The sequence below is a fragment of the Numida meleagris genome, chromosome 8 (genome assembly GCF_002078875.1).
Source record: "Numida meleagris isolate 19003 breed g44 Domestic line chromosome 8, NumMel1.0, whole genome shotgun sequence".
In the NCBI taxonomy this organism is placed as follows: domain Eukaryota; kingdom Metazoa; phylum Chordata; class Aves; order Galliformes; family Numididae; genus Numida; species Numida meleagris.
In genome coordinates, this window is record NC_034416.1 from 6,603,657 (window position 1) to 6,675,745 (window position 72,089).

At 35.7% G+C, this 72,089-nt stretch overlaps 1 long non-coding RNA gene across 2 annotated transcripts; it reads right to left on the minus strand.

The window, feature by feature from the left end:
- Positions 26,042 to 56,459, minus strand: LOC110403212. 2 transcript variants are annotated; one of them, XR_002441559.1, is made up of 5 exons: positions 56,280 to 56,459; positions 55,303 to 55,366; positions 28,232 to 34,405; positions 26,246 to 26,308; positions 26,042 to 26,056 (listed from the first exon to the last, which is right to left on the minus strand). It is a non-coding gene; the product is annotated as an uncharacterized LOC110403212 (long non-coding RNA). The 2 variants fall into 2 exon arrangements; XR_002441560.1 differs by lacking the exons at positions 26,042 to 26,056; positions 26,246 to 26,308 and adding an exon at positions 27,987 to 28,001 and having other exon boundaries at positions 56,280 to 56,458.

Below are 72,089 nucleotides of genomic sequence, written 5' to 3' on the forward strand. Positions count from 1 at the left end.
AACTTCAAAAGCCAATCGTCCTTTTAAGACCTCAGGCAAAATGTAGCACAATGCACGATAGAGGATTAGATTTTAACTTGTTTACTAATGACTATTTCTACTTTCCTCCCCCAGCTATATTTTCATGTATTCAATAAAAATCACTTCATTCATTTAGTCATTCACTTTAAGTTTAAAACGTAGTTGCTTTATTTTCCAGCTTATGAAAGTACATAAGTACATACATGGCTAGTAGGACTGAAAAACAGGCATATGTAACACCTTAGGTTTATAAGAGGCCACTGCCTGAAAATTAGCAAGCTGTTATCTCACCTAAAATGCTTTTGAGAGTTAAGAAGAACATTCTTAAAGCCTTTCTCAGCATGATTTTGACTGATGTTTCTCTCAAGTTCTATTTAAATGGAATTATCTTCATGTTTCCAGAGGCAAAAAGGGGCCAGACATTTATGTAAATCCTCCAGCTTCAACCTAGCAGGATAGAGGCAATGACAAGTCTTTAAAGGACAACTTTTGTTTGTGTACATATCTTCATGAGTCCTGGAGCTTTGGAGAGTTCATTCCAGTTTAGAAGGAAGCATACCATTGATAACACAAATACTTAGTATGTAACTAGGTAAATGGAGCTCAAGTGCTTCAGTTAGAGCTATTCATTCACAGATCTACTTGTGAAAAACAAGGGCAATGAGAAACAAGCAGAGGATGTCCTAGATCAGTGGGTCACTCTTCAGGCTATAGACATGACAGTTCTCAGGAAAACAGGAAAATGAAGCAGTGAAGTACATATTCTCTTAAGCAGAAACTTTAAGAGGGATTGAAATTAAAAAGAACAGAGATGGAAGGGATCAGCTAGTTCATCCTGCTGACAATTCAGAAATGTTCCTGTGAGGATTAGCATATTGTTCAGCATGGTGTTAAATATTCCCTGCTAGGAGCTTCCTTTTTGAGACCATTTAAACTAGAACAGATCTTACTATCAGGAAGTAGTCTTGTCTGTTGCCTAAATATTCATATTTCTTAATTTTATCCTATTATGTCTACTTAAGCCATGACACATACTGCTCTGTCAAATAATGCCTATCCTTCATTAACTCCTTCAGATACTGAATATTGCTATAGAGCCTTCTAGGGCTCTGTCAAAAAACAGTCTTGTTAAGTGTTCTTTTCACTCTTACTTCACAACTGAATTAGCCACTGCAGCAGAATTATTAACATCATATAATATACTCACATATTACAAATGAAATAGAGTATTTGATATTTATCATTTAAAAAGCAACATGGGAGAACAAACTCCAGAGTGAGTTATTTTATGTCAACTGTCTTAACATTTGCTTTAAAAGTTCTCATCAGTCTGCCACAATAAAGCATGAAATAGAAGACATACGTTCCTCTGAAAATATCCCCAAAGGTTCAGACTTAAAGATTCCTACTGTGGCAGTCTGCCAGTAAGCTCAATTAGAATTTTTGACTGAATTAAGTAGCGCACAATCAGAGCATAAAAAGGAAAAAAGCACCCTCAAAAAGAATAGCATTCCTGCAGGTGTAACAAAACTTTTTCTTCTCTGCTCAAAATAAATCTCAAATTATAGTGATGTTATTTGACTTTAGGAGTGCACAGATGTGTTAAGTATTTCACTGGGAATACAGAGTGGTTAGTTGGACAAGCATAAAGCATACATAATTAATTTCAGTCTTGCAGCGCCTCTGCTCTTTAACATGGTATTTGTTACTGTAGTAAAAGAAGCTTACTAGGCACCATGTTTAGCTGACAACATTGAAGGGAATTGTTAGAAAGAAGAAAAATCTGTTCTCATTCCACTCTCAAATTCGCACCTAGTTTCAGACCGTATGTCTGCATTTAGTGTTTTAAAGTAGGCAAAAGAAGAATGGCAGGTTCCTGGAGAGAAATATGTCACTGGTGATAAACAGTCAGTAGAGCAGATAATGCATTGCAGGTCAGAAACTACACCCCTGACAATGCTGCACATGCAGGTAATACACTAAATGTCACATTTGAAAGGGGTAATGCTTTTTCTACTGCTACATCCTCAACAAATTGTAGTACATAGCTGAGTTACAAATTGTAGTACCCAGCTGACATGGAAGCATGAAGGATTTTTAGGAGGCAGAAAATGCAATGAGAAACTGAACAAGATGGACCATCAAAACAACAGCAACAAAAACAAGACAAAAAACAGGAAAATTAACAGCCCAACTCTCAGGAGTAATATGAGCCACATAGAAAATCATCTTAGATTGCAATCATAATCCGTAGAAAAGTAATTGTTCTTTATAGCTCTGCATTAAAAGGTTAAGCCCTGTACACAGAAAGGCATCAGACCTAAGTAAGGTTAAAAATTGCTTATTTTAGTCTGGACACATTCTAACCTTTATGAACAGAATTTTTAACCGCATGTTTCTTCTAATGAATAAAGCTGAATTCATCTACTCTGTTCATAACTCTTAGAAACATATATATAGACATATCTTCACAGCCCTGACATTAAACTAATTCATTCTGACTATACATGGATGAGCTAGAGATGTGGGGAGGTGACAGTTCTGGAAAACCTGCCTAAGATCATGCTGGCATTGATGCAGGGATGCAGTGTTGCTGCTCCATCCCCAGAAGTGTTCAAGGCCAGGCTGGATGGGGCTTTAGGCAACCTGATCCAGGGGAAGGCATCCCTGCCTATGGCAGGGGGTTGGACCTGAGCTATAAGGTCCCTTCCAACCCAGGCCATTCTGTAATTCAGTCACATACTCATTTTCCTGGTTCATACGTCCTCTCAGTCACCATCCTCCCTGAGTACTGAGGAAGACATAGACTGTAGGATTAATATTTTTTTAATACAAAAAATACTGACAGCCACTGAAGCTTCTAGCGTGGACCAAGCTTTCTTAGGTGAACAATTCAGAGGTCAAAACCCTGACTATAAATAAGCATGTATGCATGCACAAGCAAGCACACAATACACGAAGGAAATGCAGCAATCTCTAACCCAGAATACAGTAGGAAGGAAAGAAGCACTGCTGGCCAAACAGACCCCCTAAAGTCTCAGGGCAACTAAAGAAAAGACATTCTAAAGGATTTTCTTTTGTTTTATACAGTATGCAGATTCCAGACTAGCTCTAGGTAAAACTGCTATATTCAAACTACTTCCAAGCAGGAGTATCTTAAAATGCAGAAACATTTTAAATACAGGCAAATGGTAGGTCTGTTTTCCACAATGAGTCACTTCTTGATTACTTGAAAATACACCTTTTAGCGTGGTAATCAAGGAAAATTCTGGAATGTTTTTGAATCACAGTTGTCTCAGCCAGCAGGTGATTCTACTGCTGACTTGTTGGCCCAGTCTTGTGCTCAGGTTCAGAGATCAGAAAATCTGCACCTAATAAAACAATGTGGTAAGCGGTCTCCTTTAGCACAGTAGAGCACAGTTAGCATTTATCCTTCCTAAACTGTAATCAAACAAGTATGAATTCTTGATTTCTCAGCTAAGAAGGACATAACTTTTAAGCACATTTTGCTAAAAAAGAAAACCATGCCATCATCAGTGAACCATTTGACTGCTGACTGTAATAGGAGTGATTCAGTGGATTGCAGAGTGTGCATAACATCTATTTTTGATGGGGTTTTTCCATTTTTCACAGCGCTCTTTGCAGTATGTTTTAATCACATACACAGTGGTTCCCAGAATTCATGCAAATGGTACTAGGAGCTACAAAAACAAATAATGATGGACAAACATGATGAAAGTTGGCAGCAAACCTGTAACTTTGGCTCTTCCTACGCTACATAACATTTCATTTTCTTCAGCCTTTTACAATCCTGTGACACCTTTTAACTCTAGATTTTTAACTCATGGGTTAGGAAGAAAATGTCTAGAAAGAGGGAGGCAATGCAGATAATGAATGGAACTGCTATGATTCTGCAATTATTTTTTAATCTCATAAGTAGCTGACCACAGCAGTGGTTCACACTGTTGTGCACCTCAGTCTAGCTGGAGAGATCCACTGCTGGGATAGTGAGTAAACTGAAAGTAATGTGCTTCACCTTTACAGCTAAGCAAAAGAGAGCATTTTATTATAATCATATTCATGTAGGAGGGACTTTTTGTCTTTGGTGAGAAACATGATGAAAAACAGATGTTTACAGTGATACACAACTTTACTACGCACTGAAACTATATTTCCTACTTCTTAGATACAATACCATTAAAAATGAGGATTTATGTGCGTTTATGACCTACATTTATCCAAAAGACCACAATGAGGAGGCAAATGTGGTCTGGTACATGAGAGGGCTTAGTCTTATAGCCAGCAGGTCATTGCTGGATAGCATTTGTCTACGCATTCCACTTCAATTACATAAATATTCATTAAGAAATCTGCTACAGTTTAATTCATCAGTAATCACTAAGAAATTCTTACAAATGGACAGGAGGACTTGATGCAACATGCTGTCTGTACTACTACTTTTTAAACCTTTTAATGTTTGTGCATTTTCACTATTGGAAAAGAAATCCCCCTATGCCTGCTCAGCTACACAATTAAAGAAAACTTGCAAAGCCTGGCATGTCAAATTCAAATATGAAATACATGATATGACAATCCCAGATTAAAATTGCAAACTGTATACATGACAGCTGTCTGTAACAATTGTCTTATCAAGTGCAGAAATGACCGTTAAATGTCGATGCTAAGACCATGCTTCCTGAAAGACAATAAATTTAAATAGTTCACCTTGTAGATCCAATTTTGCCTTAATTTACATAAGATCAGATGATGTCAAGTGTTAGGTGAGAGAATATCTGAAATCTCATTTTTTCCTGCTCTTAAGAACAAGAATGATAAATATACTGTACTATATGAAATAACATAAAGGAGCCCAACTCCATACTATTGTGCCATTTCTGCTCATCCTGTCATCAGTTATCAAGCAGAAAAGCACTCATCACTCCAACAAAGCTACCCCACACACTGTGAAAGAATCCTTGTCAAGAATAGGAACTTTTCAATTACAATTATTAATTTATTGGGGGGAAAAAAAAAGAAAAAGATCTAAGAGTAACAATAATCACAGTAATAACTTCCAAATCTTCCTCCCAGATTTTGGATGAAGTAAAATGACACTGACTCCTACGTATCTTCCCGAATTACCTAGCACCTTACCAAGCCCTATAGTTTCTTTGCAGGCAACAGAAAATTAGTCAGATAAAGCATCCCTTGAATTGTTTGTAGCATGATGCTAAACCCATGAAATACCTTTCTTCATTAACATACAGACTGAGTGTTTGCTTTGGTAGCAACTGTTCATACAGCTACAAAGGAAAAACTAAGAGGAGGGGAAAGAATTAAAACATTCTCAAGTGAAATCTGAAGGGTTTTTCCTCACTGAAAGGTAACGAAATCTTTCAAGAATAGATCTGTCATGTATCAGGAGAAGGAACGTAACAGCCAGCTTTTCCTCCAGAAATGTTCTTTCTATAACCACTGTGGCTAACTTCCAAGAATACACATTTTTACTTTTTTGTCCGCACAACCCCAAGGATGCAAACTCCCTTTGCTGAAACTCTGCACTCAGACCTTATGTGCTGAAACTGCATCTGTTTCATTCTCCCTTGTGCTGACCAGCACTGTTGTTTTTAGCTTTAAGAAAAAAAAAAAAAACACAGCAAAATCTGTTCCCCTTTCTCAAAACTGGGATATAAACATTGTATCACCTGAACTGTGTGAACACAGCTGGCCTTCCCTAGGTCCCTTACCAGCATTACTATACTATCTCCCAGAGTCCTGGATCGTTGGGTAGTCCTATTTCAAGTCTGACTCTCAGCACACACAAGGGCTGATGTGTGTTTTTTTTTTTTCAGACTGCAGATGAGCTTGAAAACTAAATGGTCTTTACTTAAATATTACAATACATCAAAAAACTAAATTTCTCAGTTTATTTCTTCTCCCAGCTCCGTTACCTGGAAACACTTCTCAACATTTCATGTTGAGGTTGATGAGCTAGAGGTTAATCACAGAATCTCCCAAGCTGGAAGTGATGCACAAAAAAAAAGATGATCCTCTGCCCCTTTTTTCCTCTTCTTAAACAGTTTTTTGTTCTGGGTTTGGTTTCTTCCACTTTTCTCTAAATAGTGGAAGGACTTCCCTTTCATAAAAGCTAAATCTTTTTGCTATGAGTCTGATAAGATGTATCAAGTGTCCAAAATACAGACATCCAGAAGGTGTGTAGTTCTGCCTGCGTTTGCCTGTACAGAGGTGTCCCTAGGAGAAGTGCAGAATCATTTAACACAAACAAATGGTATCAAGATGTTGTTTCTTCATTTCTACTTGCATTTTAAATAGAAAATGAAGAAACAGCCTAGATCTTAGGTTATCATTCTTAATGCAGTCAGTTTAACCAGTTAATAAAAAGAATAAAAATCACATACAGATGCATATAGGTCACACAGGTCCCTGGTATGATGCGTTACCACCAGGAGATCTAATTTCATCTGTTTTTTTTCTTGCATCTGCAACACAGCTTTACTTTCACTGCAATATACTCAGCACACAAACTAAAATGAGTAAAAGACTGAAGCCAAGGAGAGACGCTACTAGCAGGACTACGTAAGGATTTGATATTCTGTTCACAAAATATGAAACACTAATATAAAACCACCTTCATCAGTTTGGTAATTAGAAGAATCTTAATGCATGGTATTTTACATAGGTGTAATTGCTCCATTTCTTGTGCCTATTGAGCTGTGTTTCAGCTCCAAGTAGACTGGTCTGTAAAAGCAGTATAAAGCTGTATTTGAAGATAATCTAGACAACAGCAAAATTATTTACTTTCTGAATGCTCTTTCTTCCAGCATACTGGTAATATTACTACACCCTCAAAATTACAGACGAAACAAGATAGTCATTTGATAGATAAGTAGAATAGGAATGAACCAGAAAGTACTTATTAGATGAGCAAATCTCAGATAAAGAATTTCACTTGCTAATACAAAACTTTTTCTGAGATAGCTCAGAAGATGTATTTGGATGGGTCGTAGTGCTCCACATCCAGGTTGGCAGACTCATTTTTTCCACTTGGCCTTGCAGCACCATCATGTGGTTACTCTCAAGGAAATAAGATTATTTGGCCTATCACCAAATACCACCTGCCTGCCATGAATACAGATTAAATTTGTAAGCAGTTTAGAATTGGAGCAAAGTCTGTTTAGAGGGAAAATGGGAATAACAAGTACTAAGAATGAGGAACAATGTGTGTTTTCTCAAGGTCATTTGGTTTCTCCTCTGTATTAAGTTTAATAATTGATATTATTTGAGCTTTTTCTACTTTCTATGTGCATCTCACTTAAAGAATGAGATTAGGGTCTCAGGCTTTCTGAACATAAAATCTTGGCTGATCACTTCTTCACAATTCCACCTGTGCAAATACAATCAAGCTATGGTCTTGCCAATTCAGTATTTAACTTATACATATAATCTTAACATACACGTGTTAGGTCACAGATACTACAATGAAGAATTTTAGATTATACTACCTGAAGTAGCAATGGTCTATTTTAACTTCTAAGTATTTTCTTCCTCTGAAGTTACAGAACTGGATCAAGATATGGCCCAGAATGCATCTTCCCATGCTGCTTCCTTTCAACTTCTGCGTGCAAAATAGGTTTTCTTCTCTACTGATTTTCCAAGCTACTGTAAGAAGTCACACACATAGTCTACCAGTTAAATCAAAAATGGGTGTCTGGCAGAGTAAGGTGATAGAAATCATCCATTCAATGCAGTTATTATACTTCCTCACACTTTAAAAAAACCTCATGTATTTCTCTACATCTTTCTTATATAAAGCTGGAATATCCACTTCCCTGCACTCAAAAGAAAACTTTAGAAACATTCTGGAGAAATAAAATTCTACTTGTAATAGAGTGCATTTGTCCTCAACTGCAAAATTCATAGGTTGAAATTCCTTGGTATCTGATAAAACAGCAAAGTAAAGCAAAAGCAAAGAACGTTGCTATCACAGGGTGGTCAACAAATTCTATAAGTAGAAGGTAACACAGCATTGTTGTTTTCTGTGCTTCTCAAAGCCTGGCTGCATCAAACATGGAATTCTTGGGACAGTTAAATATTTTAGGGACACAGCTTGTCACGTTGCAGAATCTGAAGCTGGCTCCAGAATTGTTTTGGTGTTTTACAGACCACAGAGCTCAGTGAAGGTCTTAAGCTAGACAGGATTATTGGTCCTATCACTATGCTGTGAAATAACATCTTTTTTTCTGTAGTGATTTAAATGCTTGTTGTCCTTTTGCTAAGTATTTACTAAACTATCTACTAATGACTACTTTATGTCATAATAGTGTTCTTCATTTATGCCCACTGGGTATGTAACTGTTTACAAAGGGCATCCATCTATTATAATTCTCTACCAGTGATTTTTTTTTTTTTTAAGAAATATTTATCCAGAGTATTATAACATTGAACTGTGAGGATTTGCTGCACCTCTGGGATATATTCAGGATATTGACACCTCCTGCGTTCTCTCTTAAGAGCTATTATCATATGCCTGGAATTACTCAGTCTGACCTAAGAATAGATTATTTTGTGATAAATTCACAAAACTACTCACTATTCAACATTCTTGTATCAGGAAATTCTCTTACATTTTGACACAGAATGATGCAATTTTATTTGATTAAGGAACATCCACATTAACATTCGCAGCTTGTCAAGAATTCTGTTATAACAGCTAGTCTGTGTGAGCCTGCACAGTTCAGCTAGAAGTGCCTTAGGTGTTAAGGATATGAATATTGCTTAGTATAAAGGAGATAGCAGGTCTCTACCCCGTGAGCATTAGTACTCGTTCCTTATCTAAGATAGACTGAAGAATTGAGTTGAGCAAAAGTCACAACAGTGCATGTGATGTAAAAGACTATCGGAAAGAAGAAGGTCATGCTTTCAGTGTTCACAAGAGTACAAGAAACAGCAGCGAACCACATCAGAGCAAAGCAGACTTAAGTCTGACAATATGAAAGGCATTGTAGAATTAGAGACAGGTAAATTTTGAAATGGACTGCCAATGCAGACAGTTGTAACAGCATACAAAAAAAGGCATGGTCCTTATGACTTCTTTTGAGTTCTTTCAGACAAGTTTTTCTATCACTATATCATCATTTTTCTGATTATTTTGTCATTTAATGTCAAAATGTACAGGTCAGTGAAGAACAATTTATATTTGTTTCTAGTCTTCAGATACCATAATGCTATAATATAATGGTAAGTACAGCAATAATAGCAGGGTAACAAACTCTCTGGCTAGAGCAAATGAAGACAAGCCCAAATGCAGCAGCAGGCACAGAAACAAAGGAAAAAAAGCTGCTTACCTTTAGAAGGCCTCAAGCACCCAGGGACCTCCAGCAAGAAACCTTTTGCATCCACTGCCAACCCTTAAATGAGGTCTGGGAAGCGGTGGATCCTGGCTCCACCCCTTCCAGTCTCTCAGGTTCATTGCATGCACCTGAGCTCTCCTGTCTTCCCACCAGGTGCTCAATCACTGGTTCAAGCCATGACTTAGCATTTCTGCTACAGCTACCCTTTTCAGTTTCTTTCAAATTTGCCTTCAGACAGAGAATTCCACCATTTTAAACAGATAAGCAAGGGACCTGACTTTGTTTATGTTTTATGGCTCTGAATTCCACAGATAGTCTTCAGCATAGTCACTGGAATAACACTGCTAAACACTTCAGTGATTTTGACAGCTTTCCAGCTATCACTTGCTGTTGCTTTCACAACAGAAGATCAGAGTTGTTATCCATAAAATATGAATGATGTACACAAATTGTAGCTTTCCACAAGTTCTCTGGCTTTCATGGCTTTTTTAGACAACACACGGTGCAGTGTACCAATGAGGTACGTGCTGCTACTTGTCTTCATTGCTGCTCTACCATTATCCTTGGACTGCAGAAACAAGTCACTCCTGAAGAGCAGAGGGCCACTGTCCCAGAATGAATATGGAAGAAGCAGACTGAGAAACCATAATGACCAAATATGCAAATATTTTTCCTCAATCAGGTTCATTATCTATCTTTCTTTTGCAGAGTAGGAGTGTGATAGTCACACTGATCTAGCCTGATAACTGATAATTGATCCTGACAGTCAAGTGAAAATTAACTCCTCAGGAATATTGCCATATCTTGCCATACTTCATTTAAATATCAATTTTAAATATGGATCCCCCCTATTTTAAATGGAAGAAACCCCATCATTATAATAGGCATCATGGATTACAAAACAATCTCCAACTTAATACAAGACTTTTCAAAAGCAGGTAACTGGAATACAAGACATGCCTAATATCTTCCCTAAAATTTTTAACTTCCTACTACGTTTCAGTTTCAAATTCAAAATGTTTCTTGTTTTACTTCCAGTGGTATATAGAGCATTTCTCATTCCTATCCATATTAATAACATACTAGTCCTGTCTTTAGGATTAGACTTTGATTAATAAAAGCCATCAGTAGCTCTCCTGATTTGGAAAGTGTGGAGGGGGAACAATTTTTTTTTTTTTAATTTAAAAATACAATGAAAATACAGCATATATGTTTATTTAGAATAAAATGCTTTAGTACTGACTCCCCACAAAACAATCTGGATAGACAGATGTAAGGAAGTGGATTTGGTACACATTAAAGTTTCTACAAGTAGTTACACAGGTTTATATGTATGTATGTAACTACAGAAATGTAGTCACAAGTTTCTGTGAAAGAAATGCAAATACAATAATTTTTACTATTAAGAGAACATATTTTACATTCACTGTACATACCACTAAACTAGTCCAAGATGACCCCGTGAAGGAAAGGTGTAACATGAGGCACTATCCTGATGGACAGAAATAGTCCTGGCTTGACTGATGATCTCCTGTTAACTTCCTGAGAGGGGAAAGGTTTCTTACTTACTTTATGCTGCTGGAAATTTGTGCTTAGATATTGTGTGTCACTGTGAACTGAGCTGGTATGTCTAAGTGCTATTTCAGGGCACAGTTGCATAAGCTAGATATTACACTTAGTCATGTTTCGACCACTGCTAACAAGAAAAATCAATAGAAATTCCAAAATATGATTAAAGCATGTCTGCCCAGGAAAATGTATTGATATACTCAAACCAACATAACTATACCACTCTTGAAGTTAGTATAGGTTTCCACTTGTCTGTGGAATTTGTGTTAATTCTATTTCTTTAGTTTTCTTATTTTTGGCATTTTTGTTACAGTTGAATCACTTCCAAGGAGACACTAAAGAACACTAAATCCTGGGATGCGTTCACATCTCGAGTTACATCACTATATCTGTACTACTATGTTTCCCCATCTGAATACTCCTTATGTTATGTGTAAGCTTATTTAATGTCTAATAGCTTATTGTGTTGTTCATAAGCAAGTGCTATACATGATAGCAGAGCTGTAGAATCACGTTACAGAAAATGACTGCAATTGCTGTCACAGTGAAATACTAGACTCAAGTCATTAAAGGCACTACAATGTGATGCACTGAAGTGCAAGATTTGTGCATCACAATGCTCATGTATTCCAAAGCACATTTACAGAACTCTATTCCTGCATCCTATTGTAATCAATAAATTAAAAGCCACTTGTTCGCTGAAGCCAGGTCATTCTGGCTGCTGTTTGATCACACTGGATTTAATATTATCATAATACAGTATGTATAGGAAAACAACTTTAAACATACAATCAAACACATTTTTTAAAACGCAAATAGTTTAATCTTCCCAGGACTCCAGATGGCACCATCAATTAAAAGCAAACAAACATAATTAAAAAAAACGTAGGTAAGTTACTGTACGCATCTGATAGTTTACTACAGGTCTTAACATCTTCTGTAAAATTGTTGGAAGAGAATTCCTGACAGAAATAAAATAAATAAAGCAAAAATAAATGTGAAGAGTTGAGGAAGTTCAGATTAATTCTCTTGTTGAGGCTTTCAAACATGGCTCTTATAACCAGTCACATTTATAGGAATTGTATTCAGCTGTCATTGATTTGTCATTGGTTTCTTACCAATTTTTTCTCTCATTAATTTTATTGCCTTAGATTTTCTTATTCATTATACGGAAAATATCTCTACAAATGAGAGTTCCTAGCCTCCTATTAGAACTATTAAAGCTTGGAGACATCAAGATATGTCTTCTAACTGACAGAAACTAGTTAATGAAACATCACAACTGGGGGGAGCAAATAGGAACTCACATGTGTAAATATGACTTTTTTTCTTTAAAAGAAATTTTTTTAGAACTGTTTATCTCTGCCTGTAACTCAAAGGATCCTGACTCTGGAATGAGAAAATAACTGAAAAAAAAAAAAAAAAAAAAGTGGGTAGAGGTAATGGGTAGATTGAATTTAGATGAAAGGAATTAAACACAACTGAAACACTTTTAAAACGAAGTACTTTTTAAAAAAAAAAAAATAACCACTGCTCAAAGAACAAGTTAAAAATTCATGGTGGGGGAGACAGTTTGTTCATCTCTATTCAGCAGCCCATAGTAGGACTGCCACAGAAGGGAGAGACAAGAGCCATGGCACACTCACCAATTCCATAAGAGGCAGCTCCTTGTAACGTTTGGCTTCTACTCTATTCCTAACCCATCAGAGGGCTGTATCAGCACTATCTGCCTCTGCGTTAAGGAAGAAATCTGTAACATCTTGCTTCTTGAGAAAGAAACTCAGCAGGAGTCGGGAGACAATGAGAATACATAACCTTTAGTTTAGAAAAGAAAAATCAAATTTAACACTTAAATGAAGTCACCACAGCTAGTCTGGAGGCCAAACCCTCCAACTGTTTTTGATCAGTGTTGTAAGGGGCAATGAACACAGGCTGGGATAGGGGAAATTAATTGATAATGGAACGATGCTGAACATTAAGAAAGGGAAAAGGATATTCCATTTGATAGTTGTCTGACTGAAAAAAAGAGACTGGCACGTATATGCATGTACATACACAAAGTACAAAGATAAAGTGACAGTGAAAGGAGTTCAAGAATATTGAACAATTCCTGCCAATGTGAGCCATTCTTTATTCTCTGAGAACTGGAAGATCTATGAGACTAAGCTTGTCTACCTCTCAATGGAAGAGGCATTTACACTGTTACCAAAATTAAAAAATAAACCATTAATCAGAGTTTTGCACAAATGAACTACGAAGACATTGAGGACTGACCCTACAAACATTTTTTCACAATAATTAACCATGACCTACCCCAGTCTTGGGTTTAACTACATCCAAATGAAAATCTAAATCAAAATTAATGTTAAACATTAATCCCAGCAACCAAATCTAATCCAACCTTTAACTGCCTCTTGGTGACAAAAAGCTATAAAAACAAACAGGCAAACAAAAAGGAAAACAAAACAAAACAAATCACCGCACCAATCAGCCTCAACAGTGGCACAAACTCAGGCTACGTAGATTCCATCAGTATAACCTGCCCAGCAGTTCTACTTTTCATATATTCTACCAAATCCTTCACCAAATTGTATAGGCTGTATATCCATCTGATAAGTTTTCATCAACTCCAGCCCTCACTCTAAAACTTAACACCTCAATCTTAAACAGACTGTACAACCTTTCTTTTGTTGTAGAACTAAACAACAAGTTACAGTCCCAGACTCTCCTATACATGTTAGGTAAGACCCATTTTAAACACATTTGTTCTTCAAAGAGTTACCAAGATAATAGCGTAAGAAGTTTCTACAAAGCAGAACGGAATTTCAACCCTTCAGGATGATTCTAAAATCCATTTATTTATTTATTTGTTTATTTATTTATTTATTTTTAGTGTTTCACATCAAAACTGTAAACATTTAACAGTTAATTCTGTATAGGTAAGAATGTTTGAGATTCAGATTTAATGTTAACCAAAGTAACTGGTTGCTACATGTCTGAAGAGCTACGTTGCTTTTATCCTGAGATATGGAATATATTGTTGAAAAGCCTCGGTAAATTGTAGTATACCAAGTAAAGAGTTTAAAGAGTAAAGCAGTTTATATTCCAAGTTCATTTAATCTCTAAAGAAAGCAGTCTGAATAAATATAAGGTTTTGTTTTTGATTTATACAAAGAAGAATATGTATAAACCCCTGAACTGGCATGTTTACTTCAACTGAAAGTTGTGACAGGAAAGCAAATCTTTTGTGGCTTTAATCAGAAGCATTAGGGCTTGAAGTCTGAACAACTGTTTACTATTCCACTATCTGATAAAACTTCAGCACCCTAGGGAAACTAATTGAAAGGAAAGACCTGAGACCTAGACAAGCTACTGCAAATCTAAAACTCGTCAGCCAAGATGAAAATGAGAGTTTCAGTTTACTGATAAATCTCTATCTGAACAGTGGTGTTAAAATTAATGAACATTAACGAGTAGAAGAACATGATAACCACTTCAAATCCCTTGATTTGTAAAGCTAAAAACACCCTAGAAATTGAAGGAAAACAGGTTTCAGGATAATTTTAGGCTGCAGTGAATACTACTACATTGTTAAGAAAAAGAAAGTGTGCCTAACTCTAAGTACTAGTTAAATGAGTAAAACCAGTCTGCTAAATTGAGTTTTGATGTCTTCAACTAGATTTAACCAGAATCTTCAAGGTGTTTGTGCACTTAAGAGTGTTAGGAAGTTAAGATTTATTAAACCCTTCTTCAGCAAAATATTTAAGCATCTAGTTTAATCCTTCCCCATTCAGCAAATAAATGTACATACTCATTTATGTGCCCGACATTATACAGAGTATTGTGCAAAAAAAAAAAAAGGGGAATTTTGAAAAAATGGTCCTTAAAGAGAATCAAATTAAATACTGAAGTGGAAATAAACATATTTACTTTATTCAAACATATTTCAGTTTTCCTAGAGTTCTTAAAAATGTTGTAGCACTCTTTACAGTGTATTGGACAAAATAAGGCACCCCTTTAAAAATGAAGAATGCAGAAGTGATGCTAAACTTTGTTAGATGAAGCATGCAAACACTGTAAGCCAACCAATTCAAAAGAAAAGAAGAAAAAAAGCATAAGAAATCAATGTTTTTTTTTCACATACATCAACAACAGAAATCTTTTTGAAGAGAAGTCTGTAAGGTCAATACGCATACTCCAAGAGAAACATTCAGAAAAGATAACACTATTTCTGAGAAGCGGTATTCTTCACATATGGTCCCTGTGGCAGAGACAGAAGAGATACTTGTGCCAGAATCCTTCTCTGTGGAGGGCTCAAAGGATCTGTCTGAAACTGAAGTGACTACAGAATAGTTTCCTGGATGTTTTGACATTACAAATAGCATCAAGTCACAAGGACTAAGTGGAACTCATCCAAGACTTCAAGAGCCAAATTACTCACAGCAGTAAATAATCTTTCATTTAAATCACTTTCGCATGTGAGTATTGGGGTTTGGAGGTGGAATTTGGTACCAAATTGTAGAAGGATGACAGAAGAGACATGAGAAATAGTGTCTGGAAGTCTGACATCTGTAGAAATCATAAATAAAAAAAAGATAACGGACATCTGGGTAAAAATAATGTACTTTGAGAGAGTCAACACTGCCTTCTATTAAAGGAAATTGCCCCTCATAAACCTAAAGGAAGTCTCCAACAAGGTCACCTCTATGCAGTTAAAGTGATCCAGATGATAAAAGTCTGCAAGTACTTCAAAGAGGCTTTCAACAAATTTCTCCATCAAGGCTTTGAAGGACACTAAGAAGCGATGGCATAAGCGGGAACGTCACAGATAAATGATTGGTTAAAAGATAGGAAACAAAATGTAGGAGTAAATGATCTGCCCTCAGGAAGAAGAGAGGTCACTAATGGCATTCTACAGGAATCTGTATTGTGACTACTGAACATTCAAAAGAGGGAAAAGGGAATGAGCACCTATGTGACAGAAGTTCAACCATACAAAGTCATTCAAGGCATTAAGGACAAAGAGTAACTGCAAAGAACTGCAGAAGGACTTTAAGGTGGAGCAGCTGGGCACTATAGCCAGACAAAACTCAAAGAAGAAAAGCACTAAGTGATGCATGTTGGGCTATTAGCACTCAGGACAAAGACTTTGGGAGTTATTATGCATAGTTCCATGAAAATACAGCAGCAGTCCAAAAGATGAGGCAAATTTTAACCATTTGTATAAGAAAACAAGAGAAAGCAGCCCAAGAAACCATGGTAATACACTGTTCCTTGATATCTTGCATATTGTGTACAGTCTTGGTCCTCTCATCTCAAAGAATAAAAACAGACCTTGAAAAGATTCAGAGGAGGGCATTAAGCATTATTAAAGCTATGAAAAAACTTCCTCATGAGGAGTGATGGCTCCTCATGAAGGCTCTTGAGCCTCGTAAAGAGAACACAGAGGGGATACAACACAAGTCTGTAACAGTGAGTGTTGTTGAGGTGGCTTTGTATCAATTTGTTCACTGATTTTATTTTTGTACGAGAACTAGATGGCATCAACTAAATAACCAGGATTCAGGTTCCAACCTACATCATTCTAACATTAATGCAATATGTCATTAGGATATGTAACTCCTTGCCAAATAACATCATTGATGCCAGAAGTTTATGCGGGTTCAGTAAGAGTCTGGATGAACCTGCAGAAGAGAAATTCTATATTAATCGGGAATTACACTTGGTTGACTACGTACCCGAAGCAAAAACAATTGAAACCAGGGTATTAGGTGTCAAACTCAAGTATGCAAGGTACCTCATTTTTCTTTTCTCCAAGCATCCATTCACAGATACTCTGGAAGATGTCCTTAAATGGGGTCAGAATCTCCAGAGACATTTAATCAGCCTGACAGTTTCTCAGAGTGAGATCTGTGTTCAATGTGCACCACCTTCTGGGTGCTACTTGAGGGAAATCTACTGCATCCTAGTTACCTGTTGACCAGAAGGCTGGGCCGGCCTTCAGCACGTGCCAGAGGGCACCTACTCCTACATACTTATACTGCTTTCTGGACTGACCTGTAACTGGAATCCTAAACAAAGCCTTAGACCTGACACCAATGCAAGAAGGTGTATTAAAAATTGGAATAGACATCCCGTGTTACCAGAAACACTGACATCCCTTTTTTCTTTAATAATGACATCATAAAAATCATTATCCTTTGATAGTAATTGTCTCTGTTTTCTGCTACATAAAGAGATATTCAGTGAACTAGAACAGGGTGAAGAAGGGAGGGCTTCTGTATATTATAGGGCCGGATAGCTAAGATTATTGAAATAATAAATTAAAAAAACACATTATAATGGCCATTTTCTTTTTCCTTATGACAACGCCTTTGCAGAAAGGCTTGACAAAAAATGTTAGCACATCAGTAAAACTGCCCTATAAGCCTCTAACAACACCTGTACTGTGAGTGGGTAGATGCTTCTGGGAGACTATTATTTACACTATTTCAGGATCTTTTCTCAGACAGTAACATATATTGTATGAAATTCACCTCAGGGAAAATATAAAATCCCAGAAGACTCATACTGATCTGAGGCAATGCTGTGTCTTTCCAAAGCTTCTCCACTGAGTCTGTCAGCTTTCTTGTGTGATTTTCAAATCTGATACTACACAGCTCAACCAATGTGCTGACACTCATAGGAAGAAGATCTACAGTTTATTACAAGCTCTAATTCTAGATCACATGCTGTACGTTTACCTTGTGGGATGCTCCATCAGAGACAGTGTAGGATACAATAACACATAACCCAAAGCATGCTGTTCTTGATACTTCTGATTCCCCAGAAGATAAATCATAGAGGGCAGAAGAAAGAGATTTCCTTTTTTTTCTTCAACACCTTAGTTTATTTTTCCAGAAATTCAAAGAGGCATAGCAATGCACGCTAAGCATTGCAGTTGTAATAGGAAGAGACATCTTCTCTGGTCTTTTTCAAAAAGTACAGACACAAGTGCATTAATTTTATATTTTAAATAATGAAAGCAAAAAAGGGCTGTGAACCTGTGGCTATTAAGAAATTTTTTTTAGAATGAAGCCTGAAAAAGAAGCCATGACAAACTACGTAGAGTAAGATTTTAACTACTAGCATAGCTGTACACATAGCATACTCCTAATTTCCTGTTCTACTGGTTAGCTTACCACCCTTTCTCTAGCTTAGGGATGTGAACAAAATAGTTTATTTCTGTTATCAAACAAATAAAAAATGCTGATTTTAATATGAGAAAAATATACACAAAGAAATAAGGAAATGCTAAATAGGACATACAAAATTCACGTAGAAAATGACTTTTATTCAAATCCACTGTTGCTACAGTAATGAAGAGATGTATTAAAGGTTTAATGATTTCTAGAGATGCCTTAAGACCCCTACAATTCTATGATTCTATGTTATTCTTACCAATGAGATTAATGGAAGCCAAGAATAACTGAGGTTGGCAGGAGACCCTGGAGCTCATCTCCTTCACTCACCTAGGTCAAAGCAGGGCTAGGCAGACTGGATTGCCCAAACCTACCCAGCTGAGTTTTGAACATCTCCAAGGACAGAAATCTCACAGCCCCTGTATTCCTCTGTTCCAGTTTCTGATCACTCAGTTCACAGAATCACAGTTCACAGAATCACAGGGTTTGGAAGGGGCCTCTAGAGATCATCAAGTCCAAACTCCCTGCTAAAGCAAGTTCCCTACAGTGTGTCACAAAGGTAGGCAAAGAGTCTCCAAAGAAGGAGACTCTACAATCTCTCCAGGCAGCCTGTTCCAGCACTGTTATCCTCACTGTAAAGAAGTTCTTCAGCATATTTGTGTAGAACATCCTATGTTCCAGTTCTTGGCCATTGCTCCTTGTCCTGTCGCTACATACCACTGAATAGAGTCCGGCCCCATCCATTTGCCTTCTGCACTTTAAATATCTATAAATGTTGATCGGATCTCCACTCAGTCTTCTTCTCTCTAGGCTAAACAAGCACAGGTCTTTCAGCCTTTCCTTGTATGGGAGATGCGCCAGGCCCTTTATCAACTTTGTTGCCCTTCACTGGACTCTTTATATGAGATCTCTGTCTTTTTTGAACTGGGGAGCTCAATCTACTGGACACGGTGTTTTTAACGCACCCCAGAATATCATTGGCCCACAAGGGCACACTGCTGGCTAATGGCCAATCTGTTGGCCACCAAGCGCCCTAGGTGCTTCTCTGCAGAGCTCTTCTCCAGCAGGTTATCTCCTACCTGTACTGATGCATGTGGTTATCATATCGTGATAAATAAATCCTCATCCCTACTTGGAATATCCTCTGTTTCAACTTTTTTTTCCATTTTTTTCTCAATCTGCCCTCCCTGTGCATCTCCAAGAAGAGTCTGTCCCTGCCCTGTCTGCATCTTCTCACTGGGCATCTGTAGACAGCAAAAAGGTAATCCCTTAGTCTTCATTTCCTAATGCTGAAGAAATCAATTTCTCTGACTCTCCTAAAGACAAGAAAAAATGCCACGACAGCCAAAGAGCAGCGCACAGCCAGTATTAAGTGTCAGCTCTTCAGGGTGATCTCCCTTTTCACACAGACTCCAATCCTTAACTAGGCTCTGTAACAGTAACGTTGCATAGCATGGTAAGGAACAAAAAGGAAGTCCAATTCATAAAAGTAATTAGAATAGAGATGGGTTTGTTTGTTCAAAGTTTTCTATAGTAAACCTCATGAAAGATGCATTTTCACCATCACATGCTTGGCCAGAACATGCAGCTCTGCTCAGGTCAGTTCACAAGGGGCCTGGGGGTGGCCTCTGGCCCTCTCTGCCTCCCCAGACAGCATGATCTCAGCCATACTGGGAGCTAAGCCCCTCAGTGGGCACCAGCACTACAGCAGCTCCTCTGGGGGGCCCTTTCCAGCCCTCTGTCACGTGCCTACAGAGCAGGCTGCTGCTCACTGCTAGGGATGAGTCCACACGTTGCCATCAAACCAAGCAAGCAACCAGCAGCCAATGACCAGCCTGAAGACAGCTCTCACATAAGAACCAGCCAATCAGAAATCTGCTAACAACCAGTCACCGCTGACAGACTCTGCAGGCTCCAGAAGCTTTTAGAAGCTTCCAGAAGCAATCAAAAGCGGCCGTGCAGGAAGTCAAGTAGATATCCAGAACACAAAGCAAAATCAATAAGTAAATTCTGATATGAGCAAAAAATAATTCCCAAGAGAAGCAGATTGGGGCCCAGGCAGACAAGCGCCAACCAACCTGTCGTAACCTTAGCCCTGCTTGGGACGATGGGGTGGATCAGGTGGCTGCCAGAGGTTTCTTCTTTCTTACACCATTGTCTGATTTATGCACTCAGATTAAGCAATGTTGTGTTCAGTGACAGACTATACTTGAGCTCAAAAGCAATGGAATAGTGTTGAATAAGAAAGTTATGAGAGCATGTAGCCGGTAAACCCAAAGGTCTGATGAGCCCACTGGGTATATACCTTGGCATGATATCAAGAAAGTGCTGAAGCAGGTACAATGCTTTCTCCTGACATTTGGAGATTCAGCTATTCCTGCGCTGACGTTGTTGGTCAGGAATGACATTTAATAACACAGAGAATTTCTCTTCTGGTAATTCACTGTATCTCTTGAACTGATTAAGCTCTAACTGGTACCTGGAAATGCTAGATGTGAACTGCAACCACATAAAGAGCTACCTCCCTTTGTGTGCCTTGAGCTCGTGCTGGTTTTATTCTAGTTCCTTGATGAGAAATTAATTCCTCTTTGCCTGTTAAAGACCCCTCATAGTTTTCTACTTAGTCTACCTGTGAGCTTATTGCCACTTAAACATGTTGTTACTGAGCGACAGGACCAAATGAACCTATGACTGCAGGATAAATATGGGCCGTGAAGAGATCTAAGCTTTGCTAGACAAAGCTGTGCTGCAGCTACGTCTGCTTCTGAGAAACGGTTCAAATATTAGGATTTCTAAGAGTCCTGAGACAAATGCTTCTCATCTGTGCAGACACTCCAGTCACTCAAGGACCTGAATGGTGCTGTGTTTGCTCCTGATAGATGAGCTCTATCATCAGGTGTCACTGGCGTTTGAATCTGAAACACCTCATGCTGTCCACTGTTGATCTGACAGATGTTGAATAAGATGGTGAGCAGTATTAGTTCACGTGGAACTTGACATATGAGGGCTTTCAGTATTAAAAATAGCTGCCCATCTCAGAACTCTGAGATATAACAGGAAAGAAATGAGTGAAGACAAGATAAAGTCACCCTAATGATTCATGCCATGTTGTGCAGCTTGGTCAATTATACTTTATGACTAACTGATAAGACAAGAGGCTGAAATATTTTTCCTATGCCCTATCAATGCTTTATGATCTATATATTATACTTAAAAATAAACTGTATTTTAGAAATGATTTTGATTAGGTTTTGAATCCCTCCCAAAACCTTTACATAATCAGGATTCACCAAACTCATCCTAGAAGATGGCTCTCTGCCATTCCTTCTTCCAGGCAGAGCTACTTCCGTATAGCTCCCCTATTCAGCCTGTACTGGAGATTAGACCAGCATTTGCTAAATGCTGATCTCAAAATCACCGCGTAAGAAGATACCATAACACTTCAAAAGACTTAGTACACTTGTAATTTTTTCTGAAGATGTATTTCTGTATAAAAATACAGAGGAAATGAATTATTTTATCTTCAGCATAATAATCTGAAAAGAAAAAGACAATCATAGAATCATAGAATTAGCTAGGTTGGAAAAGACCTACAAGATCATCTAGTCCAACCATCCACCTACCACCAATAACCCCACTAAACCATGTCTCTCAACACTATATCTAAATGATGTGTAGGGTACTAACAGTAAGGCAACCAAGATACCCCCAAATACTGAAGTTAAGAACAAAGAGAGCTAATCTTCAATGTAAATGTTAATTCTAAACAGCTTTTACTAAATAGTGTTGTTATTGTTTGACAAGTATTAATACAGCAGGTATGCCTATAATAATAATTAGGAAAAAATTATATATTTTTCACTTTTATAAAAGAAGTCTTAATCATTTAGTATATGACTCAAGGTCCAACAAAAGTTAATGAAAATCTTTTGGTGGATTTCACTGAGGTTTTGTTCTGATGTCTCAGCTCCTGGAAATTCCAGCCCCAAGCAAAAGTGCATGGAACGAGGACTTAAGATTTAATTGGGATGATATGTATTTCACTCAAGGATATATTAAGAAAAATCATCTGGATAAAGAATGTGCCTAACCTTTTATCTGTAGCATTCCACCAATTTAATCATTCACCTTCCTGCCACATTTGAAACAAGAAAATGTTTTGTCAGATAACTCTCTCAAACTGCAGCAGAAGTTTTATCACAGGTTTGAAATGGAAAGTAATGCTGCTGTTAAAATCTAGACTTGCTAACACATAAATCTACTGACATTAATGAGGTTGTCCTTCCAATGAATTTCAGCATGTTTTGCTAGATTTACGATGAATACGCATCGGTGGAAAAACAAATTAGATTGAATACAAGGTATGACAAATACATTCTCTCTGGCTTTGCTTTGACTAGCTTACACTATAACGAAAAAGTACTTTTATGTATATATATAGCTAAATAGGTATCACTTACCTACTATTAACTGAAAATATTTTAAATAAAATATACCTAAATATGCATTTCAACATTATCAAAACTGGGTAGAAAAATATATTAATACTTAAGTAACTCTTTCTTACATTTCAGTTAAGCAATATAGAAAGACTTCAATTTTCCAGATTGATACTAAGTTCTGAATAAAATTTGCATGTACTCCAGGAAGAACATGCCTTTCTTCAAGATATTGCAGATTTCTTCAATGTTTTTAAGTACAAGCAGATAAAATATCTTTATTCCAGAGATGCAGCACATAAAACTAACGGGAATATAGGCGTATTTGGAGAAATTTTGTTCCTTCAGGACTAAACAAAAGGGATTTATGTGTAAATCCCATAGCTCCATCTTGTAGCTTTCCTCTTCAGCAAACAGAATCTGAGATGAAAAAATTCTCTTGCTTTTTACTCTTTTTGTCACAAAATACAAACCACATTTGGTTTGAACATATGGCCACTAAATTCAGTGGAAACAATCCATTGATTTCAATTGGAATTGGATGAGTTTTGAGTTCTCAAACTTACTAGAAGATCTGAGCATAAGTGTGGCATCTCTTGGCATAGGATCATGGATTTAGACGTGTCTGCCAAATCTCAGACTCCCAACTGGACGTGCAAACTTCAAAGCACATTTGGAAGTATACAACTTCCGGGTTGTTGATTTTGTTAGAAAATAGCTACGTCATCTATATTGTAGTGTATGGAAATAATTCATATTTGGATGTCTCAAATATGCTTCTTGAACATTATTTTAAGGTTTGCATAAACAAAATTCTAATTTTACTAAGGTCGTTCAAAACTATTCTAGCAGCTCTTTAGCTTAGCAGCCTCAGTGACATGAAGTCAGCCACTATGAGTATGTCTGAAGCACCATGCTCTTACTTTTCATATGTTGACAGAAAATTTTTATGTCTTCTTGATAACTTCTTCCACTTTGTCCCTTGAAAAAAATTCACTGATAGCAAAATACTAGGAAACTGTGTATGTGTTGAGGGGGCAAAATAAAACTGAGGAGGAAGAATTGATTATCTGAAGAATTAAACATTGGATCATAGAAACAGCAAGGAATACAATCAGAATCTCTTCTGTGTTGGATAACCTTGTTTTTATGAACAGAAACATTTATTTAGAAGGCTATTTCATTATGTCAGATGTAGGAAAGTGCAGAAACCTACCTAAGACCTTTTTGCCCTTCAATGAGGGTAAAATATTTGCACTGATTAAAAATAAATACAACAATCCCATTTCCTGTTGTGAAAATTGAGTAGTTAATATTACTAGAGATTCTTTTTGTTATATTGTGAATATTCTCTTCACTATATTCAATTTGAGTACAAGTTGCACTATTTGAGGTTCTTTGAATAATTCAAATGCATTCATTTAATCTTGATTAGTGGATCAGGTTCTTCAAAAAGTGAGTATTTATTTTATTTGATGACATGTAGCATTAATAATGTATTACCTTTCTCACAAGCTGCTTTTTAAAGAAAGCAATAAAAATATGCAGAGAGACAAGACTTCTGAATAGAGATTAAGGAACCATGAAGCCACTTAAGCTGTCATTTTGAAAATAGTCTATTATAACTGCTATTTCTCAGGGAGAAAATACAATCTTGATAATGCAGAAGGGTGAGTAACCTGTGTTGAAGAGGTGGATGCAATGCCAGAAAATAACAGCACTGACTTCCATACATTACAAGACAAAGAGGCAATAGTATTCTGTGGCTTCATTGTCGTGAGTATGTTTTTGGAGAACAATTTTGAGTATTTTTATGGAATATTTCTGGATTCTCAAAAACTGTGTGAAAATTGCAGTGGGCAAAGGCTAAAGAAAATCACTAGGACCACTAGTAATATTAGTTAGGGCAAATGAAAAATAAATCACAGCTGCTATGTCTGAAGACTTTAAAGCTTGCATTCAAAGGAGAAGAAAAAGCATTAAAAAACCTATGCTTATGCAAAAACTCTTTTGAAGAGATGCCGTACGTCTACAGAGATATTAAAGAAGTGGCTCTTGAGAGACATGATCGGTCCCAGTGAGCATTGTTAATTGTGCAGGTGTCCCTGACAGAGTGCCCAAGCACATGAGAAATGCCCTACCTAGAAATGTGTATGGATCTCTGGTCACTTCAAGGGGCCTACAAGAGGGTTGAATCCAAATGCCATCTTTGGAAGATTAGTAAAACTCAATTATATTTTCTAGGTTTGTTTCTGTAATCACGGGTAAATTACTGTGGAATATAATTAGGAGAGAAAATTGGGAGAACTTAGAAAAAGAGGTGAACAAGTCATAGAGGAGTATGTTCCAGGATTTTTAAAATGTTTATGATACAAAGACTAAAGCTGAAGGGAAAATGTAGAGTAAAGGATGTAGAAATACCAAATAAATGAAACAATCTACAATTCCTATTTCCACTACTGTGCATAGTCATACACAACTGAACTAGCCATTTACGGCTTACCAACATCCATGCTGCTAATTAACTGTGCACATTTCTGATGTTTGAATGTACATCTGAGGTCATCTACTTTGAAGAATTCTGATAAACATCTTCGGTACAGTCTGAAATCACTATTGTACCTGCCTCAAACTTTCCGTCTTTGGAAGTTCCTCATAAATTTCTACCAATGGTGTTATTAAAGTCGCTATTACTTTAAGTTGCTTCCAACTACAGCCACTCATGACCTTTTAGAATGTTTCAGGAAATTTTCAGACTTGAAGGCCTTTCTAGAAATCAGAAAGTTGACAAAACTGGAAAACAAGTCCCAGTTCTAGCATCACCTTTTTAGGATGTCAGGCAGACGAAGCCAGCTGCTATTAAGTTATAGACTTGTGGCAACTTAGTTTGAAAATAGGGAGAGCACACAGTGTTGACAAAGTCCAGCAAATAATGAATTAAAAAGGAAGAATAAGTTGTCAAAACCAGTGGTGCAGGTTGGAGAAAACTTGTGAAACCTACGTGAGAAATGAGGTTGAAATATGCATAGAAGGGTGTACTGAATACTAAAACAATTTACTGAAAAATAGATTTTATCACTTTCCCTTTTAGAAATGGCACTGCCAGGTTTGTGTGATGATACAATGTGGATGATGGAGTTGCAAGAGGTTTCCAAGTAAGAGAGAGACCAAGGGATGACATCAAGTTCAGTCCAGTATCACCTTCACACTGAAGCGCTAGTTCCCTGCGTGTAGCCTTCCTTCATGTGATCAGCTGATGCTGAGGACAAGCAGCTTCACTGACATAATAGTTTATTGGTTTGTTGCAGTCGTGGGTTATTCAGATATAAGCACTTAACAAACGCACACAAAAAATAAGACACCTCTTCCCAGTTCATAAGAATTTTCTTTTCTCATGAAGAGACAAATCTATTTATCAATTTTTCTGTATTATGTCAGTGCTCCTTGCAGCATCTTTTTGCTGTTGATGTTTCTCCTGCATAAAGGGAAACATTATTTAATGTTTTCATTTAGTTTCTCTATGGTACAGGTGCACATGCCTAAGCACAGTTGGCTCCCTGTTAGCTTTCCGAAAGACTTGTCACAGAAAAGAAAGTGACGTGCCAATGCAGCATTTAGCAAGAGAGTGAAGAAAGGGAAGCGAAAACCCAGCAACTGTTCTTACCTTCTTGAATAGATTCTGTTTTGCACTATAGGAGCACACTTCTCTGCACGGCTGGCTCTTGTGCTAGTTAAGCAAAATTTGTCAAAGGAAACAAAAATATTTGCCAACTTGGCTTTAATGCAAAACCTATTCTTTGTTCTTTTGCATACATCAAATGTCAGCCTCTCTATACTCCTCTGACAGGAAACTGGCATGAAAGACAAAACACAACCAGGTGCATCCTGGCAAGCAAAAACTATTCTGAAGAGCTTAGGAGCCCTGATTGGTGGGAGAAGAGGGGGGCTGGGCTTCTTTTATTTGCTGTTGATCAGTCATTCTAATTTTCATACTTACAATATGGAGTACACCTTTTTATGTAAATACTAGGCTTTAGATACATCTGATTTTAGCTATATAAGAGACACATCATCTTAATTTTCTAACTTTCTTCCTTCTTCAACTGGGTAGACACAGATTCCAAAATTTTAGAGTTGAAGGAATTATCCTTGCAGGATATTCTAACCTTTTTCCCAAAACCCAGCTTAGAAATCTATTAGACAATAAACTTAGACAAAACACCTCCCTACAATCAAGGGATATCGTGCCTAATTATAAGCATGTATGAAAAAATACATTTTTTCCAGTATGAAATAGGCAAGTGCATACATATATTTATATCTTCATTTCTATTTAGCCTACTGCCTGGATTTACTGTCGTTGTAATTACTGTCATGTACTCACTTTGCTAACATCAGGTGTTCTTTGTAGAGGAAGCATTGTTAACATTACTGAATTTTCATTACATTGCATATGTCTTAGGAAATGTTATATGCAAATTCACCCAAATTTCACAGCATAAATCTTCAATATTAGCATTTTCTTGGTCATTTCTGCGTATTTTAGTAGCATATGTTGAAGGAATTTCAGACAAGTACTTCCAAAACAACAATAAGCTTAAATAACTGCCTTTTGTAGACTGAAATGACAGATTTTGGATAGGAAAATTTGATCTGTTCTTTAATATTCAGTAGTATTGCATTAACAAAAATACATTTGTGATTCAATAGGATGAAATCTGATAAAAAGCATTTAAAAATCCAAGTAGATCGATTGTGTGTAACCATTGCAAGAGAGCAAATTCAACTATCAGAAAGGCTTTTTAAACACACTGTGCTGTGCAAATTTTTTTTTTATACGGGTATAACTGTGTGATACATTATTTGAAGCACATAAGCAGCAAATATAACCCTTTATAATATTTTGCTGCCTTTAAAATACTTGTTTAGAATTTCAGAGACTTGTTTTCTTTGGCAGTTTCTGCGGCACAGTTTTTATGAACCAGTCAGCTCAGACAGTCTAATCTTTTCAGGTGCCAAGGTCTTGTATTTTGTTTCCTATGTTACCAGGCAAGCACAGTGCTAAATGTCTCTGCAGCAATTAAAACAGACAACTTGTATCTGCCAAGATAAGCAGCTTTGACTTTGTGCACACCTACGTAATATAGTGAGTATTCTTTGATTATAAATAGTAATCATTGTTATGCTCAGCAATGACATCTGACCCATATACATAGAAGAACAACTTCAAAAGCAAATAAAATAAAATTCAGAGTGTGTTTATCTATGTGTAGATCAATTACATACCTTTATTTTCTCATTTAACTTTAACATTCAAATCTCTATAGTCCATATTCCATTAGAATTACTGGAAAGCACTAGCTCTTGCACAGCAATGGGAAGGGATACTTTGTATTCACTTTGTATTCAATTACTTTGACCTAAATATGAAGACAAATTTCAGATAACAAATGACTTTACTATTAGAACTTTTGTTTTAAGCATAAAATTGAGCACCGTCAAAATAGCTTGATATCACTAAAATAATAAAAAATGGAAATACACCAATCTCATTGCAGTTATCAAACATGTTTTTTTATTATTATTATTATTTTCATGCTAGATCGTGAACGCAAGGACCAAAGAAAAAGATTACATCTTAGAAAAATACCTGTTATTTGCAAGTAGAGTTATATGTACCCCTGTGAAAATTTGACTTTCGCCACCACACAAAGGAGAAGAGCTGCTTTTTGTTCACTGCAGAAACTGGCTTCTTGCTCATTTTCTTCTACTGGATACTTATCCGTTCTAAGGAGGAGCTAGCTGCTATTCAGTCAAACCGCAGCTCAGTTCTAATGTCACACCTGAAAGAAACTTGAAGAAAAGGCAAAGAAAGTGCTAAATGATCACATAGGCAGCACATCTCCAATATTGCCTGCTACTGGTAAACCCATGTTCTTTAAATAAATCCCATTGTACATCCTAACAAGCAATTACCTCGCTGGAATAATTCCTAGCAGGGAGCCTTGGAGTCTGTCTTAGAGGCTTTTGAACAGTTTATCAGCCCTTAGTGCTGCAGCACTTCGGTGAAAACTCTGCATCCTATAGAGTTCCCCAACAGATATCTGGGATTCAGTTATTTCCAGCACAGCCAGAGAAGCATACCATGTATTCTTTTGTGACCACAGGAAGGAATGCAAACAGATGATTCTGAGGAAACATTACTTCTGCAATCCTGCTGCAGTTTTGCAACACACCAATGCTAAAATTATGCAAATCTTCAGATACCGCATATTTCTGTCTTGCCCTATTATTCTTAAAACTGGCTTATAATAGCTCTGTGAAATCCGAGTTTCATTACTTCCTGAGTTTGCCCTTCCAGACCACTACTGCTTGAGAATTTATGATCCAAGCCAGGGTAGCCTTCTCTCTTCTAATGTGGTGTAGGTTTTTTTGTTTGTTTGTTCATTTTAATTTGTAGGCTGAGCACGTTCTTTTCTTGAAAGGGGTTCAGCAGACAGACAAGAAAACTGTGCTTCCAAAGTCATAATTGTGTCAAAGAATAAGATACCACTGTCTTGATATCAAGAGAACTATCAGAAGTTCTTTTTTAAATACTAAATAATACAGAAAATGCACGAAACATTATTTCCTTAGTTTCTCATTTGTCTGCCAGTTCATTAGATGACATCCATAGTGAGAGGTTAATCTTTTCACCTCAACAACAACACACTAGCCACGTTCTCTCAATTAGAAATAGCTCATTTTCTCATTTTTAACAATACAAAACCTACAAACATTCCAACCTCCAGCTTGTAATGATTTTCAATAAATAAGTGTACCAGAGGCATAGTAGAGGGTAGGAGGTTTGTACAAAAAGAAGCGACAGAGAAGCGTAAAATTTATCTGATAGTAGAAAGCTAGGCTGCTATGCATACTGAAGTGTGAATATTTCCACGGCCTACCAAAAGCTTGCTGCTCACTTCTGTGAAGCAACTGCAAGCTAAGTTAACTTTTCCTTGACTTCTTTACAGTCTGGGGCTTCACAAAGAAATAAGTTTTGGGAAGCAAGGAATGAAGGAAGCATAGGTGGAGGAATACTTAAAAAAATAAAATAAAATCTGTGTTTCAGAAACTCAAAGACGACAGTGCAAAGAAAAAAACTGCTTTTGTGGATCTAGTTTATTAATAAACATTGTAATTAACAAGACAACATGCTGTACAGAAACCTGAAATAGAACTACTGCGAATTTACTGGACTTTAAAAGCTGCTGGACAATGATATATGATGTCCAACTGCACAATTTGTAAAGCATGGTTAGGGCTGTTTCAGTACACAGACATACACTGCTCACTCTCAGATCCTGTAGTATGCCATAGAGCAGGGACGTTTCCCAGAAATACAAACCCAAATATTTACAAGAAATTGTCAGTCTCTTTTCTTCACTAGGGATAACATGTTATACACAATTTTCCTACATATACCAAATAAAATCTTTGCCTTCAACTTTGCTCTGTGTCTGCACAAACCAATCCCTCCCTTTTTACTTATCTAATTAATGAACTGCAGTGTAATCATGTAATAAGTGATTATTAAGTAAGGAGTAGCTTTAAAGCTCCAAAAGCAAGACTTGAGCTAGAACTGCTAAGAACAAAATCAAGTGTAAATGATCAAGCTTTTTCAAACCGCAATGTTATAAGCTTGAATCAAACAACCTTGCATTAATCAACCATTAATGACTTAATTATTTAAGTCAACTGTCTGGCTCAGCCATGCTAGAAGCGGACATAACAATGATAATTTGAGGCAGAAGTGGTTCCTCTCTAGATTAGAGTTTGCCCAGAACACAACAGAGCAACCTATCGCTTCTCTCAGGGAAGAAGAAAAAAAAAAAAAAACAAACCGAAAACCCACACATCTACATACACAGGGTACACAAATACCTGATACAAAGCGGCTACGAGCCTCCATCCCTGTGCCAGACAAAGAGACCTGGCTGCATTCAGAACCACATAACTAACTTTGCATCAACCGAGCTATCACGCTAACGTTCCTAAGCCCTCAGGTCCTATTAGCGTGGGCTCATTGCCATGATAATTAGCTAAATGACCTGCATCCGACTAGCTCATAGCCCTGAGAGAGCAGGTGCTCTGTAGCCTCTGTTTGGCCAAGTAGACGGGCCTAATTATTCCTTCAGAATTAAGTTATGCAGCACAGTTTAGGAAAACAAAGAACTGGCATTTTTTTACTACGAACAGTTTGACTTCAGTTCATCTCTTTTTTTTACACTTGACTACTTTACATCATCAAAAAAGTACCTTTCTTTCTGCTGCTACCACTTATCTTCTCAATGCAGTAGTTAGAAGTGCAACAAGCATGTACTGAGTTTGGAAAAAAAATCTAGGCTAGACTGTGTGACACATTACTTTGAAGGCAAAGGTTTTCCTTTATTATTACACTGTATGAAACAAATCTAATCATGTAACTACCATTTTACTGTATATTGTATATAGGATCGTTTTCTTCACAAATTCACACAAGTAAGATAAAATAAGTTAAGTGACTAAAAAAATTACACAAAAATATACAGCCTATGCACTAGATAAATTATTTATATATATGGCAAGATGTGTGATGAGTATATAGTAATGTTATTCCTCTGGATACTGACATGACGCTTGAACAGTTTTCAGAAAAAAATGTTGCCTCCAATGCATAATTTTATCTATTAGATATATAATATGTAAAAATGAGAGCAACATGTAACTCCTGATACAGTATGTATTTACAATTAAGTGTTATGTATCTTGACAGAATTTTACAATATAACACAATTTCATGGATATGACATTTAACATTTCCTATTATCATGTTCGTCTTTACAATCCTTGTTTAAGCAGTTGTTCTTGGGGTTTTTGTTGGTTTTTGGCCATTCATTTTGGTGTTTGTTGTTGTTTTGTCTGTTTGTTTTTCAGAAATAATTTGCTGAACTTTTTGTTTGTTTTGTTTTGTTTTTCTGCCTCTGGAAAAAAATATAATTCTAGTGTCTTTATCTTTTCCTATGAAAATAGCAAAACTGTAGAAATGGATTGCTTTGCCAATAAATTTCAATTACAATATTCTGTCAGAAAGGACATGTTGAGAGGGAAAAAATGAGTTTTCAAATGCAGCTGCCAATTCTATACACACTTTGTATAGCAGACTTCTATAATAAAAACTAAAGTCCTCTGTTTACAATAGGAAGTATCATATGCCAGCATTATTCTAAATTTGCACAATTAATGTGTTTGGTAAGGCTGTGTAAACTACAGATAAGCTTTTTTGTATATCCCTGAAAAGGACTGCTGAATTTTCTCACTCTGATGTCTCCAAAGCAAACAACAAATGGCTCTGTATATATTAGGTGTAAATTAATTTGTCAAATTTTTAGTTATTCTGGAACTGAAAATGAGCTGTATCAACCATTGTGTGTCAGTAGCCAAAGGACTGTTATTTTTTTTTCCCCAGGATTTACATGCAACTGGAAAGCAGTGCGCCACATATTTTCTAAACATTACTGAAAATTACATTAACAAAACAAAACAAAAACAACAACAAAAAAGAAGTACATCATCAGGTAATCTGATGTTTATTAATTAAACCCTATCAGTAGATTAAAAGTGATGCTTTTTTTTTTACTTTGCACATAAAATGTAAATGTGATTTGAATAGATTTACAGTGGGGACAACAATATATAAAGCTACTTATACCTGCTGGGCACATAATAGAAGCTCTTTTAGCATTCATTGGAAACCCTCAACAACTTGAACTTCTGTAAATTTTTACAAGCAGCTAATATTACAGCATTTTTACACAGTTATTTTTAATTTTATTTTTATGTTACACGTAAGTTACAGTATGAAGCTTACATAGAATTCTATCCATAGGAAATACTCATACACTTTCAAATTTCCCTCCACGCAACATCAATTGTCTTGCTTAATGTAGTAAGAAAACTGATGAAAGTTATGCAGTTTGTTAAGGAAAAGAATCTTGGTATGTACATACTGTAAATAATGGCTAAGCAGTAACAAATGCTAAAAGGAAAAGGTGGGGTTTATTTTCATTAAAGAAAGGAATCTCCATTTTATCCACTGTAGAATTCACTAGTTTTATTACTGCTACTATTATATCATCCAGTACACAGAATGCTGAAATAAAATCCTGATCTTTACAGAGAATCATCCTGAGACTTTGTCAAATAACATGATTGGAGTGTGTTTGTAATTACAGTTATCCAGCATTCATTACCTAGATTCCTCTTTCTTTGCTGAGAAATGTCAGTGATTCTCTAATAATAAACTAAGCTACATTGAGAACTACTCCTTTATCTTATAAGTTTGGGGTGAAGTAACTAATATTATAGCTAACCTTTTACTGAACACTTGCAATAGGTGATTGATTATAGGTGTAAAACAAACATATACATCACTATAATATTATTTTAAACACCAGTAGCTTAAAGCCACAATAAGACATCAGCCAAAAAACTACCCCAGTTTCCTACTGATTTCAGCAGTGCCCATGTAATTTTCAACTAACAGGAACAGTAGCCAAAGCAAGCTCTGCAAGATTTAAAAATAATAATAATAATAATAAAATTAGACTTATAGCTTGAAAAGCATATGCATTATACTATTGCTTCCATTATTGTAGAAAGGAAAATCTTAGAAAAAAAAGTCTTGTAATATTTTTGGATCTACATGGTATCTTGTCCTGTTGTCTATTTCACACAGAAAAGCCTAGTTAAGAGCTTTCTATTTCATCTACTGCATTCTTTCAAATAAATAGCTGTAGATTCAACCACTGAAAATTAAAATCAAAAGCAGCTGTCATGTCTTTGAGTACGTTCTCCTTCTCAATTACATGAAAGGTAAATTTTGGTGGAAACGCATACCATCCTTCCTAAGTATGTATCTTACTCTTTCTATTGTGTAAAGTAACCAAAAAAGAAACTGACCGCTTGATCTCTATTGCTAAGCAAATGGAAGGTGAAATTTATGAATATTCTAAAAATTATAACAATGAAGACAGAAAAAATTGTTAAGTTATATTACTGTGATATTCCGTAAGCTGTACTAAGAAATTGCTTTCAACAGGGAGGAAGACCTGCTAGCAGATATTTGCACTATATAGACCCATATAAGAAAATAAGCCGGTTTTTATGGTTTTCTTTTGATTGGTTCTGGATTGTGAGTTTTCTTCCCCATTTTATATATTTCACCAAGAATTATGGTAAATTTTCTTTAACTAAGTCCTAAGGATTTAGCTTTTCAAGTTCAAATTTAGGATTCTATATACATAAATATTCACAAGCCTAACAAATTTGTATATGCACCAAGAACGGTGTTAGGCTGTGACTATATACAGTCACACTTAAAGCCTGAAATAGCTGATTTGTCAGATATGCACTTATAGCTGGTGCTCATGGATAAACGTAGTGCTACTCCCAGGCACTGCTGCCTGGTGGGACATGGCAAAGTTTGCCAGAGGGATGACTTTGACAGGATCTTCACTGGTGCAGTGTCTTTCACAGGTGTTGTAGAACTGGGGCCTGGGCCCACCTTGGCCTTTGTCAGTGTCATCCTTTGGAAGGGGCCTCCCAAGAGTGTGTCGTCCGTCAGGCCTGGCTCCTCGGCCCCAGCCTTGCTGGAAGCCAAACGATGGCAAAGGTGTGTTGGATTGTTGATACTGTGTCAAAGAAGGTGGCATCCAGCAGTTGTCAGAATGGCCCAGAATGAGACACTCCTGCGTGCAGGTTTCAGAGGCCTCAGCCAGGGCTTTCTGGAGATTTACTTCGATAGCTGGGAGGGCAGAAAAAGACAAGAAAAAATCAAAAGATTTGAAGAATGATGTATGTAGGGAATCAAGGTTAAGAAAGCAATCCCAGTTCTACAATAAAGGACGTACTTTGGAAAGAAAATACCTGCAGTTGTACAACTTAACTGATCATTTAGATGCTTTCAATTTGGAGGCCCACAGTGGTGTAATTGGCCAGCATCGGAAAAATCGTTAACATTTCAAGAACAGACGATAACACCACTACAGCCCAAGTAACTAAAGCCCTTATATGTTCTACTTACAATGATGTTTTTACTTTCTGAAATTGTCTCTTGCATAATAAAGCTAAAAGTTTTATAATAATCTAGTATCACAATACTATATATTTGCATTCATGAAAAAATATCATTAAAATTAGATTTTTAAAAATATGCACTTAAAGCTAGATTTTTTTATTTTTTGCTCTGTTTAAGGAAAAACAAATTTAATTTGAATACACAGCCAAAGGTGGTACATTGGTTTCAAAGATGCACTCAAGAACTTTAAGAATGAAAGACAGCATTACAGTTATTTTAAAGAGAATTGATTTCTTGATGCATTCAGTACTGGAAACCTTGAAAAAAATCAAAGGATAGTAGCAAGAAAAGCTGTAACCTCTGTAGTTTATGAGTAATTGAACCAGAGCTCTTAAGCAGATGCAAGTTTGTGTTCTTGAAAAGGATTACGGAAATGATAATTTGTTCAAAGGCCAAGTAAACTACTAAATGTGAAACACAACATTTTTAATACATAAACAATCTTGATCAGTTTCATTTAAATGACTGTGGTTTTACTCTGTTGTGTACATTCAAATTAACATAGTTAAAATTCTAGAAATCATCCCCTGAATGTTTTTCATATTATATATGATCATTTTATATTATATTACTATGAACAGGGTTTAAATATATCAGAAGAGAGGAAAAGTCTGTTTAGATAGTTCATCGTGTTTCTTCACAAAACTTCAAGACTATCCTTTTTGTGATAAAAGCTATGTATGTATTTTTAATATCTAGCTTCATGAAGATGATCTTTAGAAATGGGTTCTGGCTCACAACTAGCACAGAAAGTATGCTGCTACAAATTACTTATTGCAATATGAGTTCTGAGTAGGAGCATCATCTTTTTTGAGCTTTGTTTGTAAACAGATGCTGTATTTCTGCTTTAATTTAATGTTCTGTTTTTACTTTGAATGTTGAAATCTATGTAAACTACAAAGCATAAGTACATATTTCCATAATACATCTAAATACAAATGGATTTAGTTTTTCCTTCAGACATTAAAATACATAATGCTGCTGTCCAAAATACAGGATGCATCTTTTTTTAACTCTACCACTCATAAGTAGACAATTGGTTCCTTGTTGTTTCATTAATGTTATATTCTTGATTATTTCTCCTGAAGGACACTGTACATTGTATCTGCCTGTTAAGGAAATGATTGTTTTTAACTGTTGTTTTACCCTGTTATTAGCATTTCAACATATCTTCTGTCATTTTGTCTCCATATGTTTGAATGTAATCCTGACAAAGCTTTGGCACCTTACTGTTGAAATACTAATCCAGTTTTGATGGGCAGTGGGATATATAAATATGGAAATAATTCAGTAGAGAAAACAGTTCACTCAAAAAAAGTTACTACTGGTAGATTAGTCTAATCTCTCTGTGTCCTACTATATGCTATTAGAGACATAAATCTGAGTATATACAAGCTCTTTAAGCTCTTTAATTATCCAGGTTTGCTTCTCTTCTGATCAAGGCAACTCGCTGAAATCAGGTACATCCTTGACTGAGTGTTGAGTAACCCCTGACTTATGCAGAAACTGATATTTTTGCATTTATTAACAAAACACTTTTGATACTCAATCCCTCAGTGTTCCTTTTATCTCAAGACTTTCTAATATCACTTAAAATTCTTTTAATTAGTTAAGATGGAAAAATACAGTTATTTGTTGGAAATAATAATTATTATGCATTACTAGATCTCCATAGCAAGTAGTTACGATACTTGTATTGTAGTATTATCTAAAGCTTGAATAAAAAATACACAAAATTAAACCATCAAAATGAGCGTTTGGCAATAAAAACATAACATTTAAGCTTTAGACAAGGCAACTGCAGAAATAAAAGGTCACTTAAAAAACATTCTCAACACCATCTTGACAGATCAGTATGAGAGTAATTTTGTGTCACGAGTTGCCAGACTGCATGTAGACTTGGAACATGCTAGAGTGTGAAGAACAACAATGTTGTCAGGACGACAGTCTTATTTACTCTCTTAATAAAGGATTTGTACATGAGTTTTAGCAAAAAAAAAATTAAGAAAAAACGCTATCACATCTTTAGTACAATTATGGGCACAATCCTATGATGTGAGTACAAATTATTTTGGCTTTGAGGTTTGAGTTTTATTATGTAACAATCCTGCACTGGCAGACCGTTGAGAAGATAAATTTTTTGTAGCAATCACAATCTTTCAGTGTAGGTATTTGTAAGATGTAATCTTGACTGTCAAAATAATTATATTTTTCATCACTGCTTATAATTAGTAACATGCAAAATACACAGTTCTCATTAATTTTGAAGAGTTACATCCATTTTCTACTGAGCAGCTCTGCAGTGCTGTGGGAGAACAGGAAGTAAAAAATGTATTTAGCACATACAAGTACTTTTCTGTATCATGCCTTACTTCTCTTCGTTTTTTTTCCAACAGTAACATTCAAGTTTTGTTTATAATGTACTGCACTTATTAGAAAGAAAAAAAATTATCAACCTCTAACTTCAAAAGGAGTACATGTTTTATAAAATGAGCAGAAGAGTTTTGTTTTGTTTTTAATTTAAATCATCTGCATATAGGCCATAGCATTAGTGCATCCCTGAGGCAGTTTTTAGGAGACTGGATATGCTGTAGGAAACCAAATTAACTAAGGGTGTGACCATGAATATATTGTGAGACAGGCAAGGTCCTCAGTATTTGCATTTAAAGGAATCTTAGAAAATCTCAGCAACTGATCTGCTGCAGTAAAAAATACTAGCAAGGATAATCAGAATGCAAAACAATTTCTGTTTGGTATGAATTAAAAGTAAATAAATAAAACCAACAGTATTTTTTTAGCACAATGAAGTAAAAATGACCATTGGAGCATAATTCTTCTGCTTTTCAATGAACTAGCACAAAACATAGGATTTTTTTCTTCATGAATATTCACCAGACATTATCTTTTTTGCTTGTTCATCTAGGCCATGAAATGCAGCTTCTTTCAGTCCTTCAAATTCATTCTCCATTTTCCTAAGATATCATTCTCCTTCTTCATTAGCACTTGAAATCTTTCTAACTTGCTGCCTGGCCCTGGCATTCTATTGCCATCTAAACTATGCTTTAGTTGTAAAAATTTTATTTTAACATTTCCCTATTTTATCAAAGCAAAGAGCTTTTTATCAGCAGTATATTGTACTGCTAATGATTCCAACTTACAATACAATGCTGCTGATTTCCAAATATTCTGTTACTGTCTTGGAATGAAAAGAGGACAGTGTAACTAACACTCAGCCTGGCTTCCCCTCCACCACTTGCTGCTCACTTAAAAGGAGGGAGTCAGGCCGGCTCCACAGAGCATCCCAGAGGAGTATATGAAGAGGAATATAAGCACTGCTGGGTGTGTCAGGTTCGGTGCTCAGCAGGCCACTTATCCACTGCTGTGTAAATTGACCATCGTGTTTTCTAAATGCTACTCTTAAAGCTTCCTTTTGCTTTGCATCTTTTTATGCAGGCAGCTGTTTGTAACAGTCACTTCTTGCAAGTCATTGCTAAATGTAGGTGAAAATAAAAACTTTCGAGCCTTTCTCTCATTCAAAAGTGGTAATATAGGTAATTATTCTTCCAGTCCCACAAGTACTCCGATGAGAAAAATCTGTGGAGTATGCCTCTAACAATCAAGTAAATTGCCATTTCTGAGTATTTTCAGAAGAAATAGTGGTTTTCTCTACTGAAATTCAGTGTCTAGTAACATCTTCTCATGTAAGAGACTCATTGACCATGACATACAAGTAGTATGGAAGAATTTTTAATTCATGCAACAGATCGCACACATACACATGTGAATTTACCAGTGTCGTTTGAACTCCAGATTGTTTTAGGAATGAAGCTGTTATTTAAACTGTCTGCCTCACAACTAAGAACATTTTTAAAGAAAATGGCTGTCAGTTCTTATGAAATGTTTAGATCAGAACTGTCAGGTATAACTAAAAGCACAATAGTTAAAAGGCTTTCTTCACTGTTCCACAGTCTTTATCATTTATAGGTCAAAACATTCTTCAGTAAGAATAATTACTTTCGCTTAAAACATTGAGTTTCAACTTTGCCAGGTAGCTATCCTTCAGTAAAAGCAATTATGAAAAATACTATTTGATAGTTTTCTGTTTGTTTTTGGTAGTACCTTTCTATGATTATCAAGTCCATATATGGTATAGATAGAAAATACAAATGCTGAGTATTCTTCCTGCATATGAAAGAAAGCTGAAGAATTCTACAATGCTTCTTGCACTCTCAGTCTACAAAATACATAGCAGAATGCTGCATGCTTTGACACTTCCAGCTCGATATTGGAAGTTTAAGGCTATTCCTCATAGAGAATTCTCAAAGGAAGACAAGCTGTAAATACGACTGTCTTACCAGCATTCTCATAATGCTGTATATACCAGCATATATTTGCTGTATGCAAGATACATTTTCTTTTCTACCTCATGCCCCTATATCCATGCCAAACAGGAGATGTACTCCTAAGACAAGATCATAAAATTCATCACTTGCATTATAGAATCATACAGACTTAGGTTGGAAAGGACTTTTAAAGATATCTGGTCTAAATTATTGCTCAAAGCAGGCTATCTCAATTAAGGTATACAATAATTGTTTTTCCAGAAGTTTAGGCCAAACTTTAAGAATTGCGCATCTCCCCTGAAACATTTCTTAACACATTTTAAAAGAGAGCTGCATGTTCCTAAAGCTGAACAGTCAGCAGTGTGAGCTTCTGGAGAATCCTTAAAATATCCCCAACTTTATCCACATTAAGTGTAATAATAATCAAAAGAGACTGGTAAATTTTCATCAGGAAAGAACTCACATTCCAGGCTTAGGAGCTTATAAATTATATTAAAACATTTCAAAAACAATTTCAAAAAAAATAAGAAAATTTTAATCATAGAATATAGATAGAGTGCTTGAATTTAATGCTGAAGTCTTAATGAAAAGCCAGTATTGAATATGATACATTTTGGATGCAAACCATCCAGTGTTACATTTAGAGCACTCTTGTTTCATAATAAAGCAAGCAACAATTAGCAAGCAATTAAGCAAATTGCCCGTAATTATGCCATTGCTGAGCTATTTTTCATATTTTCACAACACAGCACATATATGAATACATGGCTTGCAGTGCCAATGCTATTCTGTCACCATCCAGAAGTGCCTCTCATTTACTGAAGCGTTTCATATTAAACAGCTCCCATTGCACTTTCAGTGCTCTCTGCTCAGCAGGAACTCACCAGAGTGATGAAGATGACAATCTTATACTGCTCATCGCAGCCAATAGCTCCTAAGGAATGGGTTGTGTTCTCTCCTGCTCTCTCCCCCTTCCCCTCTCCCCCTCCTTCTTTTGCCCATGTGTATGTACTAAATGTGGTACTCAATCTAAGCAAGAATTCAAGCATAATATAGGGAAATAATAGCCCAGAATTACCCTGGTGACCGAAAGCCCACTTGGGCAACATCATTTAGTAGTCCCTGCTATTTTAAGAGAACAGAAATGACATTAACAATAAGAAAAGAAAGGCAGAATAGTTTGTTAGTATAAACTGGGCTGTTTTAATAAGTTCAGGAGGAAGAAGCTTGATTGTAGAAACCCTAAATAATTGCTGCTATAACATACCTTTTTAAGCTTTTATAATAGAATCCCTTTAGGAGAAGCTTCCTAGGAATATTTTATTTCCTGTATATATCTCGATAACTTAGAAACCTAAATAAATTACTGAAGTTTTGGCCTTTCAACCTTTTTATTCAAAGAACAAGTAGGACACACCACTTCCTTTACTCTCTAGCCTTCCATACAGAGCTTGCATCTCCCAGATCCCATGTTAAATCATAATCTGAGGAAGGCTGATTCTCCAGATGTTCTGAATTTGAAATCAAGAGGCATGCAGGAAATAACATATTTCTGTGTGGCCATGCTGTGCTGGATACCTTGCTAGAATAGGCTCTTCTTCCATTCCAGTCATCACAGTTAAATCCTAACATCCATGTTTTTAATTTGAATTTAATCCTAAAAGCTGCCCTGAGTGAAGCTTTTTATTATAAAATCCCATTGGTATGTTATGTGAGTATTTTGCATCTGGCTTCAACTAGTCCAAACGTTATCAAAGATGGCTGGGGAAACTTGGTGAAGAAGACGACAGAGAATGGAGGATGAATCATGGCAAAAGAGAGAACATATGGTAATTCCTGTATAATTAACTATGCTTGTGAAGTGAAGTGAATCTTTCCTTCACAAATAATAGCCTTAGAAAAAAAAAAAAAACAACAAAACAAGGCACATTACTCTTTCATTAAGTTTCTCATTGTTATTCTGACTGGAATTTCAATCTTATTTTAATAAAAACCAAGAAATTGTTTAAAAGCAACAGTCTCATAAAAAGTTTGGTTTCAGTAATTGCTGTTTTCCACAGAAAGATATTTCATTGAAAAAAAATAAATAAGATCCTGAAAAAAAACCAAGCTCCTCAAACACCTGCAACCTCTTTTATTCAGTGCTAATGAACATGCATGTGAGAATATTGCAGAGTACATGGTATTGACCCCTCTTCTTTCAGCAGCCCAATTCTATTATTGATCTTTAATGTATAGGCCTTGTTTACACCAAAACAAATACGCTAATTTGCCAAAGACGTACGTTTCTTATATTGAGTTATCAATGAGAATTTTAACCATAACTTGTAAAGTATAATGAACATCTAAAATGAATAGCCTAAAATCTAGTATATTGATTACAATAGTGAGTAATACAATGTGCTTTATTTAATATTTAATTAACTGCTTCACATTTGTGCTGAAGCTTTTTAATTATTAAAACAAAGTTCATTATTTAACACAGAATATAAATTTAAATTCAGATCAATTAGATAAGGTGAAACTACTCAGTGAAGAACAGTTTATCCCCTAGCAATAACCTTCGACCTGGAGACAAAGTAAAGAGTGAAATCTGTGTCTTTTCCCCCACGCATGGGAAGACCACATCTTCTTATACATTAAGCTTTTCTGCTGATATATAGTTTCTGCAGTAAACCCAATATCCTACAAAAACATGCTGGATGAAAAAAGTTTCAGCTGTGATTTTTCAGCTGGCCCCTGGAAGAGGAAACATTTTCAATACAAGTTTTCTTTAAGACATTTGTAACAGCAAATTTTTCTTCCTCTTGAGGTGTAAAACTTCATTTTAAGCCTCTAAAGATAAAATTATTGTTTGCAGGAAGGAAGAGTCTGTAGAAAATTGTAGATACCCAGCAATTATCACCTTGGAATAACTGTCTCTTAAGTATTGTTTTTATCTTAATGTGGTGGGCTGACCCCAGCCGGCAGCTAAGTGCCATAGGTCTGCTTGCTCACTCCTGCAATCTCAGCAGTATTGAGCGCACTGAAAACCTTGTATCATTCTCTACAAGATGAGCTTCTCTCATCAAAGCCATCTTGTAGTGTGATCACAAAAACAGAAGGTATAGTAATGCTAATATATCCACAAGCATTTGTAGTGAGTCTGAAGCAATAAGTACAAAACTTATTTCACTAAGTACTCTAATATGATGATGTTTCTAAGGCTTTACTGCCCACAAATATGTGCATTCAGATATAAAACCTAGTATTATGCTTTCTTAAATATCCTTAAACATTACTTGAAATATGCGATGCAGAAGTTCTATGAGGAGTAGTATCTCTCTTATCAACTTAAAGAGATTAGATTGCTAATGTTTTTGTAAAAATTGCTCTTGATCCTTCAAGTGGAAGTCACCCCTTAATGTTATACAAGTTGTTTCCTGTTTCCTGCTGCTTTTTTGACAGTTAACACCCTTTAGACGCTTCCACCAAGAAGTTATTTCTACAATTTAACTATCTACGCCAAACAATATTAGAAAAAAACTAAAAATAGAATTAAAAAGATAAAATCTGGAATAAAAATACCTGCATATGTATTTTCTCTTTATTTGAATCACAGGCATGTTTGTTACGTTAGAAAAAGTAATTTAGTCAAACACGTTAAAACAGAAGGGGGGCTAATTGACAGAAAATTCATTTAACCAGTGCGGGGTAGCTCTGGACATTCTGAAGTAGCGTTTATATCTCCTTTTTGTGATCAAATACTTATTCAAATGCCTCATTACGAATGCACATGAGGAGCCCTTACCAATTAAACAGATGTGTTTTGCTTAAGTTCATTTATTTATTTAATCAAGAATCAGTTCAACATGATATGTTCTTTCATTTAATTCAATAAGAAGAAGCTTTTGCGTGTGGGTTTGCTGCGGGATTTAGTAGTGTATCAACATTATTTTGAGAGGCACTGAATGGAAAATGAGAGAGTGATTTATACAAAGGAAATATGTCCATTACTATACTTTCTCCTTAAAAAAAACAGGAAGAAAAAAACCCACATGGATATAATACAAAGAGCTTGAGGTTTTATTTGTACAGCTCTCCTCAAAATGCAGCTTTTTATAGCTAATCCTTTGAAAAAAAAATTATTTAGCAGTCAATTCTACTGATAATGCGTAACATCTGTTCTCTCTCTTCTTCAAACCTTTCCAAAGAGTTTTCTCCCTTTTTCATTCATACTTGCATTCATATATATGTATATTTAAGATTCGGAAAAGAAGAAAATTATTGCTTTCAATATCTGGACTTTAAGTATACAGAGAAGATTACACCATGCTTATTTTAAGGCCAGGGGGTCAGGGAGAAAGAGGAGTGTGAGAGAGAGAAGCAAGGGGACAGAGAAGTAGGTTAGTGTTTTTTGTGTTGTTTTTATTTTTATTTTTTATAAATCACCAAATACTTAAAGCATGAAGATTCATAAAGAGAACTAAGAATCACTAAATCTACATAAACTCATTTACTGTGGAAACTGCAGAAAATACATTCTTTAAGCTTAGGCTGTGAACCTTGCAATCAAAAAAATCAATTACCTTTTGTGGTTCTCTGGCTAGAGAACAAAGATCTATCCTCGGAGACAGGAAAATAGATGAACTTCAAAGAGATAAGGGAATAGAATTTCTGGGTACAATAAGGTCAGTAGCATTTATTCTTGATAAATGACCTCCATCAAAATATTACTGTACCTTCATACTACTCTAATAATGAATTCTCCTTAACTCTTGTGAGTTAAAGAGATCAGGTGAGCGAGTCATCCTCAGCAGAGTGTAGGGTGATGAACAGAGGACAAGGAGAAGTTCCTCTTCGGGTATATCTGAGATACCTCACATCCAGCATCATGAAGGGATAGGTATGGGATAAAATAACTACAGTTCTGCTTCAGTTTTCAGTATTTACACCCTTAATTCATTTCAGTAAGTTTCTTGATGCATTTACCAAATTGGGGCTCTGTTTTCAGAAAGTTCAAAAAGCAATTATTTTCAATAGTATTGAATTTACAGTAGAAATAATCTAAAATAGAATACTAAGCAATTATTTTAAGTAACTGAACAACTGTTGGCAATTGTTCATAGTTCAGACGTTTTAACGAAATCTTAATTTTCAAAAGGAAATAGTAAAGAAACAGATGCTAATTAAGTTAGTAAGTGCATCTCTCCTGTGATGTCCTAAGAGGTAGATAATAAAGGTATGTTTTTAAAAATTTTGCTTTCATCAGATATACACAAACACACTTTTAAAGTCAAAGACCAGTACAGCAGAAAACAAAAAACCCTACAATATTCTTCAAATATTCTGTGGCTTTTATGCTGTGACTCCAATTGCATTTCAAGAAAAAATATGCATTTTCTTTATTAGAATGCAAAACAAACCATAAAAAGGTTTTTATTTTGAACAGTACTCTGACTGTTTTTATTTTGAACTGTACTCTGAATATTTCTAGATATTTTCCTGATGTTCAAATGTAAATACCTATGTAATGCTGCTTATTTGAGTGCTGTTAGATACTGCATTTGATTGATCATGAGTATTAAAACTATTTACTTGAGTTCAGTATGCAAGTAAAGCTGGCTGAAGCTTTTCTGACAAAGCAGTTTTCCATCAAAGAGGTGTTTTCAAGTTCACCTGTTCTGTGACAGCATTGATTCAAATGAAATTTTGGGATACAACTATAGGAACTAATAGTTTCTATTTTCCCACTTTATTTCCATGTAGATTTTTCAAATATGAGAATATCTGCTAGTCCAACATTATGCAGTAAGGACATTATTGAAAGGAAATATTCTCATTTCACCAAAGCTTTTCCTCAGATTTTTCATTTCACAATGTCACGTTCAGCTTATGATTCTGAAAGACAACATTACTTCCAGTTAACTGCACCTGCAACATGGCCTAACACAATCTACATTCATTTCCATTTTCTAAATTTCCTGTGACTCCCTTACCGTTACTACAGAAGGACAAGCTTTATGCTCCATCTAATTTTGTTTTGGAGGATTTTCAAGTTTTTATGAATAATTATTTTAGAAATATTTTAAAAATGACTACTGCAAAGTCAGGAAGTCACACTTTTTAACTCCCCTAAACTGACCAGTAGCTTGTCAGACCTCTTGCGTTTGTTAAACGTCTTAGTCACAATGTACAACCTTGTGCAAAGACAGACAAGAGAAGTAAAACTCTGACATTCCATCTCTCCACAGGACAAAAGGATTCCCCTCCTGCAGCTTTTGTCTTCCCCAAGACACTCTCCTCCATATGGCTGAAGCCCAGGTGGGTTTGTTTCTTGGAAAACCCTCTGAATTGTAGGCTCCTTGATAGCTAGACAGCATTTTCTAACCAATTTTTCACAGCAGTTTTCTGTCACTAGCACTTTGTCAATCTGCCACAGACTGCCCTCTGTGGAACCATGTAGCTACTCATCCCTTCAACAGAGACTCCCAAAAAATGTGAAAGGGCCATGTTTGATTAACAACTTTGTGATTGCTGTAAAAATGAAATTTGAAAGGTAATAATTACACTTGTAATTACTTAGGTCTAAATCTCTTATGTCTTCTGTTCTCCCTCTTTCTGGGCAGCTGGAGCAATGACTCATTAATAATAATAAAGTCATTTAACCCTGCAGGCACATTACAAGGAGAAAGATGTCATTTGTCACCTACACAAATAGAACAATCACTGAAGGATACAGAAAGAACACTATTTCATATTTATTGCAAATGATAAAAGGGACATTTTGCACTCATTCTTACCATGACATCCCAATCTGCTTTTAATTATCAGCAAACAGAAGGGGACAGCATACAACATATGAGGGGTTACTAATAATGCATTGTCCTGCGGTGACATTTCCATAATCACTTTAAGTCTGTCCTATACATATGTACTAGTTAGAGCTTTCTGCTCCTGAAATCATACCCCCTAGTAAGGAATGAATTATCCTTTGCAGATTTAGTCACAAAAGCAGCTTTCTCCAAGAGTTTGAGGGTTTGACAACTGACATATGAATTACTATTACTTTAAGTGATAAGGTTTGGCATTCTATTACACTTATGCTTGAATACAGCTTGACTTATATTTAAGTACATTTGTACATTTGCGTTCTTTAAGCCAGGATCTTTACAGTTATATTACCCACTGGCATTAATTCAGCCAAGGACCTCTGCCAGTTGCTTAATTTTCCAATGCTTTTCAGTATTGTTCTGAACTTCACTACAAGAACTCTGTAAGAAGCCTTCTATATTAGATGAAATAAATGCCCTAATTCACGGGGATCTCATGTCAGTACCTCAGAATTTACTGGATTTTAAAAACAATCACTGATGAGACTGCCTGTCTATGAACTAAAATTCTGAGAAAGAGATGAGGCTATTCTTTCCCTAAATTATTCGTTCAGAAGATGCGAAACATTGAAAACACAAGAAAGAAACTTTTACTATGATAGTATTATGGAAACAAAGGAAAGGAATTTTCATGTAAATAAGAGTCACTACAATCTGAGTTCCAACTCCTTCCGGCTAGAACTACAAATTCCTTTTGCTGTATGATCAGCACTTATCTAACCATCAGGCATGTGGAAAAACCAGAGAAGTTGTTTTAACAGTATGAAGTTATAAACTGTTATTGTGAGGGGTAGAAAGGAGGTAAGCAAACCTAAATCTGTTTATGTTTTCTCTAGGTACCACAATAGACTATATAAAGACATTCTTTAAGAAAGTTAAATAAGTAGCGTTAAGAAATAAGACACATCAGGAAGGAGTAAAATGCACAGAGTAAAATGCATATTTTCACTCAAGATAGTGACAACACAGAAAAGCTTATACATGGAGTGAAATGTTTTGTCAAATTGAAAAATGGAAATAATATGAACACTACAATTTTCACATCAATTCGAGGTAAAATGTTTTGAATTACAGTCATTTTAATCTTGTTTTATAAAGAAAATTACTTCAAATGGGTGATAATTTAAAACAGCATAATCCAAACTCATTGTACTCCAGTCAGGCATAGAAGTGAGAGTGGCTCTGAGTGATTTGGAGCAATCTCTACACAGTAGCTCAGAGCCTCAGTCAGAATAGACATATGGAAGAAGAAAGGGGATACTTGACCAGAGTTTCCATCTGATGAGTACAGAACCATTTACTGTGATGTTTCCTACTTCCTAACTGGGATTTTTTGGGCATTGCTAGCAGCTTCAGAAACTTAGGCATGATTCTGATGTGGTAACACTTTTCAAAGTTATCTCTTTATGTACTCAGTTGTGACCAGTTACTCCACTGAAGTTTTGCCGTTTGCTTATAAGTTTCTCATATCACTTCACTTAAACCTTTTCCAACTGTTAAGAAATTTTTGGCGCATCACGGAGTTCTGTTGACAGTACAGGAATGTGTATTACAAACTTTTCTTTTTTCTTTGTTGAAAAAACCTCTCAGAAAATACACTGCTGAGTTTTAATTCCCATTTAGCTTCCTTTGAACAAATTCCAACAGTGGCTTTCAGATTTTCTTTGATATTCTTTTCACTTCTCCAAAGCATTTTACAATTAAAATATAAAAATATTCTAATTTTTATTAGGGTGATATGTGAGTAGTTTGTATTTCTAAATCAGATAATTTTCTCAGAACCTGGACAACTGACATGTGATGGGAATAATTTAGGTCAGATCAGTGTGTAACACAATTTTTTTAAGTACAGGATTTGTCATAATTAAAAAAAATACAGTGCTAGGGAACAATTATAGCTATGATTAGTTGGAAGAATTTAGGGTCAGCAAGATCATCCTTGGAAATGTGAGGAAGCGTCTGCTGGCAGGAATCTTGTCAGCCCATTTCGATAGCTGTCAGGACATCCACAAGGATTATTTTGACTCTTGAAGCAAAGTGTTGGGTTTTTTTAATTGCTGTTGTTTTTGTTCATTTTTTAGAAATACTTTTGAGCACACAAAGTGTAGGAGTATAAAGTTAGGTATCCAATTTTTCAGGAAAAAAAATCATTATTTAAAAAATAAAAATATTTTAAAAACAGAAAACAACATTGGTCTTTAAATTAAGCTTTTTTGAACTTAGTTATATAAGCATATTTTTCTTGTCACCACAAGCTGTGTGTCTAAATTGAGGATTCTGGAGAGATATTTGTGGAGCTTCAAATTTCAGAGTGTAGGTGTTAAGTTCTGACTCAGCTCTATTTAATAACAAGATGTCCTAACATCGGACAGTAATTTTATTTGTATATTAATAGACCATAACTTTCTTTGCAAAAGTGATTTTTACTCCTGTTTGATAAGATTTGATATAAGTATACTTATGTTAAAAAAAACCCTAAAAACTATTAAAAAACGAAGTTAAAAACTTGCATTTGGATTTGTCAAGGAACTTCCCACTTTCCTTAGTATGTGAGATTCAATTAGCCATTTCTCTATGGAACATGGAAGAGTACCCCTAGAAACAAGTTATAAGAATGCTCAATTCTTATGAAGTCACTGAAACGTAGCATCCGGCACTTTCAGAAGTTTAAGTTTAGTATGTAAATCCTGATGTAGCAGACATATGTTAAATAAAATAACATCAGAACAATTCTTGTTAGAAACAACAGTCCATATACTGCCTTTAAATGTAGTTTATAAGAGCAGATCCAAAAAAGCACATAATTTATGTTGCTTTTTTTTCATAAGCTTTACAGAAAAGATTTTTTAAGTCTAGGGTAAGTGCTGCTCTGGCAGATGTATATAGAAAGCTCTCAGCATGTTTGGCACACAGATTTCTTTTTAAAAGGGTTCAAACCTGAATTTCAGGAGCTGATGTTACTTACGCTTTGGTGGAATACATGTGATAATCATCTTTTCTACAGCAAGTATGGCTAGCAGGAGGACTTTATGTATGTATTCCAAATGGTTGCTTTGAAATCTTTCTGTGGTTTTAATTAACCGTAGAATACAAAAAAGACCTAAATGAAAAGCTACCAGTCAATTGCTGACGAAGTGTTCACCAGACTGTTATTGAACCTCTTCAACAATTTATTCTTTAATTCATCTTTAGTCTCCTAGAGATGTCATTAATATGCTCAAAGTTAATTCATTATCATCTATTGCTTCTATTCAAGCTCATGTTAACAGAATAAATTCATCAAAAATGATCAGACTTGAAAAGAAAGATTTGGATTCTGACAGAGAATAATTTATCATGGCTGGGTAAAAGCCTCCCACCAACTGGGCTGTATGAATGGGAGATGAAATTGTACTGCAGAACCTCTGCAGAAAAGGACGTTAAAGTCTCAAGGAGAAAACAAACAAACAAAAAATACAACCCAGGCTCTACTGCCAAAAAATGTAGGTTCCTGACGTGGATTCTTTTTTATTTTTACACTCACTGGTCCTTTCTCTCACCTTCTGTACTGCCTTGAGGCAGAAGTAATCATTAAGGCTCCGCTGTCCATTTGCATACCACAGAGCCTGTGACACACAGACAGGCACCATCGCACAAGGACAGGAGTGACAGTGACAGTGACTTTCAAAGTTGTACAGAAACATTACTGATACTCAAGAGGTCACAAATTGTTAATCAATAGATCCATGAAGCAAAAGTATTCACAGTAATGCTGCATAATGTACCAATAATCTTAAAAATTTGTTTTGTTGTAATTATCAAATGAACAATAATTAATACTGAGTAATCTATTACTCTAAGTATTATACAATATTTTCTGTGTAACTATGTATAAACTGAAATACAAGAACAGCTGGATACAACAGCATTTATAACATGTCTTAGGTGCTAATAAATTGCTTATTCCCACTGTTTGTTTTTTTTTTTGCCATTTTAAGTCCATAATATAGTAGAATTGGAAAGCATTGTGATACTGTCATGAATGTGGAATATGATTTGTGCAGATTTATTGTAAGGCCTGGAAACATTTGATTAATCACAATATTTCAGTCAATATACTAGCCACTACTGTTTCACCTAGTTACTGTTTTTACCCCCTGCTGTGGCAAAGGGGGAATTTTCCCTCGCTTGTACTAGAAGCTGCTGTATACTGGACATGGCCATTTCCCTAAGGGATTGTTACTCCATTTATCTATCACTTTATAGGCTTATATTCTAATTCTCTACGAATTGGAGCCACTTCCCCGTTTCTTGTCTTGTCATGGTATGAGTAATTATGCAACTTCGGGACTTGAGTAACTTAATTTCCCTGGGGAAGGGAAAAAAAACCCAAACCAAAAAGCTAGCAGCGAATACTTCAGACCAGCTCAAGAAATACAGAACTTACCAGGCCTAGATATTTTACAGATTATCTTAAATGTGTATAATCATAAATATTTGTAAATGGGAGTAAATTTGAATATCAGTGTATATATGTAGGTTTATCTGACTTATTCAATCAGAACACACATCCTAGTTCTCTTCTCCCTTCTTCATATCGTTTTCCAAAATCAAATGGAATTGTGCTTTCAAATTCACTGCTATCACCATTTTGGCATCCCTATTTAGATTCAAGATATATACTTATTATATTAATGCTGTCAATCTAAAAAAATCAGTGGAGTGAATATGTACTGGTCAAGTGTCTGACTGATACATGATGGCACACTGAAGAACTACTATTGAAAAAGAGTTAACATTTCCCTATGAAGCACCAAAAAGTTAGGAAGTGCAAATTCTGCAGTATTAATTCAACTCCCTTGTGTAAATGTTTTGATGCAAATTTTAATTAAATTATCATAAACTATTTTTCTCATAGGACCCTTGGGCCCAATGCAGACAGTAAATAGTTATTCGATATTTCTCTTTATATACTTATATCAGCATGTGGTCATACACCTATTTAATTAATACTTTCAAAGCCTTGTCATGAATGTAGATTTCATTGTTTTCACAGCACAACCATAGAATCATAGAATGGCCTGGGTTGAAAAGTACTTCAAAGATGATCTAGTTTTAACCCCCCTGCTGAGTGCAGGTTCACCAACCACTAGACCAGGCTGCCCAGAGCCACGTCCAGTCTGGCCTTGAATGCCTCCAAGGACGGGGCATCCACAACCTCCTTGGGCAACCTGTTCCAGCGCATCACCACCCTCTGAGTGAAAAACTTCCTCCTAATATCTAACCTAAATCTCCTGTCTTAGTTTAAAACCATTCCCCCTTGTCCTATCACTATCAACCCATGTAAACAGTCATACCCCCTCCTACCTATATGCTCCCTTCATGTACTGGAAGGCCACAGTGAGGTCTCCCCGGAGCCTTCTCTTCTCCAAGCTAAACAAGCCCAGTTCCCTCAACCTTTCCTCATAGGAGAGGTGCTCCAGCCCTCTGATCATCTTAGTCGCCCTCCTCTGAACTCGTTCGAAGAGCTCCACGTCTTTCTTGTATTAGGGGCCCCCGGCCTGGACGCAGTACTGCAGATGGGGCCCCACAAGAGCTGAGTAGAGGTGGACAATCACCTCCCTCTCCCTGCTGGCCACTCCTCTTTTAATGCAGCCCAGAACACAGTAGGCCTTCCGGGCTGCCAGCGCACACTGCTGGCTCATGTCCAGGTTCTTGTGCACCAGGACCCCCAAGTCCTTCTCTGCAGGGCTGCTCTCAAGGAGTTCTTCCCCCAGTTTGTATAAATACCTGGGATTGTCCCAGCCCAAGTGCAGCACCTTGCATTTGGCCTTGTTGAACCTCATTAGGTTCACATGGGCCCACTTCTCCAGCCTGTCAAAATTTTCATAAACACGAATAACATTCCACTTGGATTATTTGTTTCACTGAGGCTCTTTGAATGTGAGAAAACTGAAGCATAAAGAAAATCCATGTCTCTCTTTGGCTGAGAGCTTCAGAGCTGGATGTACTACTCCAGATGGGGTCTCAAGTACATTGTAGGAGGGGAGAATCACCTCCACTGCCCTGCTGGCCACACTTCTGTCTATGCAGCCCAGGACACATTTGGCTTTCTGTGCTGCAACACACTGCCAGCTCGTGTACAATTTTTCACCCATCAGTACCTTCAAATCCTCCACAAGGCTGTTATCAATCCGTTCATCCCCCACAGTCTATACTGATGTTTGGGATTGCCTAGAATCTGGTGCGGCACGTTGCAGCTGGCCTTGTTGAACTTCATGAAGTTTGTGTAGTCTCAAACATGTCCAGGTCCCTCTGGATGCATCCCTTTTTTAGCAAAAATTCAGTGATCTCTCTACCAAAGTGCTGTATTACACATTAAAGAAACTTGAAGCATAAAAGAGTATGGCTCCCTTTTATTTGTATCAATTTAAGAAAATGCTGTGATTTTTACCAGATTGAATAGTACCACCATCAAAACTTATTTTCCATTTCAAGATCTGCTTGAAATGTTACTTGTATTATTCACAGCTCCTGTTTTATTTTTACTCTTGCTTAAAGTAGACATATTAATGATTTATTTTCCATTGTCATTAGTAAATCCAAGCAAATATAACATCAGAAAACCAATATACACTTTAAATAATCTTCCTGTAACAAAGAGTTCATTATTTTAATAAAGCACTAAAAATCCTAGGAATATATGGGCTTTGGTGATTTGGATATGGTATCACTGCTTTCTAAAAGATAAATCCTAATATATATATTTGACTCTAATTTAATAAATTCTAATGCTTTCATAAAACTTTACATGATAAACCAATTTCTAGAAAGTGCTCAAAGTGCTTCTCAGAATTAAACTTTATTTCCTCAGTAACATAGATTTGTCTATTGTTAGAATTGCTTCACTGTAAAGTTTTCATCATTTCTCTATGTAATTTAAAATAAGATTTGGCCACATGCAATTAAAATTACACATATGTATCTGCACTGCTCAAAACTACTGTGTTGTTATCTCTACTGATCAGTATTTTTTTTTTGAAACTTTTTTTTGTTGTAAACTTTCCTTCCTAACCCCTACAGACAGGCTACAGTTTCTGTGAAATGAAGTTAAAAACTTCATTCCTCAGGGAACAAGCTAAATACAAATACAGATAATGAAGTGAAGGAAAGGAAAAATATGCAGGAAAAAAAAGTGTAAAATATTTGAGTGCTAAAAGTCTGTTCTTCCCTCCTAGTTGCAATGCAATTGTCATCTGTGTAAATCTTACAAACTGTTATCATACAGATGGCAGAAAGTTCAGAATTGATTCAGAAGAGCTATGTACAGTTACATACAGAGGTCTATTCAGCAGTCAGCACAATATGCTCGTTTTAATTACTTATACACAAGTCAGCTCAGGCATAACTAGCTTTATGGCAATGGCAACAGGGAGCTCAGTTACAACTGCGCAGCTTTTCCGTGGAAACAGTTAAACTGCATCCATGTTACTGCAATGCAACACTCCAATTTCCTTGGATATGCTCGCACCTTTATATGCTATAATTACCGTGTTGCAGTTACATGGGAATTAAGAAGCACATAAAAACAGGTTAAAACTTGCTAGAACATATTTGTATAGATTATATCAACATAATTATATAAGAGTGTGTAAATAGCGTTGAGGACAACTATGAAGGAGGAGGGAGAAGAAAAGACATCTAACTTATCCTGTAACACAAAAGCTTCTTCACATTGGCTCCTACACATATGTCAACTTGAAGATTAAATCTCAGAACAGCTATATTCCTGTAATCCAAAAAAAAAAAGAAAAAAGAAAAATAACAGGACTATCTTTCCTTCCTTGAAACAACAGCAACAAAAAAAGTAAAGTGGGGAAAGCAATAACTCTAGCAGGGTTCTGGAAGTTTCAATGCTAGGCTTGTCATTATAAGGTTTCACTTTCAGAAGCAACAATTTGCTGGCCAGGTCTGTTCAGAAAACCATTTTCTAATTTGAGTCTCAAGTATCCACTAGAAAGGCTATTTGTCCAAAGATTTTTAGATACAATTGTGCTTCAGAAATTCCACCAATTCACAGTAAGCATCTTGAATGTACGTCTCTCTCTTCTTCCAGGAGGTAGGGAAAAAAAACCCAACACAATAACCTTCTACAAAGCCTTCTGAACACAGCAAAGCTTAGGGTTCATAACTTTTGCTGATCCTGCCAACCAGCCCAGAATAGTAATGCACACATATAGATACACCAAAAGAGAAAAATAACTATTAGAAAATAATTTCACATCTATATTAAAATCAAAGCTAATAAGGGCTGTATTCCAGTCAAATAATAGAACAAGAAACTCTTGAAATAGAGTATATCTGATGTAGCCTAAGAGTACAAGCAAATGGGAAATTATACGTTAAGGGAAAATTAAGCTGTTGTAATAACCGTCCTTCAGTGTGTCCATTGACCCTATATATCAGAATTTGACAAGATTGTATACTAACAATATCATTCTTCACTTACTTCTCCTAAATATATACCTTTTGTCACTCACAGGTCATGCATTGTTCATTACAGACTCAATTTTTTCTTCCTTACTTTATGTACAGCTCGTCTTATTTACTGTTAGCTTCTCCATCAAAAAGACACGTTCAAAAAAAAGAACCAAAAAAACAGAGCACCTAAAATGTAGCTAGCATGATGCAAAATTTCATAAACTTCCCCAAAGCCAAGACATGATCATTTTATTTCCTCCCCTTCATAACAAAGCTAGGCGATACTTTAGGAAATCTTTATTATTCTCTCAATAGTCAAGCTCTTAAGAACCTGCTAAAACATTACTATGCAAAATAGTATGCCATTACCATAACATCACATAAAATCTCTTACATTAGCATGTTATTTCCATGCTAAATGACCAACAAAAAATTACTGATCATGCCAAGTGGCTGGTAAAATAGATCTTCTTAGATGACATACTTGATTTCTAGTCAGCCAGGTGTGCCCTTCTTCTCATATAAGACATCAGACAAAACAACAGAAGTCATCCTTACATCTGAAGAATCCAAACTACTTTTTTACTCTTTCAAATGTCTAAAATTTGATTAAAATCTCAGATTCTGAAGCAGTTGAATTTGAGTTCTTCTGTATATAAATTCCAGTGACAGCTCATGTCAAGCATTCGGTGGAACATCTGTCATAAAACATGGTGAATCACTCACAAATCATGTTGAGAAACAAGACAAAGGTGAAAAGAAAAAAATTCTTCAAATCACCATTTTGAAAGTGGAATGCAATAGTTTTATGATTTTTGATTGGTATTCCATATCATAACATCATGCAATGCAGTGGGAGTTAAAGAGTTAATGCTGCAGTTCTGGTTACCTGGTCTCAGAAGAGAAGAATGAACTACAGCTCTCAGAAGACTTCATTTTTCCATTTCTGTTTTCTGTTCAGAGGGAAAGTTAAAACTGACTCAGAGTCATGAGACTGTGCTCCTTGCTCTCTGTGCTCCCGTGCTGTCACCGACAGCATTAGAGTACGGACTTTGGTTTCAGAAACACTCTCTCTCATTTTATTTGATTTGTTAGCTTCAATTCCAATCATATTGTATCGTACTATCTCACATTCTGCTATTATATTTAGTAAACTAAGGTTTTTTCCCCTAGCTCATTGCCACTGTTTTCCTTGTCTAGGCTCATCTCCCTACCTTTTCCCTTCCCCCCTTTCCCTTTTCCTGGGGTATGGGTCTGTGGGTCCCTTTGCGCCCTTTGTCACGGAACTAGGCCGAGCCAGGCCAAACCGTGACAGAATGAAAAGATTTCAGTTCACAAAGGATTAAATATTTCTTTAAATTGTTTGTTTCTTCATCTTTCCCTTTCTTTCATACCTCCCTTTCTTTCCTCTCCTTCTCTCCTTTCCATATACCCTATGCAGAGGTGAGCCCTTCTGTTTAGTCTGTTGCCAATTACAGCTTCTCAGGTGCAGTTTTTCATCACAAGGGAATTTGGTAATCTTACACTGATTAATTAAACTAGGGCCTCTAAGCAAACTGCTAGAACTCCTACATTCATAGCTTGCATATCTAATCCAGATAACAGGATAAGCAACGAGACTGCCAAAGTACACGTAGAAATGAAAACAAAAACACCCTGTATTCATTCTTCTTTGTCGAGTTCCTAAACAAAGAATAAGTTGTACTTTCGGGTAGAAAATCTAATCTGCATTTAAATAGAATTTTTCCAAATAATAAACAAAAGCCTGAAGCAACATTTTTACAGCAAGTCTTGCTGCTAGTTCACAGCCTAATCCTTCTATCTCTATCTGTAATTCTTTCTACCCTTGTATATTCATTTTCTTACCAGTTTATCGAGGCATCTTGGCAGTCAGAGTTCACAGGAACAACAGTAACTTTGCTTTTCCTCAATTTTTTTCAAAACTGAACCTAAAACCGTTAAAACTTTGGGTGGTCAGCAGCTCAAGACAAACAGGTAGAATCTCCTTTATAAAATCAAGGAGAAATGATTAACCTAAAGAGTGAGAAGCATGACAGATCAAAGGGATGTGCTTTCCATAGGAAACACTGACTACAACAGAGTGGCTTCTAGGGCAGAGCTACAAGGTACTACGTGACATTACTGAAAACCTCTGGCACATCTGAAGGTGCAGTTCATATAGACAGCTAAGCATCTCCCATGATCTAGAATATCCAGAATGGCAAACCAGATGTCACCAAAATCAGCAAGCACATGCAGCTTGATTAGCAGCTAGCCAGATAGCTAGCAGTGGTGAAAATGAGCCTCTTGTAAACATAAGCGTGGGGTACATTTGTGAGGCTGTAGAACAGAACCTGTGTCTACATGAAGAAATTAAAACAGCTGCAGTGTAGAATTCCCCAAAATGAGAGATTTAGGTTTCAAATAGGAGGATGCTAAACACTAGAAAATACTTTAAAAAATATTTTGCAATAGGGAGGAATTCAATTTTCAGATACTGCCTTCTTGCACCAGCAGAGTATATTATTCTGTTTAAAGGCAATAGTTCTGATTTTACTTTCGAGTACCCCCTTCCCCTATTGCTTTGTCTTTGGAAGGAATATTTATGCATTTCAGCACAGACACTAAAAGATGGCCTGAAAAAAGTGATAGCTCTGTCCTAAATGTAAAAACACTGAGAAAGCTATTATTAAGTGAGAAGATGCCTCAAAGAAAAAGATTGAAGGACTGAATTAGCATACTAGATGAGATTTACCAAATTCTCGGATAGCAAGAAAGCTAGTGCCAGATGAGCAAAAACTAATTTAATTCAGACTGCGTTACATTAATAAATGCCACTTCTAATTAGACAAATGTATGCTGTTTTTTTTCTACCTGACTCCCACTTTATTCGTAATACTGACAGACAATCAGCACATTATCCTGTAAAATATTTTCTCTACAGCCCAACAAATTTGACCTATAACTACTGAATTATTAGATGCATTCTAAATGGGCTCATTCTTTATAGGGAAAAGCAGACCTGCCTGTCTTTGAACTGACATGGTTTGCAGTGCCAGACAAGCACTGTGACTATTTTGTTTACAGGACTCAGCAATGTAGGTTTTTGTTTTTTTTTCCCCCCTGAAAACAGAGTTATAACCCAACTTTTGATTTTTATTTATTCATTTACTTTAAATATCAAGAGACAACTATGGAGTCAGCTCTCCTCCAGTCTGTAGCATTTATTCACATTCAGAGAATTAAAACAAGATTATTAATGATCCTGTAAAAGGACTTGATAAGCTTATTTATAAGCAGGAAAAACAAACTTACAATTACTCTCTCAAGGAAACATTCTCCTTATGAACTAAAGCAGTGTGACAATCAATATCTCTTTTATTTTAAGTAGAAAACAGTCAGTCTCCAAGGTAGGAGATGGTCACTGAGTAAATTGTTAAGCTGAAGGACAAAATGGTTCTAGGAAGAAAAGAATGTGAATGAAAGAAAAAAGCCTTTCCACTTTACATCTCGTGATAGCAAGTTCAAGAAAGAAAAATGTATATATATAATTAATTCATTATTTATGGATAAATAAAGTATTTATTACAGAGCAAATAATAATAATATAATTTTCATCACTAGAAGTGCTGTGTATCCAGAGACTGTTACACAAAATATATCAGGAATATTTTAACTATGGCTGGAGGCTTTATGTCTCGCCATTCCACTGAAAAGCATGTAGGCTTCTAGTTTCTGGCCTATTTATAAAGAATATTTAAGTTCTCCAAATTATAATCTGTTAGAAAACAAATTTATGTATGTAATACTTCTTTGAACAATGTTTCCTGTAGATATTTTGTTTTTCTTACTGGAAAAAAATTATAATGTTATCAGAGTTTCTCCTTTAGGAGTCATACAATATAAATAATGGCATTCATAAAGTCAATTAGAAGTCAAAAGTAAATAAGTGTTGAACTGCAGTAATTAGACCATGCAATATAAATGATTAATCCATTAGAGTTCACAGCAAAGGTAAGACGCTGATCCTGCATTTACAGTGCCACTAAAAGCGAACGGATTTAAAAAACCCTTCTAATTAGATGGAATTAAGAGGTCAACTCTCCAAACTGGAAGGAAAGCAGAATTCATACATAAGAGAAGGCACAGGGCACGGAGCTCTGACTGCTGCACCCTGAGCAGCTGGAGGAAAGGGTCAGTGCTGAACACATAGTGCCAGCTCTCCCCATCCTCAAGGAGCTGACCATGCTGATTTCTTACTAAGTTACTGACAGCCCACCCCAATGGATGAAATAGAAATAAAATGGTAAGTACTGGTCCAGTAGCCACTCCAATAAAACAGATATTTTGCAGTATTTCTTAGAACGGTTATTAGCAAACTTGCATCTCCCTGTCATGAAGTTAAATTTTACCTTGAGAAACTGGGGCAGTTGAGAGAGATTGAAAGATAATGGGAGAGCATTTTTGGAGCCAGGTGACAGAAAAAAACATTGAGTCATATTAAGCAGTGCCACCCCCAGTACCACAGACATGACCAAATTATTAGTGTGTCTCCAAGTTAGCATTTATCCTTCATGGGGAAAAAAATAATCAGAATTTTAGCCTTATAGATAAAGAATTTTCTTTATTTTGAGGAACACCACTAAGACTTTACCAGCCACCTCTGAACACAGACTTTTTTTAATTCAGTTTGTTGTTAACATAAATCACACTTCTCCCACAATCTTCCTAGTACACATGTGGATACCATAGCAACTATCACAGTGTACAAATCCTACGCTCATAAAACACACAACTGAGTGATGAAAGGATTGCTATCTGTAAATCCAGAGATCTGCAATCACCCCATAGCCATGGCTTAATAGTACAACTAATTACAGAATAGCTTTTTTTTTAGTAAAATCCAGCAATTACAGAACATTCATGTATTGCTTTTCCTACGTAGCTATGTGAAGAGCAGCATCACAGCTCTCTTAAAAAGCTGAATAGTTAATTACATTACCTTCAAAGCTAGTGAGTAACTGCCAGGACATAGACTTAAAGCCTAGATTCTGTTTTAATTTATGTTATTTATGGGCAGAAGTGAGGTTTTCAGGTCAATTAATACAAAATAACTTGGACTGTGAATGCTAAGAGCAGTAGATTTAAAATAGATGTAGATTTAAGTAGAACAGATGCTCAAAAATGCAGAATTGCTTGAAAACCATCCAAGCAACCTGATGATCAGAGAAAACACAAGGATAGGAGTAGGAACACAAGACCAAGGTGCAGAGAAGAGCAGGACTGCTCCTCTCCATGGCAGCAATCAAAAGCCTGAGTTAGCAAGGATAAGCCAAGATCCAAGGCACTAAACCATCCCTCTGTACTAAACCACTGCAGACCCATCTCACATCCTGAGTCACACAAAGAGAACACTTTAGAAGATTTCGTAATCAATTAAAGCTCCTTTTCCAAAACTTGTACTTCTGGTTTCTGTCAGGTGAGAGAAAATGTATAGCAACAAGTCATGTTCAGAACTGTTCTTGTTTTGCCCTGAATTGCCTTTTTTTTTTCAGTATCGACACTAATTAAAGAATGTTCAGAAGAATAAGCCTTCCTCAGCCTTTTTACCACGGGCAGGGATTTGATTCTGTGTTACAGGACTGCAGAGGTATTATTCAGGTAATTGAAAGAAGGCCAGAGAGTTGTGAACAACAATGGAAAATCAGCCTAACCATTTGATCTGTGCTTCCCTAATGGTCGCTATTACACAGTGTAGTTTGTTACTGTATTCAATTCTTCCAGAAATATCAGGAAAAAAAAGGAACTATATTTTTTGTTCATTATAACTAAAGTTAGAGTTTCTGTAAGCATTTATATGCTTAGATCTGTATTCCATAGGAGTCAACAATTCCTGAGCAGCAGGCCCTGAAGAAGAATCCCTTGGCCATATATTCCCTTTATAAATTCCCAGATGGAGCAGTTTTGCAATGCTCCACTGAACTCTGGACTTTGAGTTACAAAATTTAAAAGAGAACTGCATAGACAATGTTATTATGTTATCCAGTTGATATCTACTTAATTAATACTAGTTCTTTATTCTCATAATTTGCACAAATAGATTAGGAACAGCTTTCTCTTTCTCCTCAATTTCTTTTTTTTTTTTTTTTTATTTCAGTAGAGGCTACTCTTACACAATATTTAGCTGGAAATCAACTAAAGAATATATCCATGCTATGAATGTGCAGATTACATAAAGATGTAGATGGAAATAGTTTCCAAAGAAGTGGCAAAATTGCATCTGAAATACCCAAAAGCACCGAATTTCACTTTGATTCATGCTTTCAGAAAACAGGTGAGTCTTTTAAACTCATATTTTCTTGTTTGAAAGGTCTTTATTTTTTGTGTGTGTTACAGGTTTACTTGTTCATCTCAGATGATACAAGCACCAACTTTGCAAATGGCTGCTTACATATATGCATGATACTTCAGCCATAAATCTAGTGTGCATTCACTTATAAGCCAATGTCAATTAAAGACACAATAGTTAATGTAATAGCATTTTATTATTGCAGGGCCATGAGTTATGACAATGATCAAGAATCTAATTAAAGTTTTTACTAGAGTGTCCGTGACAGCTGCCATTCATCAAAATATACCAACAGTAATAAATAAGTATATGATCTATCCCAAATGATGAGAGCTTTGAGAATAACCTGTCTTAGGCTGCTGCCAGCTACCTCTGCCATGCTCTGGTGTGTTCCTCCTCCACCCATGACATTCACATGCATAAGATACAGCAGCCCTGATAAAACAGTCAGCCTTTTGGTTTTCTGCTGAGCCACGCTCTTAGAAAAAATAATAGCATAAAGTACCAATACAGTGAAATGCAAACAAACAAATCAGCATCCAACATAAAGAGTTACAGGGGATTAACCTGGCATGTCAGAGTGACAGTTACTGCATTAACCAGCAAATGCAGTGGTTGGTGATCATCACACTGTAGGGAATCACTGCTGTGTCATTTTGTTACCAAACCACTAACAACCCTGGACTAAATTAAAGCTGGTGTTGGAAATACTGACTCAGATAGATCTTGTGTGAACTAGCCATACAAAATCAAGAAACTGAATTTTTTTCTCCCTTATGTGAGTGATCATGGCAAAGTCATGTGTTCATTGTCTTTAATCTCTCCATTTGGACAAAACAGAATACACCATTTTACTTGCTCTGTATTTGAGAGCCTTGGTAAGAAATAAAAATAAAAACAAACAACAATATGACAGTATGTTCTGTTGTCCCCTGAAAAGAAATAAACATTTTAAGAAAATAACTTTGAGAGATACTATTAACATGAGATGTTAAGATCTTAGTAACAGGGTGTTGGAAAAGTATCATACACACACACACACACACGCACACACATTCTTTTACTATTGCTATATATAACTTCAGTTTTCAGGAAGCCTGAGAAATTTGGAAACCCCAGAGTAAGAATGCTTGGATGACTGAGAATATATTAAGGCAATATCAAACCTTGCTTGGAAAAAAATGTCTAAAAAATGGTTCAAAACACTGTTACTCTGTTACCAAAAGAAAAACATATCCTGATAGATGTTTCACAGATGACTACATTTATATGAGAAAATATATGGCCCCCAAGACAAACAGGTTACCTGAGAGAACATAAGTTGATGGATGGTCCCAAGAATTAATACATTAGAAAATTAAGGAAAACACAAACTCTTTGAAGGAATTAACCCATTACAGGAATCACGCTACTTAAATATGGAGAATCAAAGTTGACCATAAATATAGAGATGTAACCATAGGTAAATCATCTATAACAAAACTTGAGCTGCACAGATACCCTTTTTCTTTAGCATTGAGATAGGAGAAATTAATCATTCTGATAGCCTGCATTGCACTGCTTCTTTATATAAAAAGTACTGTCTTCTCGTCATTAAAAGGAACTACATCTTAGGATCTGGCTTAAGGCTAATTTTGTTATCTGACTGGTTTATCTATACATCTTTGAGGACTGCCTGTTAAGACTTAGTGTGGCAACAATGAGAACACTGATGAAAATATGAACTGTTTATTGTATTAAATATCAGAATACATTCTGCTGTGCCAGAGTATGCCAAATGTAATAAACAACTAGGTGCCATGCCCCTAGAAAAACGTAAGCAATATGATAACCTGATGAAAGGTTAAGTGAAAAATAATGAATCAATGGAACTGCTAGAGATTCAACAGAGAAATCCCAGTTTCTACTCTGAATACACTTCTGATGAAATTTGTCTAAAGTCTCAGATCACTTGCAGATGACACTCCCTGCTTTTTGAGTTGTAGAGTTTGGGCATTTTGAAAAGATCCAAGTGAGTTCTAATTAACACTATAACATGAACAGCAAATTCACGTTTGGCCTGAACTTTAAGACACTCATTGCAATCTCCTTGAAGACATGGCATTGTAAGAACCCCTCACAAATTAGCTCATCTAATGGAAAATAAAATTGACTTTACCCTTTAGTAAGACAGAGTTCACAGTCTTCAGGTTCTGAAAGTAGAAATTGGAGCTGAAAAGACACCAAATTGTTTTAACATTTAACCAATTTGGATCAGACAGACTGAAATCTACGGTCACGATGAACTAAGCAAAGTATAAAGGAAACTTAATTGTCCCATTTTGTCCTACTGAAAAATGGGTTTCTGGAAAAGCAGTTAATACAGTGAGGAAATGATCTGTCATAGTCATGGCACAATTGTGACAGCAGTGTAGCAATTTATGAATGACTATTTGTCTCTTCTTCATATACTAAACCAAAGGCTGATGGACGGAGCATTCCAGGCCTGTATATGAGTTTGCCAGCTTGTGCAGTGCATCCTTACAAGATGAAATATCTACTATATTTACCATTCTGAATGTTTGGGAATCTACATGTTAGGACAACTAAATTAAGCATATGGCTTTAGCATGGCTAAAGTTTGATGGGGAGCCCTTTCAATTTTTTTGGACTGATTTCAAAAATAGTAATTATTGCCCTTCCTAGCAAAGAGCACTCCAAGAAATTCCACTGGAGGATGAGAATAATTTTGATAGATTCAGGATGCACTTTGCCTTTGCCTTGATTTTCTTTTTGCTGCCAAGGAATCCCTTTAAGAAAGAATGGAAAGAGGTGTTTCTGAACAATAATTAAATTTCAAAACATTATCTTTCTTCAGGTTGAGTAAAAATACTATTTCTTAGAAAGCAGAAAATAAATGTGTTTCTGCTGATTGATCCAATCCAATATGATGAAAGTATGTGCAGGAATTCTCACGACTGTGGCTTGGGAACAAGTCACAGGATGTAAAAGGGTAAATCCCAATGTTAATAAGAATGTGTAAGAGAAGTTCCCAGCTCAGTAGCATATGTTCCAAGCAGAACCATCCAAGTTTCTGTTTGAGGAAAATAAAATAAAAAAAAAAAAAACATTTTGCAACAGTGGCAGGCAATTTAAAAAGAATTTCCAACACAAAAGGTGTAATAACAATAACATAAAATAACATCTAGCCTATGATGGACATGCTGAAAATTAGATAGTACCTTAATAAGCAGGGAGAATGTTTTTTGCAGATGAAAAATAATTTGGAAGAAACTGAAACTGTTTCTTCTATATGTGGTAGGCTTAATATTTAAATGGCTATTACTCTACTCTAGAAATTTGTTCTGCTGTGTGTTCTACTGAATTAGATCAAGAATAAATTTGGGTGAAGTTAAAGTGCCAGTTACATCAGTGAGAGTGGAATAGAGATCACACTCCAGTCAGAGGAATAAAAGGAATGATTAAATGAGTTCTATATGCTTTTTGTAGGACATGGGGCTGGAGGCTCTTTTATATGAATCTAGAGTTCAAAGCTATCTCCTAGGAGTACATTAAAAATAAAATAGCACCAAAAGAAGATCGGAGAGGGCAGAATTTTTACCCTGAAAGTTTCTGCTTTCTGTGTAAATTATGGATAACCCTTATCAGCAGTACTTAAGCCCACTTCTCTTCCAAAAGCTCAACAGTGGCAGCCAGGAATGTGGTGATAGTTCTGCTTCTTTAAGAATTAAAGATAGAGCATAGAAACACCAAAGTGACAAGAAGACAGTCTTAAAAGTATAGTGATTGTAGGGAAAATCTCTACACAGAAAAGCCATCTACAGCATATACCGAAAAAAAGGCAACACAAAGATACTAAACTGTATTTTCTAATCTCAGACAGATTGATATTTGTAAATTTCCAGACACCAGTACTTACTGTTGCTGTGTCCAACCCAATACTATGTGTGTGCATTATATTATATCTCTTTGTATCAAAGAGAGGATGTCACTATGGCTCCATATTGGAGAATTAGACCTGTGGAAAATTAAACCTACTGCCTTAAGTTTTTGGGCCTGCGAGACACTTACTTAATGCTTAACATAGGAAGGGGCAGCAATATGAAACAAGAGTTTGCTGTACTGTTTGCTTTGGACCAGCAGCTAAGATCACCAACCATGAAACAGGTGAGAGCCTGATGAAACCTGAGTTGAGAAATCTTTCCATACAGAGAGCAAGAAGAAAGCTGTACCATCTTGTACTCCCTGCTACCTTTAGCCATGCTCCTGCCCATAGGAAAAAAAAAAAAACATAGGAAAGACTTCATTTTTTCATATTTTCCTTATTTTATTTCTACTTGAAAAAGACCATCTTTCTGCACAGAGGTTCTTCTTGCAATTTTTTTTCCACATCCTGATCTTTGTATATAATAATGTCTGTGCAAAAGAAGTCCGTGTATGGAAACGAAGCTGGAAATCTCTTTCCAGACCTTTTGATGCATTTTTACAGCATCGGAGTAAGATTGCAAACAAAATAAATGGAGAAGATATGTCCCAATATTAAGGTATATACTCTTGAACAATAATATAACATCAAAATCTGCTATGTTTTTAGTAATAATTTATGGTGAGGAAATAATCTAACTAGGGAAATACATAAATTTTGTGTGTGTGTGAAGTGAGTGGGAAGAGGATAGAGTAGAGAACAATGTACAGGCTTGAAGGAGAGTACTTACATTTGTTTCATTTGTCACTTTTTTTTTTTTTTTTTAACTTTACGAACTTGAAGGTAATTTCCAAAAGAATTTGCTCCCTTACAAGTTAAATTCTTTTTCTCCTCCTCCTGTTCCACTGCCGTTAACAAAAAGCAGCTCATAAATCAAACTTTAATCAAGCTGAAAATCCCAATTTTCTTTCTTCACTTCCCTAGGGGGTCAAAGCATTTTGCAGAATCTTTTATTTTCTGAACTTCTCCACTTCAGAACTTCTGTTTGCTACTTGCTTTCTCTCCTAGTAAAATTACTTTCATTTAAGATTACTACCCTCCTCCCCTTCCTGACATTGCACTTGCTTCTTCAGCCTCTTGTGATTGAAACTATTTAAAGCCTTGCAACTTAATTGGAAGAAACATGACTGTAAGGGATTAGCAAACCCACAATTCAATATATAGAATTATGCTTGTACAGCTACAGAGAGATTCATCTGCTATTTCTTTGATTTTTTCTTGTGTTTTCCTAGCTTTACACTTCAAATCTTTCTAAACCAACACTGAGTAGGACAAATGACATAAGTATGGGAAATTATCACAAACTACTCATATTGTTGACAGTAATTATACTGAATTAACTTCCTAAACTTTCAGCAATATATACAAATACCCTTCCTCTGAAACTCCTTCTCACGATGCATTTCTGAAAAACAACAGCCTGGTGCAAACTGCACCAGCGCATTTAATATATTTTGAATCAATTCCTGGATTAATTTATCCTGGAACGAGGGATGACTCTATCTTTGTAAGATTATAAACATGCAAACTACCGGTGTGCTAACAGAAAACAAGACACTGATTTGAAGCAGGCAGGTTCTGCCTTAAAATTTTGCATAGATTATAAATGCATTGTTTGTCATTGCTGTTGTAAAATAAAGCTTAAAATGTTGTATTTGAGGCACACAAGGCCTTTTTAATGCTTATTTATGAATAGGAAAGGGGCAAGAATGAATAAAAACGAGCACACTGTGTTTGGATTGCATGATAAGAAACTCAACCAGAGTAAGCAAATGAATGTTTCCTACGAGATTCCCCTATGAGATTTACAGAATGACTAAAGATTGTCTTTAAGGTGATAAGCCAAGTTTTATATTGCAGTTTAGGGAATCACTTCCCAAGAACGAACAGAATTACGCCTGTGGCATTTAGTAAAATCAATGCTGAAGGACAAGAAAGCCCCATAGCTAACCCTGAAAATCTGTCTCTCTTGCTTCTTTTTCGTTACTTAGCTGTTTTCTTTTATTATATGATAGGTATAGCTCTGAGCTATAAAATATAAATAAAAAGGAAAATTTCTTCACACAATGAAACTTCTCACTTCAATCTGTAGTATACTCAAACATTCCAGTTACAGAATTATATTTCTTTTCAGCTTACTTCGTTACTCAACAACAACAACGAGAAAAATCCTACTAGTAAAATGAAAGTTTTAAATGGGACATGCCCTCCTTATCCCTTAAAAAGAAGCCAAAATAAAAGTTCTGAGTAAAGCAATCAAATTGATATATCCGACAAACTCTAAGCTGAGTTCCAAGTACTTATTTTTATAGCACAGAATCCATGACACGAAGCTCAAGACTGGATTTCCTATCATATGGAAGGAGAAATGTCTGGATCCTCAGGGCCAAACAAAGGAATTAACAGTTTGGGCAAATGGTGTGGCAATGGTTTGCTTTGAGCCGCATTAAAATGATACAATTGTATAGAACACTTATGCAAGCATCAAAGTAGAATGGAAGCAATTGCATGTAAATCTGCACCAAAATTTACTCAAGTTCTAGGGAGAGAGTATGAAGCATTTTAAAAGTGATATATTACAGCCTCCTTGTTTCTCTGTTTCTTCTGTTTCTACAGGTCAGAAGTCCCTTAGGTAGCTGGTGTTTTCTAATGATTTCGATGAACTGTTAAATATTCTTTTATTGTGCTGACTACCACTTTTTTGTTGACAATTAATAACACTTAGGCGTTTTTCTGCACATAACTAGAAGACAAAGATTGTCACAAAAGCTTCCAGTGTGTTAGCCCTTTTAACATCTACCCAGTCAATGACAAGTAAAAGCCTACTGTAAGGTAACAGTCTACATTTGTTAAAACAGAACTAGATTGTTTTATAAGAAAAAATTCTCCTGCTGTACAAAAGTCATTGTAATCCACTTAGATGGAAGGTCTTTACACCTGATTTTAGTAGGCTTAATGATCTGATTCTCTCAGTAATATGAACAAAAAACATTTAATTCATTAATGCATTTTCATTTCTGGGTTTTATTTCACTGTTCAAATAGACTTTCAATAAAGTAACTTCAACTGTGACAAATAATAGATTAATTCTTTGAGGAAATACTATTAATTCAGCATTGAACATCATGAGTTTACCCTCCTCCAGAAATTTTAACTGCTTTTATAAAATTTTGTTAAACCCTTAATGGGACTTTGTATAAAATTAATTCTCAGAGTAATTATCCATAATAAGTAACTGACTGCCTCTGCTTCAGCTTAAAATGTTGAGTGTTCTGCATTTTAGGTGTATCTAGCTACCTAGTCTGCTTGTGAACAAGACTGTACAGTTTAAATATGATTCAGTGGACTGTGTAGATAGTATATTCCATCACTTTCAAAAGTACAGGTAGGAGAATAGGGATTTGCATGAATGTGCTGATGCTTTGGAGAAATGGGGGACTACTCTAACGTGTCCTTCACACAGCAGATGGTATGTGAAATCTGTTTCATGGTTGGTAAGCTTTGTAAAGGCTTGTAAAGATTTGTTGCCTGCTGCTTTAGCCACAAAATGAAGATATATACATACACCAAAAACATTTTAAAAAAATCAATTGTAATGGCATAATATCATTAAAAAAATGCAGGTTTTTCATAAACTAAAAGAAATACTCCCTAGTTTCAGTTAAATCATGGTTTTGACAGACAGTAAGAAATTTTGCACCCCAACCATGAAGAAGCTGTGCTTATATTTCCACTTATAAAAATAAATCCATCAACCAAAGTAGAAACAGGTATTTACAGCTTTCAGAAGAATTTAAAACATTCATTGCCACAGCACTTCACAGGAACATGGCAGTAGGCCAAATTCACTTGATCATAACATCACATCATACCCATGTCTCAGACATAGGAGAAATCTAGATGAATATTTGTTTAATAAGCATCTTCTGCCGTTAATAGTAGTGTCAAGTAGTAGTTAAAATTGTTAACTACTGTTGAATAACAGTTTTAACTACTGTTAACTGTTATTCAAATTTACTTATAAAATATATTTCCATTTTTGTATCTTCTAAATGTAAAGCCCTAGGAAAATCCAGTCACATGTGAAAACCAAGAGATTGTATCAGACTTGATAGATATAGTAAAAAGAAAGCAATCTTTACAAAATGGTGTCACAAGCACTGTAACGCGTAAAGCAGTGGGAATGTTCATATTATACCTTACTATAAGGACACTGACACAACATACTATACAGAAGTTGTTTTTATTAAATATAGTAGAGTAGGACCTTGAGGCAATTCTATTTAATGCTTTGCCATCTTCTAAACTGTTTACTTATTCCTACTCTATTTTTGGTATCTTATCAAGTTTCTAATCCAAAGCAATAATTTACGTGACAATTCATGACAACTTCTTTTCTATTAATCTGTCAGAGGCTTTAATCTTTTCGTACTGCAAGGAATTATTCCAATACGTTCTAGCTTATCTATTATTCAATCAACAAGCCAAGGAATTCTAAAGAAGCAGGAAGTAAAATGTACTCTTACAGAAGCTATACTAAAAATTCAGGTTTTCAGAATTATTTTCAAATTGACTGGAGGTTTTAGATTATTTTGAAACATTTTCTCAAAAAGTTTTCTAATTTTTAATGATCCCAGAATCATTTCTAGCATTTAAAAAAAAAAAAACAGCTACAACAGCTGCTTTTTCCTTCTATCATTGTTTATTTAGATGCAAACTACACACTTTTGTGAGCTTGCTCGTGTTAGAATGTACCTTCAAAACTAATTGATCATTTATGATTAGATATAATCTATGTTTGATTTTCTTCTTTTTGTTCCATTTCTAATGCAAGTAAATCTTTATCTTTCACAATCATGATTCTGAACTAAGCTTTCCATCTCCTGGTATTTTGACAGACCTTCTGATTCTTCCATAATCTTCATATTACCAGTTGATCCAGTACATTAAGTGTTATCCATTTAATTTTCATATTCTGTTCAGTTGTTCAACTTTCTTATTTTAGCTTTCACAATTTTCTATTGACAGAATTAAATCAGTTTTCCAATTCCCATTTGAAAAATTTGTCACTCTACTATCAAAATCTTTGAATTAACCAATATAAAATTAAAACAAACCCACACTGATAATATACGATTATTTTTCTTCCAAGGAAAGAAAATCTAAATACAACACGCACATTCTACTGCATATCTCATAATGGAAATATTATACACAGAATACTTCATAGGGTACACCAAGGGGTGAGTTAGTTTTCTACTTCATAGCTTGAACCTTCCACTAAAAATGGCGCGCAAAGACTCACAAAAGGAAAGGTTTTCATATTCTCTCCTGCTGTACACAGACCTCCTCAAGATCACTGAAAAGACTCATAAGTGAGCTTTTACACAACTGAACTACTGCTGCAGCTGACTGAAAAGCAGAGGAAATGGTGGACCAGCCTTGTTGCAAAACAAAGTAGAGAAACAAAATTGGCAGGCATCGGCCTTAATATCTTCTAAATTTAGTTGCTTCCAATTTCAATCTATTGTGGTATTTGTATCTATTTCTAATTAGAGCAGTTATTAAGAACTTGTTAGCAACTTTATAAATATTTCACAATACTGTGGTACTGTGAAAGATCCTTGAAATGTTTGCCATGATTTAAGGATATTGGTCATACAAAATAACTTGTGTACTAAACTACACCATTTATATTGTGATTTAGCTAAGATTTTAAAAGGGGTAAACAATACCCTACTATTACACACACAGTACACAGACATGTATAATAATTCTACTGAAATTTTAAAAAATCACTTCTGAAAATATGAAACCCTTTGAAAGATTTTTATGTACTGATCTACCACGCTACTCATCACATATTATCAGCTGGTTTCCAAAAATATCACATACAGTCTAAATCAGATCATCTAAATCCCACAGAGTATTTCCTTATGTATATGTATAGACATATACATCTTTTCCATATCTTTACCTACACAAAAGCAGCTATTAGGGAACAAAATATTCAGGTACTGTAATTCTATAAAAGTTTTCTTCAGATAAAAACACTACTCAAGAGACAGTGATTTACCAAAGCCTGTTATCCTCATCATGACAAGGAGAAAAAATAAAGAAAGAAAGAAAGAAAAAGAAAATAATGAAATAATTTTTTACTGATTTTAGGAAAAAGTCATTTGTCTCTCATTAGTAACTTTTCTCCTCCTTGACCTTATTTTCTTAAGAGATGGGATTTATTAACCATCTCAGCTTTTATCACACAAGATTTCTAAAAGCTACATTCTGGAAATTGGGTTTGTATATCATGGCAGGTCTGGCATGTGAGGAAATCAGCTACATGCTGGATTTTTTTCCCTATTCCTATCCAAAAATACACAGCACAATTTCCATCCCATCATTTCAGCTAAGAAGAAAATCTGACAATTTATTACAGTCCTCCTGTGCCAGATAATAGTCCAATTGATGGTATGTGACAGAGCAGCTTAACTTCAAGAGCAAGCGCTTCTTCATATAACTGCTGTCATTTTTGCTTTTCTCAACTTCACCTCAGTAACTTTTTTTGTTGCTGTTGTTGCATTCTTTTTTTTTTTCCCTGCTGTTTGAATTTTGATATGTCTCGTTTCCTCAGGAGGTTGCCAAGAAAGTGAACATATAAGTTGATATAGAACACTCTGTTTACAGTGCATCATTTTCCACCTAATGTATGCACAGGGAAGAATAGTGTGCAGATATTTGACATGGGTCTGGTATCTGCACACAAATGCCTGAAGTGTTCACTTGGAAAAGTATCTAATGCTACAGATTTGACTATACCATCTATTCTGAGAAGCCCTTTTAATTTAGGCTGAGTGCTGGGGTCAGACTGCTGCTGAAATAAAATTGCCCATGCAAAACTAGCTTGGTTGAGTTACACTGCAGTCACAGCTAAGTATTTACAGTACAGAAATGTGTTACTTTAAATAAGGTGGAAAGGGCAAACAGGAGCAAGAAGTTTTGAAAGTTTTATGCCAATTTTGTACAAGGGAATTTCAGTACACTCTGCACTTCAGTTCAAGGTCTTTTGACAGTTTACAAAATTCCTTGTCATTTATAAGTACTGCCTACTATTTTAAGATTATAAGACAGGAATAAGAGACATAATTGACTCTTTTCTTTGCAGTCTTTCCTGTCTTAATGTCATATTAACACTACAAAATATCAATAAAATGCAATGTCTAAAAGAAATCATAAATGTAACTTGAAGTTCTAACATTCGTAAATCAACCAGCCAAAGGAAAAATACTACAAAAGTAATTTGAAAATATGAGACCCAAATGACTTCAAATCAATCTTTGCAATT